General features: G+C 40.3%; 6 protein-coding genes across 9 annotated transcripts in view; 4 read left to right on the forward strand and 2 right to left on the reverse strand.

The window, feature by feature from the left end:
• Positions 1 to 914, forward strand: part of csad (cysteine sulfinic acid decarboxylase) — a 4,245-nt gene extending 3,331 nt beyond the window's left edge. For both annotated transcript variants that reach the window (XM_034144924.1, XM_034144923.1), the window contains 3 exons: positions 83 to 134; positions 227 to 316; positions 461 to 914. In XM_034144924.1, the coding sequence (XP_034000815.1) occupies positions 83 to 134; positions 227 to 316; positions 461 to 634 (316 nt within the window). In that variant the 3' untranslated portion in view covers positions 635 to 914. The remainder of the gene's footprint in view (positions 1 to 82; positions 135 to 226; positions 317 to 460) is intronic.
• Positions 915 to 1,438: 524 nt separating this feature from the next.
• znf740b (zinc finger protein 740b) lies at positions 1,439 to 8,183 on the forward strand. Its single transcript, XM_034144929.1, has 7 exons — positions 1,439 to 1,537; positions 4,047 to 4,198; positions 4,385 to 4,618; positions 5,204 to 5,332; positions 5,417 to 5,549; positions 5,780 to 5,898; positions 6,011 to 8,183. The coding sequence occupies exons 2-7, from the start codon at positions 4,154 to 4,156 to the stop codon at positions 6,158 to 6,160; spliced, it is 810 nt and encodes a 269-aa protein (XP_034000820.1). The 5' UTR covers positions 1,439 to 1,537; positions 4,047 to 4,153; the 3' UTR covers positions 6,161 to 8,183.
• Positions 8,184 to 17,253: 9,070 nt separating this feature from the next.
• Positions 17,254 to 21,618, reverse strand: copz1 (COPI coat complex subunit zeta 1). Its single transcript, XM_034145408.1, has 9 exons — positions 21,517 to 21,618; positions 21,001 to 21,069; positions 20,237 to 20,318; positions 20,055 to 20,146; positions 19,027 to 19,082; positions 18,830 to 18,907; positions 18,663 to 18,714; positions 18,540 to 18,578; positions 17,254 to 17,879 (listed from the first exon to the last, which is right to left on the reverse strand). The coding sequence occupies exons 1-9, from the start codon at positions 21,532 to 21,534 to the stop codon at positions 17,832 to 17,834; spliced, it is 534 nt and encodes a 177-aa protein (XP_034001299.1). The 5' UTR covers positions 21,535 to 21,618; the 3' UTR covers positions 17,254 to 17,831.
• A 4,983-nt stretch (positions 21,619 to 26,601) lies between these two features.
• On the forward strand, positions 26,602 to 31,100 carry nfe2 (nuclear factor, erythroid 2). Of its 2 annotated transcripts, XM_034144782.1 has the most exons (4): positions 26,602 to 26,829; positions 28,684 to 28,762; positions 28,845 to 28,982; positions 29,695 to 31,100. In XM_034144782.1, the coding sequence occupies exons 2-4, from the start codon at positions 28,715 to 28,717 to the stop codon at positions 30,976 to 30,978; spliced, it is 1,470 nt and encodes a 489-aa protein (XP_034000673.1). In that variant the 5' UTR covers positions 26,602 to 26,829; positions 28,684 to 28,714; the 3' UTR covers positions 30,979 to 31,100. The 2 variants fall into 2 exon arrangements, with proteins under 2 accessions (XP_034000673.1, XP_034000674.1); XM_034144783.1 differs by lacking the exon at positions 26,602 to 26,829 and having other exon boundaries at positions 28,682 to 28,762; positions 28,852 to 28,982.
• A 42-nt stretch (positions 31,101 to 31,142) lies between these two features.
• On the reverse strand, positions 31,143 to 35,061 carry hnrnpa1b (heterogeneous nuclear ribonucleoprotein A1b). 2 transcript variants are annotated; one of them, XM_034144784.1, is made up of 13 exons: positions 34,952 to 35,061; positions 34,310 to 34,426; positions 34,062 to 34,208; positions 33,756 to 33,966; positions 33,587 to 33,670; positions 33,403 to 33,471; positions 33,218 to 33,307; positions 32,973 to 33,134; positions 32,710 to 32,889; positions 32,559 to 32,627; positions 31,627 to 32,374; positions 31,315 to 31,372; positions 31,143 to 31,233 (listed from the first exon to the last, which is right to left on the reverse strand). In XM_034144784.1, the coding sequence occupies exons 1-10, from the start codon at positions 34,961 to 34,963 to the stop codon at positions 32,569 to 32,571; spliced, it is 1,131 nt and encodes a 376-aa protein (XP_034000675.1). In that variant the 5' UTR covers positions 34,964 to 35,061; the 3' UTR covers positions 31,143 to 31,233; positions 31,315 to 31,372; positions 31,627 to 32,374; positions 32,559 to 32,568. The 2 variants fall into 2 exon arrangements, with proteins under 2 accessions (XP_034000675.1, XP_034000676.1); XM_034144785.1 differs by lacking the exon at positions 31,627 to 32,374.
• Positions 35,062 to 35,640: 579 nt separating this feature from the next.
• cbx5 (chromobox homolog 5 (HP1 alpha homolog, Drosophila)) lies at positions 35,641 to 40,441 on the forward strand. Its single transcript, XM_034144787.1, has 5 exons — positions 35,641 to 35,800; positions 36,235 to 36,415; positions 36,815 to 37,046; positions 37,524 to 37,624; positions 39,490 to 40,441. The coding sequence occupies exons 2-5, from the start codon at positions 36,285 to 36,287 to the stop codon at positions 39,629 to 39,631; spliced, it is 606 nt and encodes a 201-aa protein (XP_034000678.1). The 5' UTR covers positions 35,641 to 35,800; positions 36,235 to 36,284; the 3' UTR covers positions 39,632 to 40,441.
• The last annotated feature ends 13,938 nt before the right edge of the window (positions 40,442 to 54,379 follow it).

A 54,379-nucleotide genomic window follows, 5' to 3' on the forward strand; every position in this document is an offset into this window, starting at 1 on the left:
ATACTATGTTTAAAAGGTGGTCATGCCAATAAAGCCCCTTTGTATTTTATTGTATTGTTATTTGTTAACATCCCTCTTGCAGGTATCTGGTGGAGCAAATGAAGAAAAGGGAAGGGTTTCATCTTTTGTGGGAGGTGAGTAAATATCTCAAGCATACTGATATCATATCATACTGAAGATTAAATGTTTTCACCCAGAGTACCTGTTTGTTTTTCTCCATGGGCAGCCAGAGTTTCTGAATGTATGCTTCTGGTTTATACCGCCCAGCATGAGGGGAAAGGAAGGAAATGCAGATTACCAGGACAGATTGGCAAACGTAAGTCTCACTGGATTGGGAACAGAAAGACTAAATGATTGTGTTGCATGCTTTGTTAATAAAACACCAAGGCCACCATCTTAAAGCATTCACCTCAGCAGAGCTTCTGAATCAAACAGTGTGTGTTTTTGTTCTTGATAATAGGTAGCTCCAGTCATCAAGGAGCGAATGATAAAGCAAGGCACGATGATGGTGGGCTACCAACCTTTGGGAGACAAGGTCAACTTTTTCCGCATGATTGTCCTCTCTACGCTGGTTTCCAAGGAAGATATGGACTTCTCCCTTGACGAAATTGAAAGACTGGGAAATGACTTGTAAACAAAGCAACTTGAAAGAAGTGTTTTCTAGACTAGACCTTAGAAGTGGTGCATTATGCGTTGTATTTTAATGTTGAAAGGTATAACAAACAGCCTGACTGTACCATTGAGATATTTGATTTGCTCAATTAAGACAGTTGTCATTATACAATGATATACTAAAATCTGATGACCATGGATCAAAATGTGTCTGTTATGAATCAATGAACAAACAAATTGATATATGTTTCTTATTCTTTTTAAATATATCCACTGAATAAAACTGCTGTTCTGAAAACATATCTAAAGTGCATCCATAAATATGTCATTCTTCTTATTGTGTGAATTGATTTTTAGATGTAAAATGAAGGTTCAAGGTTCAAGGTTCTTTATTGTCAAACTAACATAGCTACAGAGTAATTATGTCGTTGAAAATCTTAGGTCACAGGCTTCTCCAATAATGCAACATGGAACATATTTGTTTACAATAAATAATTAATTATTATATTGGCAAATGCAAACTCAATGATTCTAGACCTTTTTATGTCGGAAACCGGTGCTGAACTAAAAATGTATAGAAAATAGTGCAGGTCAATGCACATTGTAACATTAGATTTGATATATATATCAATGATAAATACCATATTATATAGTTATATACCAACATATGTTATAATACGGTATAATATAATGTGTAAGAAAATCAGAACAAATTCGGATGTGTGCAATCAAAGGACACCACTCCCTCACAATTATGGCCGTAAATGTGGGTCATGCTGCTTCGATCACGTGACAGGGAGCCTGGCCAATCACAACGCTTCCCGAGAAGCTCTTCCGGTGGCGTTTCCTGTCAGTGTTTGTAAACTGAGAAAAAATTGGAAGTGCGACAAGAAATAATAACCTACAAAACTCTAAAAATCAAAAGGTAAGCAGTCCATTTGCGAAAGAATGTCACTCGCTGCTGTTTGACCGTGTTTATACTCTGCTACACGCGTGTTTGTGAGCGCTGTAGCCGGGGAGGAAGGTGTTATTTAGCGGTCGGCGCTGAGCCTGCACGCCCTGCTGTTGTTGTGTTGTCTGGGGCGGGGGGTGGGGGTTCTCTCACACAAGAGTTGTCCCACAACCCAACTACTGGCTAGCTAGCAGGTTAGCCTATTATGTTGTGTTCAGCAAAGCCTCTCAGCATGCTGCACACTTTAAAAGCCACCGTCTAAATAGTGTGTCCAGATATAAACTGCATATATAAAGGTCCAGATATAAACTGCATTACCCAATGGGCTCCCGTTTAATTAATAAAGCTCATTTGTGCAGAGAGGTTCGCTTTTACAAAAGGATTTCCTTCGTTTTTAAGTCGCTAGCTAGCCCACTTGTGATCAAATGCATGTTTTCTGCAAAATAATTTAGACCATACGGTTAGACATAAATATAACAATTAATATTCAACTTAAAGATAAATGGAAACATGTTTTACTTAAGTGATGAATAGCAGTGTTTGTTGACCATCAAAGCCCTTGTGCACGGTCTGTAAAGGTAAACATCTGATATATATTTGTATTCACCGCCTTTGATATGAATTTAACACATAAGACTGCAATACTTACAAACATCCCTCTCGTCAATTAAGACTTCTGTGAAAAGGCCAAGCTGTTTCTGACCATTGTAAGCCTTGTACATGTGCTTAATGCCACACCATGAGAGGCACTTCTTTCCACCATAGCTCTCTTGGTAAATTATAAAATAAAAATGTTGAATAGTTTTTGATGGGATATAAACTTACTTCTAACCAAGGAGTTCGTTTTTTACAAATGTGTATGTACATTTAACACAATAGAACCTAGGCAGCATCCTAGAGGATCAAAGAAGTAATTAATGTTTCTCAGTAACTCTTTACGTAGGTACAAACAGCCCATAAAGTCATGTATTTTAATCCTTAAATCAATCCATTGCACGGTATGTTCACCATTATACACTACAAAATACAACATAAAAGCACAAAACTGTGTTTGGTCATCATCAGGCACAGCTTTTGACTTGCACCGCAGGTCTTTGGGTTCAAAGACTCATTGAATCTGCAACTTAGGTGCCAGATTGTATTGCATGAAATTGATTTCACTGTTAACTGATAAACTGCTACTACTGAACTCTCAGACACCTCAATAATTCTCCCCATGGTTTTGAAACTTGATAAAAGACAATATAACTTTCTAAGAAATAAGGCAGTACTTATTCAAAACCTTATCTTATCTGCGTGGATATTCTTTGAAGTACCATTTCTACGGTTATATTAGGACACACTTTAGCTTTGATCAGTTTAAATGAAACATCACATGGTGCCTGTATTCCATTATATTATGCCCATAAACATTTAATCTAGGGGAGAAACAATTGTAATTTACAGTGAACTTGCCGCTCGGAAACGGCAGATTCATTTGAGATATTTAAAAAAAAAAGTATCATTATTACACCACAGTATGTTAGAGTAGTTCATCACATTTTGTGCATGAAGCATTTGTTTGATCAATCTTTTCTACTGAGATTTTTGTTTTCTTTTTGACAGTTTCCATTTTCCCATTGGACGTCATAACACATCAAACTAAAATGATCATGGTGTATTCTCTATTAGTCAATTAGGATTTCATAATGCAAAGACGAGATCAAATCTGTTTATATATACAGGATTGATCTCAAGGAAATACTTTTGTGGTGTTTGTTCATTATCATGTAATGCTTTAGAATTGCACCACCGGTCATTGAGTTAAGGGATTCCGCAACCTCAGTACCAGACTTGATTACCTGAAATCCAATTCACTCTACAATGATTAACTGACTCCTGAACTCTTTGTTACCTCAAAAGATTCACCCTTTGGTTTTGAAACGTTACAAGAGCGAACATAACTGTCTTACATGGTAGGTCTATACCTATTTACGCTTTCCAGCATCAGATCCAGGGCTATTATAGGACCCCCCTTACCTTTAATCAGTCAAACAAACATCACATCGTCCCTTTATCACATTTTATGATACCCTTGACAATTTCATTTAAGGTAGATCAAATTGTAATTGATAGTTCACTCGCTGCTCTCAAACAGCAGCCTATTTCTTTTAGATTTGTGTCTTTTATATGTTTTGTTATAACCTCATGTATGAAAACCTTTGTGGGATTCATCATATCTACAACGTTTTCTTTTGTTGTTCATTGTTTACCTATTCCCATTGGATGTCTTTATTTTTTCTCAACATTTTTTTCTTCTGTCAACCATTGAAACGTGGCGTGAACCAAATCACTAGGGTTGTCTTGCCTGATAAACAGCCCTTACTAAAGCTGGACCTACATTGCTAGTCGTATATATCCAGATTTGAAACATTTATTAGATTGGTCTGGTTTTCCAGCTCCTGATTCCAGCATGGAAAAATTGTCTTTACTCTACTTTCAGGCTTTGGCCCCTGATGATTTGGGTGGGTGTGGTCTCTTCTGTTACCCCTCATCCTAAGTGAAGCCCCCTCTGTTCCCCCCAAACACACACGCATTCAAACCACGGCGATGACACACCATACAAACAACTCTGTTCGAGACCATATGAAATGGGTCAGTGGAAGTCTCTTCATCTCCAGAATCACCGTCATGTTTTTAGTTTGTATTTCCATCCTGATTGCCAGTTCATTTCTCTGTTATTCCCATTACTCGACTCCCTCTCTGTCCCCTGACTCCTTGTCTCTGTGAGGAGTCCTGCGGCCCCCCCTTTCTGCTCTGACTTGCTGTTTGTGTTGCCAGGCCGGGTTGCTGGGCTGCGAGGCGGTGCTGTCCAGCATGGCCCTGATGCAAGCCAACAACATCCCAGGCCAGAAGAGGATGATGTCACCCTTGGGTCAGGGGCACAGGCCCAGTCCCGAGAGCCACCAACCCCACTCGCAGCAAATCCACAACCAACACGGACACCAGGTCCACCACCAACAACCTCACCAAAGCCACATGGGCCACCCCTCAGCCGGGAGCTGTCCACCGCTGGTAAGAAGGCAATGAGTCTGGGCAGGGTCACTCAGGAAGCCTGTTAGAGCTATTCATTCTACTTTTGTAAACTTTGCATAGGAACAAAATGTGAGCTGTTAATAGACGAATGTTATGGTGATGGAAATAAACTAGACTTAAAACTCATTCTGGAAACGGGTAGCACCAATTCTGTGGTGGGACTCAAAAGGAAACGTCCATTGGAGTTGTTTGATAAGATTATACATGTGCCCTCTCCCTCCTATTTAGAATTTATCATCACTATAAAACATTTTAAACATGATTAATAATACACTCAAATTAAGTTGTAAGTGTTTATTAATATATTTTATAACAGTATAACTTATCCAATGAAGACATTTTGTAATATTACAACTATTTTTCCTACATTATATTTGTTATATATATACACATTAGGTTCTCCTTATGGATGACCACAGGATGAGTTGTAGTTGTTGGAAAATACATTAATATCTACTTAAAACTACATTATACAGAAATATTTAAAATGCTGTATTGTGTTTGCTGCTTGATTACAAGCTAGCATACTAACAGTTAACCTACTACCATTCCTTCCTCCTAAAGTTGATCCGAAAAGACGGGGACTATCACTCATCAAGACTGGCTGATGGAAAGGACATGCAGGCAAACCAGAATATGCAGCCCAAGAAGAAGCACAAAAAAGCAGGATCCTCCAGCAAAGTTAAAGTCGAGGTGAGGATGAGCAAACATGCAAAAGTGCAAACATCTAATCCTGATGTTAAGTTCACTTAAAACTAATTGTGTTATTCTTGTTAGCATTTTATTCCAACAATGGAAATGGACGATGATGACAGTTCCTTGAAAGTCCAGAAGAATTTCATCTGTGACCACTGCTATGGAGCTTTCCGGAGTAGCTACCACCTCAAGCGACACATACTGACACATACAGGTGAGAACCCACAGCTCACCTCTTCAATGTGGCCTTCCTCACTTGCATTTAAGGGTTACTTATGGAAAACAGGGTGGTGTGCTGACTTGTGAGTCCACTATTCAGCCAGAGGACCACCCTTAAGAATCTGTCACTGCTTGTATTAAACTACAAAAAACCCACAGGCTCAAACAGATCAAATATGCCATGAGTCTTGGTATGCTGCTAAATAATGGGCTTGTTGTTTACAGGAGAGAAGCCATTTGCTTGTGATGCGTGTGATATGCGGTTCATTCAGCGTTACCACCTGGACCGACACAAGAGGGTGCACAGCGGGGAGAAGCCGTACCAGTGTGATCGCTGCAATCAGGTTAGAGAGCGTTTGTTTCGGCTTAATTTATTTTGTGAGCATTAAACCCAACCATGTGTTAGCAGTGTCAGTGATGTTATTTCACTAACTTCTACTAAACCCTTGCCTCCAGAGCTTCTCACGGACAGACAGACTGCTGAGACACCGGCGGCTATGTACAGTGGGGATGAGCAAAGAGGAGAGCCAGTACGCACAGGAAGCATCTGCCCATACAGCTTCCTGGAGCCCCCTACAGCCTTCCAACAACCGCCTGACTGTCTGACCCCCGCTCCACACAGAGACCCTACAGATAGCAGCTCAGTAATGTCGCACATTGGAGCTCAACAGTACTGTAACGAGAAAACAGCCTAGCTTATACACAACCAAACTTTACTTTGCCCTCGCCAGCTCCTTCACAGAGCTTGATAGTGGATTTTTGTATTTTTCTTATCTGCTTTCCTTTCATGATACAGACACAAAGTGGACGGACTCATTCACAGGTCTTGGTATTACGGCAATAACTAAATGGGGGGGGGGAAAAATCCTTTTATCTAAAAATGTTTCCGGTATTTTTGGGGGATTGCTTCTGAGGCATTGGATGTATGTGTTGGACTGCGATGTATCGTGCAGCAGCTCTTAGGTATCCTGTTGACGCGCAAACATCCCAGTGCTGCCCTCTACTATATATGGACAGTTCGCTAAAGGACATTACTGTTAATGTTTTAGGGTTTCATTTCTCTCATTTTGTGTTCCTAATGCTTTTCAAGTACCAGCTACTGCTCATAAGGGAAAGATAACTGCAGTCCAATAGTGAAGGTGTTTTGTGACCTGAAATAAAATTTGATGTAATTTTATATTACGCAATTTTAAACATGAGATGGGCTCATTACAGAGTAAAATTCTAACTGGTAATTAATTTTCTTTTCATGAAGAAGATCTCATTATTTCAAATGGATCTAAAAGGCCTGTCTTACCTGCTACTCCCCCAGCTGTAGAACTGAGGTACCACAACTCACATCCGTGATTTGTGCAAACAGGTTGAAGAACACTAAAGGTTAACTAGTTGCTCCTCAGATGTAAAATGTTAAACTAATCCTGGTATTAGTTTAGTTATGTTGGCTCTCGTATCCACTGCTCTACCTTGTTTTAGAGGGTTTTTATCCTGACAGTTAAGCGGTTGCACTGTTGAAATGCAGTAGAAGGAAGGACACATTTAGCAAGCTGTTTTATTTAATAACTGGATGTAAGAACAACCTGTCTGTTCCAGGAATTGTGCTTCTGTAATAACCCACTCAATATAAATGAATGGTTTTACTGTCTCTGTTCCTAGAAAGCATCGTCAGTTTTATTGTTTAATGCTCAGCGATTACAGTTTTCTTATGACTTTGAAAGACCGTCCTTTCAAAAGTGTTTCGGTAAGCATGTTCCTCAGATTTACATAAGAACACAATTCGATTAAAAACCAGCCCTAAAAATAGTTTTTACTGGAGATACTTGGGAAATGTTCTTGTATCCAATTAGTTTAGCCCTCATAATCCAGAAAACAATTCAAACAGTTGATAACGTAACGTGGTTCATCCATAGATTTGAAATCTCACCTCTGTCTTGACCTGACTGAATGTGATCTACAGTGCGTGTCACTTCATCTCCAGTTTAACCTTGAGCATCTTCAATGAAGATGATGAGCAGAGGGGCCACGCAGTGTTTCGTCCAATGATGACTTACATTATATTATCTTCAGGCCTCTGGGTGAGAGAATCTGACTGAAAACACTGGACAGAAGATGTTAGCTGGGTTGTAGAGGATTGTATTTAGACTGGTACTTCCAGACTGCCAGATGTTTAGATAATGTGAAAGGACTTTGGGGCCCCATCACTGACTTGTCTACTTTTTATGAAGTTAATATATATTTAAAATGTATTAGGGGTAGAAAATTGTATGTATGGGACCTACATTTCAAAAGAAAATCAAAGTATTTACAAAGTTATAATCCTTAGTCTGATGATTCCTTGTGAAAAATGGCAAGACATCCTTCAACTTGCTGTTAGGTGTAAAGTAAAAGCTGCCATTTTTTAATTTCTTTAGTATAGCAGCCATGATTAGTCAACATTTTTCTTTCTTTTGCATGTATTTGTTGGAGGATATTGTATACAATTTGTTTTAGTAAAGATATATTTTTTAATTTAAGCCCCACTTCTTTTCTCATTTCAGGGGTGAATTGAAATCAATTTTGACTCAGTCTATCATACTGTAGTGAACGGAGTTTTAGGGCCTCAAGTCTTAATAAAGCTGTTACACTTTTTAAACAGATGTCAATTTTCTTTCACTTATGTCAACATAATATAATACACAAAGTTACTTGTCATCAAATATCACATTACTTCCTGAATGTTTCAGCCTACATTTTCAGAAATATGTAATGCACCAATCTTGTCAGCAGATGGCATCCGTGATCATGTGCGGTCCAATTTCTCTAGAAGAGTGATGATGAGTAACCACAACTAAATGTCTTTCTATATTTACAGTATGGAACATTTTCACAGAATACCCTGGGTAACAACTCGTCATGGAGTGAGAAAATGTAATGTAATCTACTCCTGTCTCCACATTATTCTGGCTTGAATACAACGTTTTAGACAAAAGAAAATTGATCTCCAAGGAGACTACCAAAAACATGGCATCATACATATATACACAATTTTGGGTAAGGATTACGAGACAATTAATCATTATAAACTGTATGAGATGAGGCTGCAACATCAGCCTGTTTAAATCTACTAACTACTCTCACCTATTAGATCTATTCATCAAATCTACCTCTCATTCCCTTTTTTGGATCATTCTTCAAAAAACAATTTCAGTAATTAGATGCAAATCCTCAGTTTGATAAAATAGCAGTTGTTTAGGTTGATAAGATAGTTATAACAAGTAATACAAATAGTTAGTGATTCATTATTATCAATCACCTACAATTACCAACTTGCACAACTATGCATTGCAACACAGTCACTTTAACAGATCCTTGTCTGCACCACAAGAGGGAGGTGTACCCTTAGCTAATGTCTGCTAACAATGTTCCTCAAGACATTAAGATACCCATGGCACTTGTTCTGAGACAGCAGATGATCAATGCACATCTAACACGAGCCAATCCCTGATAGTAACATGGCCTGGAGCTGGTTGAAAATACATGAGCCAGATCTGAGTTTTCATAGAAACATAAAAGCAGTTTAGGTCAAAACAGACACAAATGATGAGTTTGTAAATCCAAACTTATTGCTAAAAATAAATACCGCAGTCAGTCTTGTTCAGAGAAATATGATTTGTTATAGATGCTGCAGGTAAGAAGTATCAATGTCAAACTGGGTGATTAAACAGTCATAACCGTCTGTGTGGTGATAGCTGATACCCACATTCTTCAGAGAGGAGGAAAGAATTTACATTGGCCTGTCATTCTGTCTGCGTAGGTATTGCCACATCAGTCCTGCGTTAGGAAGTGCAGATCATACCCTTTAGCACCTTCTTCTTTGCTATTGACCAGTTCCTTAATTAAAGCATTAGGATAGGCAGGATGAGATCAGCCCGAAGGCTGCTGGGAGTGTGTGCCTTCCCCCATGGGAGACATCCCCTCCCTCTGCAGTCTGATTTACAGCACCCACAGGCCCCTGGCACTTAACAATGGACCTTCTTAAGTGAGGTAGATGGCGAGGCGACCAGAGAGGGGGAGATAACACTCCATCTTCATACACAAAGTGCTGAAATCATCTAGGTTTGAAATCATCTCTCCGAGACAGACTGATCATGGAGTCAGTCCAGAGGTAAAGTGTAGGAGTGCTGCCGTGTGCTCAGACTGGCGTTCTCCATCAGGGAGGAGGAGTGATAGCCAACGCTCTACAAGCTCACCTCTGTCACAGGGATAAAATGAGAAGATCTCCAAACAGAAATGTACCTAACAACTAGTAAATCTCAGGTGACGGTGTAAACATGTGGGTGGTTCAGAGGTTTACAAAAACAAGCGCCTAGCAGCAGCGACGTTGTGTCTCGTACAAATGTTTGGATGCCCCCTGATCAAATACATAACAGGCTCATGGCGCATGATTGAAACCCTCCCAACAATAGCTCCTGCTATCTCCCTCTCCCCGAGGTGTGGGAGAGCCTTTCATCTCAGGCTTTGATTAATAAAGGAAGCGCTGGTTGGTTGAGAGCAGCGATCTGCCCCCCCCCCCCCCTGGAACATCCATCATGCCTGTGACAGCCCACCTCTCTGTGTTAATTAGCGGTGGTATTTAAGCTGTCTGAGGTGTTCCATGGCCGTCAGCGTGGTGGTGGTGGTGGTGGTGATGCTCGTCATTAAAATTTCAATTCCTCTTTCCAGGTTACTCCCATTTTCCTGGACACATCAGTGAACACGTCCTCCAACATTCACACTGAGGAACAGATTAAGTGTGCATAGTAAGAGGCAGTGGAGACTTGACAAAAAATGAGAACACAATAGCTGTTTTCTCTATGTGAAAACAGAAAGGTGAGGAATCATGAATTAACCGGGAATATCTTCGTGTTGGTGCCCTCACTGTTTCTTTAACATGCATTTTATGTTAACCCAACTAGGTCAGCATAAATGTACAAATATAAATTTGACTTATCACGCTTCCTCAATAACTGCTTAGGAAAGTATATGCCACAAATCTAAAGTCATCGTCAAACAATGGGCAATAAAAGTGTTCATGCATTACTTATTAATGATGACCAAATATTTTAATAGGTTCTAATACTGCAGGCTATAATACAGAAATAAATTGTGTATGTAGCTGAACCCTGGTCTGCCTCACAACTAAAAGGCATCCTGTAACAGTATGAAAGCGTATATGTTATTAGAGATTTGCTTGATAAGCCAAGGTCGTCAGCAAAAAGCAGACATTTAACATCAATATAAAATGGCCTCCAAAGTGTTAACAAAAGCTGGTGTATACAGAGCGTCCAAAGGATCCCAGGGTACTACTATTAGTGGTACCAAACTCTAGTAAATATGGAAATTACGGATGGGATGTCTTCCAGCCAACTGCGTTACAAAACATCTCTGACGGGGAATTTCCTGTCACATCGTGTTTCAAACTCTCCCATATTCAGATTTCTGCCACTGCGACTCTAATTAGTGTAACTCAACAAGATGGACGAGCCTCTGCATATTATTCCCAGTACAACAGACTAAATCACAAAGGAGAAAATAAGTGAAAGCTGTTACCCATGTGACTAGAAACAAGGGAAAAATAAAGTTTGGCCTACTTGCGTGTTTTGATACATTCAAATCATGAATATTCATACATGTAAATTAATCTCGAGTCAATGCAGAATTTGCAACCTAAATCTTTCAAATGTATTGTTTGCAATGTAGATCAATCACAGGCATGGAGTGAAGAGATTTGAGAGCAGGTGACAACTGGTTAGGGGGAATGGGGAGGTACAAAGAAGACTTAAACCTTTTAATGTGTGACGAATGGCACCTATTGTCATCATTTGATAAATATATAAGGGCCAAATTCCATAGTTCAGGTTCATGATGTGTACTGATGGTTGAGTTTCTGATGTGCAATAATCCACACTGGACTGCCAGTTCACAAATATATCAAACACTACATTTCTGCCTCAGTTAAATACTACCTAGCACTCACAAAGAGAGGAAGCCTAAACGCTGCTGAGTATGAGGGCTTCCAGGTCTACAATGAACAGCTTTGGTAAAGGTCTCCATTCTGCAGATACATTTACAAAGATCAAGTTCAGTTGTGCAGGACCTTGTTGATGAGATTTATTTGGCCACAGAGTAATCCACATTCCCTTGACAGGAAGGACAGGCCGGCGCCCTGCCGACTGTGTAAAAATCACTTTCCAACAGGAGGTGCGTTGAGCCTCGACAGATACATTAACATGCCTTGGCCTTACGCCTCTCTATTAATCTACATCTTGTTGAAACATGTTTTGGACTGAGCTGCCTCTCTAGGGAACAACCAACCGGCCACAACAAGAGTCCTTATTGGGCTTCGGAGGGGCTGGCAGCGCTGCACTCCACTGGGGAACATTTTTCTAGCCAAGAATTGTTATGTTTCATGAAATACACCAATATTGGGAGAGTTGATATTAAAACCCATTTGTTTCTCTCAATTCCTTTCCTCTAAACATTTATCTAAATTAACATGTTTAGTTACCGCAAAGCTGCAGATTGGGTAAAAGAACTAGGGCATTCTTTTTTTTTTTAATACTACAAACAACAGGGCAGCAGAAAAAGGTAAACAAACAGAGCATGTTTTAACAGAAAAAACCTCACTGAAATGGTTAACTCCATCCACGTATAATTGTCTCAACCTCTTCAAACACACCGCCGAACTATCAATCATTCCCCTGAGTTCAGAAGGATCGTATCTCTTAAGGATGTAAAACCTGTTTTCTTTCTCTTACATGGTACTTTGTCAGAAGGCATGTGTGTAACCCCAAGTTATCAAGTTCAAGAGAAGGTCTCTGGTGAAATTATGCAATCCCACTTGACAAGGCAAGTCCATGGCTTTCTTCTGTCTCTTTATTTTCCGACAATTTTCCACTTGAGCAGACGACCTCAAGTGTGAAGTGAAAGAGTAAAGAGAGGGATTTGATATCCAAGGGAAACGGAGCATGAATTCACTGGGGGTTGATAGACAGGGCAGGGGCGGCCATGCTTTTTACCCTTAGAGATTTCCATGGGTCAAGGCTGTTACAGGGCCACGCTCTCGCTCTTCTTGATCTTGTCAGGATAAACTCTCAGGCTGATGAAGAGATATGCTGCAGATAGATGATGGCGTTGCACGAACACCGGGGCTGCAGTGAGTGGATACAGTCAGACGCCAAAGTGACTTTGGCAGTTTGCTGCTGTTGATCAGCTTTGAGATATACGCATGATTTACTCTGTCACTTAGGATCTTCTGACCCTAAAGTCAAGCGAAAACCTGCAGAACGTTAGAGATGTGGAATGAGAGGAGAAGACAAATGCACATTCCCGTGCAATTATAAATACCTAAAATCCCAGGCAAGATGTGACTGAATGCATGCAGACGTGCACAATCGCACTTTCCCATTTCTCTCTCTTTGCAACATTACTGAGTTTCTCTTTCTGGCATTAGCAGAATATGTTTTGACCTATTTAAAGCCTTTTCTTGGACACTTAGCATTTTAATGTATCCCACATTTCTCTGTTCTTCCTCTTTGCTCACAAGAAGGTCTCTTCTCTCATGACGTCAGGACTATTATACTCCAGCGCACCTCCCTTCAGGGATAAGGTTTTACGATTGCAACCTGACACCGTTTCTGTGTCCTATAAGCGACAGAGCTGTAACTCACTTCAAAGGCAGAAGGCATCAAATCACAGTGCACCTATAAATTAACCTGCCAAGTCTTGGCCAATGAGAAGGCGGCATTAAATCTTTGCTGTCATCCTGGCGGCCAATGGAAAGACGATGGCAGTAAATCTGTCAGGGCCGCGTCTGTTAACGGTGTTGTGGTGTGGTTGGGGAATCCATGGGGAGGGAGGGGAGAAAGTGAGAAAGACTAGAAGACAGAGGGAGGAGGGAGCAAATATGGGGTTCAGATCTTTGCACCACAAAATGCTTTTCTGTACATCCTTCGGTCCTGCTGCAAACCTTCACACACAAACCGAAATAAAACAGTAAATGGCTTTCAGAGATTTTTTTTTTTTTAGCAAAACAAGACTAAACGTGGCCAGAAAAAAAAGGAGAAGCAGACAATATGTTTCCCTCATGGATGCTGTGGCAGTGGAATACCACCAGCAGAAACGCTCATAAAGCTTTACTGCCAGCACAGTGTCTAATGTTGACTGTATACAGTGAAAATGATAGATGGCCATTCTTTAGTGCTTCTTTTGCATCACTGCGAAACCAAAACTTGGTGTTGACTCTTTGATTACAGCCGTAACCGAGTAACCTCTGTCTGTCATGACAAAGCACCATCAGTAGCAGCAGCAGCCGGCGCCCGGCTACACGCTGCCTTCTGGATTACAGGCAGAGTCCAGTCGAGCCCATCCGCAAACCAGATGTGCAGCTACAGAGGATGATGGAGTTAGCTCTCAGCAAACCTGAGCCTCGACGCTGCAGGATTTCTTTTGCCATCTAACCCCAAAGAAACACAAAATAGTCCTGCTGCATCTAACCAATTCCACATTTTCACATCCAGAAGCTTGCACTATCCCTCTTCTTCACAGAGTGATGCACTGCAATGGCACAAGAAAACTGGAGGAAAACAGCAGAGGGAAATCACATCAAGTAGAATATTTTCTCGATTAACAATGCCCTTGGTGGCGCACTTTCATTATCCTATCAATGTTGAACATTTTCATGTCATAAATCTTAAAGGTATCATAAAATTACTGGCAAAGCTGATCCAAACCAAAGAAGAAATATTTTCCTTAACAAAGCCCACTATTTTTTCACCAATCTGTAACGACATCCAATAAACCAGCCACATCTGCGGTGACATTTTTATCTTACATCAACAAAAAAAATTAAACATTAGCATCAGAATTTATAGTCATCTTATGTCATTACTATGAATTTTTTTTTCCTTGGTCAGAAACATAAACAGCGTGTTGAGTTACGGCAAAGGCAGGCAAGAGAGCAATGGTGGTGGTGTTGTTTTTGGCTGGATTTTCCTGGGGTGGCCATGATTCTCCGTTCTATGGGAATCCATTAACACACCCAGAGAGGGCAACTGGGGCCATAAAGCACGTCAGGCTGCCGAGGGGAGCAGGCCCGTACCTCCTTCTCTGCACACACACACAATCATATGTGCTTTGAGCAGCCTTTAATGACCTATTTCAAATGTTTACAATGATTTTGCGGATATAAAGGGTGGCGTATTATTTTTTTTTGACTGAGTAAATGCATCAATAAACAACGGATAGGAGGATTTCCCAATTCAGGTATTTTCCTTCCAGATTGTATGTATCATGATGGTAATGTTTTCTGGCTAGAAACGAGAAAGCAGTAGAAGTAAAATGGCCTTGTTAATTTTAATACACTAGGTCATTAAACATCATGTGGGTCTTGGCCTTTGTCCTGCTCAGACGATATAATGACACTTCCTTTAATACGTTTACTGCGGTGCATCCAACATGCTGTCATTGTTTTCCCTAGTGTTGTTTCTCTTTAGCAGGGCAAGCCATTGGATGGGTGCTCAGGCCCATTGACTATGACATAAAGACTCTGTAAGCTTACAGATGATGATAATTTATTGACTCTAATTCACACAGTCCACTCGCACACATACACACAAGAGAAAGAGAGCGACTCTTTCACTGTATGCATCGATCAATTACAAGGCTCTAGCCCACACGTCTCTGACAATTTTACTGCATGTTATGTACAGCATGTCAAGCCATGGCGTTTTAAACTGTTATACTCATGCCTGTATAATTAATATCAATTACCTTGCTGTTTTTTTATGATGGGGCAACTGTAATTAGTGGATGAAAGCAAGCGACTGCGCCCCCGATGGTGCTGCAGGGCTATTTTAGATTAAAAGTGAGGGTCTGGTCAGGCACCTTGGGTGGGATCTGTTATAACCCTCTCTTTTTTCCGCCGTGCCCTCCCTGGGATCTCGTCTAATCACATTTACTGCCGTCTACTTCTACTAACCTCGTCCTCTTTAACCTTCATGTTTCCCCTCCCTCACTGAAACCACACACCGAGACAGAAGCTGTCCTCATTATACCAGCAAACTGGTGCGATAACAGTAAACTGGTGCGATAATGGAGTCCATTTATAATGATTACCTTACCCTTTCTTACTGCTCTTTCTCCAGTAAAACACTTGGAAAGTAACATCAACATGGCTTCCATTCATGCTATCTCTGTAGCCATAAAGAGCCACAGATTCAAGGGCTGAATCAAACTGGAGCAAAGCCAAGACAAAAGGTCCACAGGTCAGAGACAATAACAGTTTCATTGACTACACTCCTCTCTGTTATGTGAAAACATCAACCCACATGCATCTGGCACAACCACACACACATTATGTTGGGCTGTTTTACATCAACTGCTGTCTGCAAGCAGTTAACTGTGATTGATACATAACATACAGAAAGCTATTTATTAGTTGTATAATGTACCGTAATGTTGAGCTGAAACCAATTAAGTCATCTGTCTCTGAATAACTCAAATGTAATTTCCTTAGAAAATAAATACTCCACGAACCTTACAGTATGTGCACATTACAATGCAGTTATTCTGTGCATTACAATACCTCCCTGTGTGCTGTTTTCTGTCCTACATTTTGGGATTGAGATAAGCAGATCCTATCCAATTTCCCTGAGGGTGCTATAACCGCAAGATTTAACTGATTATTTGCCCGTGGAAGAGGCGCAAAATGCTCCAATTTACATTCTGTAATCTGACATTACCGCTCCTTGTGATCCTTTCCACAAACTGCTGCAGGCCATAGACATCTCTACATCAAGAGCATTCATTTATCTGATTTGCTGTATGATGAAGAAAGATAAAAAGGCAAATGCGTTATACAGACCAGTTTAAAAAAAGGCTACAAACAGCAGCTAAGTGACCTTTGACTCGGGCTGTCTTGACTAGTCCCAGCATGCCGAGTACAATAGGGGGTGGGGTCTGATTTAACATGGAGGATGTAACAATACCAGCTCCCTAATATGGTCTGTATTAAGCATGGTTGAATCTATTTGCGCCCTAACACAAATCTCTCCTGACACGAAATACCTTCATGTGATCATCATAACATACGTGGGTAACTAGATAGAAGAGTGCATACGGATCTTTTCTTCTCCTGTAATATGCATCAGGTACCAACATGATGTATTGGCCTTTCCTGCATCTATTTCTCTCTCATGTGTAACCTTCATCTGCATTACAATGGAGTATGAGGTTAGTGTGTGAAGGTGGGGGTGCATACATTGAAGCACACAATTCATGTTGCACAGTATGTCTCCACAGAGCAGAAATGAATCAAGTATGACTCCATAAAACTATCTGCATGTCACAGCAACACAGCACGGAGGAAGCTCCTGATCATAGCGGCATGAATGAGTCCCCTCCCCTCTCTACCTTCTTGTCTACAGTATTTATGTCCCTCAGCCTGGCACTTTGCTGCAGACGCCAGGAGGTGGAGCCCTTGCTCTAGTGGCTCTGGCTCTCGCTGTGGCCCTGAAGAACAAAGAGCAGACAGCATGGCAGCTCTGAAATAAGGAAATACCATTTTGTACTACTTCTATACACATAAAAAGTATGAAAAACCACATCCACACAGAGAGCTAGTCTACAGTTCACAACAATTACACATTCATTAAAACAATTACGAAGAATGCACAGACAAAGGGTAATGTTAGACATCAAACCTGTTCACACATCAGTGTCAACAAACATTTATTATGTATATCTGATGAATGGAAGATCCCCGGACGAAACAGATTCAAAACAGACCTCTGTGATCATCGGTATAACTACAGTACTAGTTTTACACTTTCAATCACAATATTCATGTGGATTAAATGTCAAGATAGTGCCTCAATACTTTGTACAGTAAGATGACCGGGTGCTGTCAAACGGGAGACAATTCTGGTGTAAGAAGACTCGAGGAATGTTACCACAGGCTATGATGAGGTTTATCAATGTTTATAGACAGATGGTATAAACAACCATATTCTGTATTGCAAAAACAAACACAACAGTCTTTGTAATGGAATGTACAACATATCTTATCCTCATGTTACACAATGCCTGTAAAATAGAATAAAGGAAAGAATTGAGCAGTAGTCCTGGGAGTGTGACTGGATCAGCCAGTGGTACTCCTCACAGCTTTGATTTCAGGAGTGGAAATGAGAAGGAGAATGCAGATCAGTGCCACAAAGACTGGACCGTACAGCGGCTCATTTTGTCGACCGGTGCAGCGGGGGCTCTACCGTAGAAGAGACCACTTGATCTGTTCTTTGGCAGACTGAAGAACCTGTAGACGAAAACTAGGTTTGACCAAGCAGATATCTCCAACAAGAAAATGTAACTGTACTGGACATTATAATAATGGCTGCAGTGTTAGATAACCCAGAAAAGTGTATCAAATACACAGAAAATAGAATGAATGGCATCTTGTTGGAGAGGTAAAAAAGGAAGAATGATAAAAATATGTATATAGCATTATTAAAAAAACAGGATAAAGAATGATGAACGAGTAATGTAAATGAAGAGAAATATGAAAGACCTAATTAATCATCCTAATTCGTTGAATGAAAACCGAATCATAACCATAAAGAACGGGGATTGGGGACAGCCATTAATCACGGCCGGAGGAGGGATGGTGGTAGCCGGTCTCAGGCCTCTTAAATGACAACATTAATCAAGACACTAACACGCAGGCAGACTCGTGTAAAAACTGAAAGACAGGAACCTCCGAGGGTAACCAATACTTTAACGCTGAATAATTAGTAAGCATGTACACTGTTTTGCATAGAAGATAACAGAGCGTGTGACACCTCGAGGCACGGGACAAAGTAGAAGTAGAGGAGAATGACGAGAACAAGGTTCTGATGTAATGAGCTTTAACGGTCAATACACTAATGGAGCTTTTCAACATTATAGCAGAGAGAGGAGCAAGGAATGTCTTTCTCACCTGGGTGACTGTCTGCTCGGTCAAAGGCACATCATCCCCCTACAGGCACATTTATATTATGTTTACTTCCAGCACAACCAAGATCAAACTTTTTGGAATATTTCTGAGAGAAGAGGAGCTTACTCTGAGAGCCACACGGTGCACAACTTGCTGTGGGTCACTCTCTAGGATCACCCTGCAGGAGGCAGCAGAGAGACAGACCAACAATTAGTAATCAAAGAGTGAAAATGCTGTTGTCTTTTTAACAAGGCTTGGCATCAAAAGTCTCAAGCCGTTCAATTCGCACATACCCTCCATCTACAATTTCATCCACAGCCAGGAAGAGGCCCTCCATATTCTCCAACAAGGCCCTCCTTTCAACGTTCTTTCTGCAAATTTACACAAAAACATGCATGTCAAGAATAACTTTCTAGACATTAGACAAAGATTTATAGCAAAAAAGTTCTGCTGAAGAGATTAAGGATAAATAACAGCTGCCGAAACGTACCTCAACATCTGACTGAGCGAATCAAAGAGGCAGTTTAGAACAGCCATGAGCATAAGCTGTTGAGAATAAAAGAAAATTTTAGATGTTGTTAATCTCTTATCAGCGCACATTGTTTTTTTATCATCTAGAAAGAAAACACACTCAAAAGATATCATGTGTGTAATCATATTTGATGGTTTTCACTATAATTTCTTTGGACCTCAAGGCACAATATTTCTTTCATTTTCTACTTAAGCGAAACTTGGTTTCCATCTGTACTCTATTACTGTGGCTACAAATAAATGACGTATTTTATAACAAATTAACTTATTTGTATTGCAGACTTTTGTAAAATAAAAAATGAGTGAACCCCAACCAAAGACAGCTTATTTTACATTTACACAGATTATTTATAGCAACATGCACTTTTAGCCTCAATATTAATATGCACATGATCATCAAAAAAAATCAGACCAGGGGCAATACCAATAAATTAAATGTGCTCATCAAGTCAAAGCCATAACATCTCTGATAAAATGTAAACTAGCCATTGTGTGGTTGAGAAAAACAGCGTATCCATTATTTCTTTTTTTATCTGAACATGCATCTGTTGTTTCACATAAATGTTGTGGTGAAAACACAACAAATAAAATGGAATAAACTATAAGTGACACGAAGTAAAAGTACAGCGTAAGAGTACTTTAACTCGGCAGGCTATTCAACACATCTTGTCACCAAAATGAGAAAAGACTGACTGACAGAAAAATGTAAACTAGAGATTGGGCCGTGTAAAATGATGAGTCATTATAAATGACTGCTCAAGCCGGTTACAGCTCTGTAGTATCATATAACATTTGGGAAACTATTATTGTCACACATTTTTGTTTCATGTCATACGTTTAAAAAAACACCCCAGTTCTCAGAAATATTAAGGGAATACTAACACTTTTGCTAGGTTTGGCTTTCTGTGACATTGTTCATTATTTGGGTTACGAATCTTACTCAATAATAATAATAATTCATTATAAAATCTTAAAAATAATGCTTACCTCATTTTCATGTGAACTTCCGATCACATAGAAGAAGAGGTCTATGTTGCTCTTGTAGACAACAGTGAGGCCCTCGAGTAATGCTATTTCACCTATAGACACACAAAAAGCAACAACGCATTGTAATAGACATGTTCTGAGTCAGGAAAGTGACAGCCTGCAGTGTAGTGAAGATTTCTTACTGTCCGTCCTGTGTGTTTTGTTGAATATGTTCTTCTCAAACGCCTTCTGCTCCTTCGCTGTCGGGTATGTATCATCATAATACTGTAGATAGATGTTAAAAGAATACGTTATTATATGCTGATGATGTAAATCTATAACCCAAAGCCCAATTTAACAAGGTGGAATTTTGATTAAAATGATAAGGCTGGAGATATTTAATATTTTCCTTAAAATAAAGTGCAGTGCTTCTTTTGAAGATAATTAAGGAATATATTACTTTTTACCAGCGTGGTTCTCTGATGTGTTTTTACTAGTTTTAGAAAAAACTTGAGGTGTTTCGAAGAGAAAAAAAGGATATTTGATCATTGATAGGGTAATTACATTGTTGGTTGCAAGGTTCAATTTGTTTTCTTTAGTACTGCATTCAGTATTGTGTTTTTATCTGTATTTTTCCTTTCGTATTTATAAAACATTTTTTCATAGTTTAAAATGTTAACACTTCCTAAGCTCCCACGGAATTTTCAGAAGCTTTGAAAACCCTATATACAACTTACGAGTTGCAAAATCAATATTTAAAGGAGCATCTAGAACAAAATAAATACATTTTCACATTAGATAATTCAATATATACAGTTATTTATAGACAAACATGCTTTGATACATCACCATGAATATCACCATGTGTATCCTATATTACAGTTGGCCCAAGAAATTAGAAGTTCACCAAGAAAATGCTAAAGTAAAGTTAAACTAATGAGGGTCATTTTGTTGAACAACTTCATACCTTTGCATAAAGCCTGTCTCCATCGTTGTCTAGAATCAGAACGGCTTTGACAGTGTACAAGGATGGTTCCTGTTAACATAGAAGACATGATGCAATGGCTCAACGCAAGTATGATTAATAAGGGACAGTAATTATAAAACATTTCTCGAAATAAACAATATCTGGTAACATCAAACTCCGACTGGTCAGCCTTGTATGCGTTAACAATGGATGAATAAAACGAAAGCTATCTGATCAGGGTTACCAAGTTGATACAAATAACCGATTATTTGCGAATATAAAAAGGAAGACATGACACTTCCACATCACCAACAAACACAGACACCCGAAGCTAACTTCTCACTGGCTAGCTTGTTAGCCAAACCGACTACTTTAGTAAGCTAGCTCCCTGTCGAGTTAAATTACCTTACATCGCCACGTTTTGAAACCAACAACATGCGGGTATGTGAGATAGTTATGAGTTTAAGCTTGGATAACACATACACTGTCACACATGAATACATTCGCAAACATTACCAGTATGGGAGAATCCATCTTCTTTCTTGTAAGCTAACCAGCTAGCAAGCTACTAGCTACTACTGCTGCGGCTACGTATTACGTTCAGTAAATGAGGCTCTTTCTGATTGGCTGACGCACAGCCTGAGTTGTGGACACAGGGCAAAGAGCATTATTATACAGTACAGGGCGTGGAGCCAGAAAATAAAACAAGCTACATCTTAATGTTGACGAAAGTATATTAATACAAGATCAATTATCCCTTGATTGGGAAACGTTGCAATCTGATTAAGTCCTTAATTAAGATAAAGTCAAACATTGTAAAATCTCCATGAACCTTACTTTTGTCCAACCGTGAGCCTTTTTTCATGAAAGTAAAACATAAAAGTTATCTGGTCTTTAATTCAGATTGTATTAGGCTACGAGAGGTGGAAGAAGTACTCAGATATTGCACCTAAGTAACAATCCTGTATACAAAATCTTACTTAAGTAAAAGTAGGCTACTTAAGTATTTGCATCAAAAATATACTTATAGTAGCCTACCAAAAGTAAAATGACTTATTGTGTGTAATGTCCCATTTAAGAATCATATTAAATGATTGGATTGTTATCATTCATGAATCAATGTGTTCATCACAGCTGGTAAAGGTGGGGCTAATTTAATTAATTTATATAATGCTGCTGGATATCCTAACCTATAATTATATAGTTTATGTATTAGTTTATTTATATTTTGTATTCAGATTGACAATAAAGAACCTTGAACCTTGAACCTTGATATAGTTTATGTATTAGTTTATTTATATTTTGTATTTAAGAAATTGAATCTGTAAAGTTACTATACTAATTGTGTTAAATACATGTAGTAGAGTAAAATGTACAATATTTGATTTTACAATGTAGCGGACTATAAGTATGCGTAGTATACAATACTTAAGTAAAGTACAAGTACCCCAAAATTGTACTTAAGTACAGTACTTGAGTAAATGTATTTTAATAATACATTACACCACTGTAGGTGCAATGTCCTGCCGACTAGGCACACAAGAAATCTTATGTTTTATTTCACTTCCTACATTCTATTCCTAATTCATTTATGGCTATATTCAACTACTTTTACTTGTAACTGTAGTTCATTTTAGTTCCGTTACATTTAAAGGGTAACTACAGCTGTAAGATATTACATTTCTCAAGTAACTTTACAAACACATAAGAAACTATATTTGGCTATATAGAGTTCAAATCTCTACCATGGTTATCGTTATCAAACCAAATTATCAGGGTGTTATGTACCATTAAAAACTTGGAAACTGAAAAATAGGACTCCATGGTAACATACAAAAAAATGTGGGAAAAACTCATTTAGGTTACAAGCCGTTTTAGCTTGCTTGTACTCATCAACATCTTTTTTCAGGATCCTCCTACATTTAACCAACCCCAATTATCTTAGTTCCCACTTCTGGGAAGCATGGAAACCCAGGCTGATGGGGATTTCCCTGTATTTCACTCCATAAATGACATCACTGTTGGGCCTTACTGTAAAATATTTTCTGAGGCTTGAGTTTGAAATAATACTGGAATATCTATGTTTTGAAAACTAGTGGTGTACAGCTATTATATAACTGCCAAAAAGTGTATCGCAAAAAATAACTATTCTGACATGCCACTGCGGGTCACCATGAAATGTTGCAATACTGCACCATGTTTACTCAATTCCACCACTAAGATTTCAAAATGACCCGGTCTGGAGATAAAACATTATGCTGCCTTGAACCTATGAGTTAAAAGATTCCCAGATGTTAGAAGTCAAACATACCTTTATATCTATTTAAAATCATTCAAAACGATGTTTATGATGGCAGAGTTGAAGATGGGCAGAATGAAAGTTATTTGATTGCTTCAAAGATGAATGAACATGCAATGAGAGAATGATATATGTAATTCTGCTGGCTTAAACATGTAACCACACTATTGATATCTTTTAGTTGTATAAAATATATGCAACTATACGTTGAGGGACTTTTCTCACAAATATGAAAATTATAAATACATTTGAAATGTAGCAATAGATAACATGAAGTTATAGGGCTGCTCTCAGTCAGCAACCACAGCAGTTAGCAGTTCCCTTCCTTAGAACCAAGTGCTTCTTTTATCAGCATTAAGCAGAGCTTCCGCCAACCAACATCCTCCTTTCCTTACCTTCCCTCTGTCTGTAGAAGACTTGATGTTTAATCTTATGAACACATTTCCTAAATATGCAATTACATATAAACACTCATGCACACAAACACATCTCTTCAAGAAAAACAAAGCACTTGTTTCTGTTTAATTAAACTGTTTACCTATTTTTATTTGTAATTGTGTTTTCCATCACTAGTTATATGTGAAAATATTGAAAACTCTTAAGAAATAAGGTACTTTTGTTACAAACGTTATCTTAATCTGAACATCTTGAGATAAGGGCAGACTGTATTGAGACATTCAGAAGAATGATGCTGCATATTTAGGTTCCTCATTTGCCCTTTTTCAGGTAGTGATAATATGTGGCCATCTTTACAGCGATGAAAAGGTTTCTATAAATCCCATTTATATTTGAATCTACAGTTGCAATTATGCATTTGCTTAATTGAAAACGATCAAAAATGTACAAATTACATTACGCATCTTTAAAATCATTCACAATAGGACAGGCAAATATGTGAAACTAGATATTAGCTGAACAGTCCACCTATATGCTGTAAGCTGATCAAATTGCAAACCCTTTAGAGTTGAGTACCACAATGAACAATTGCACAGGTTACCATTTGTATTTCTCCAATTTGCAGTGTTGTTTGTATTAAGGTTGAATATTAACAATAGAAAATGAGTAGAATATCTTATTTTTTACAATTCCAATCAAGATACTGACTTGTTAGTTTATCAATGTAAGAAGACAAAAATACTCCATCTGCCCTTTCTATTTTTTTTTTTACTTTCCCAGAAGCTGACTCCAAAAAAATTCCCTTTTTGATACCACAACCCAAGGCACACATTCATTTTGTTTAGAAGCGAGGTGGTTTTCGCTCATGTCTGATACAGCCTCCTGGATGTTAAAACAAAACCAAAGAGGCCACACTCCTCCATCTTTGATTAACAAATGAACTGCCACAGAAACACCAGGACTCACAGAGGAGGCAGGGAACAACTTAAAGGACGAACATAATTAACCATTCATTTGGCATAACATAGACTTAATAAAACTCAATGATTATAAACATAATTCAAAGGGGGTTTACAGCAAGAACACGTCTAACAATGTGGAGAGGTTCAGGCAAGCTGGAAAGCAGAGATGTCAAAGACTAATTGAAGCAAACAAACACAAACAGGGAAAGTGGGCGTTGACCTGGGAACTGTGTCCAGATTCAAAACCATTGTGGTTGCAGTAATAACAGGGTGCTCTTGGCATGCTGTGGCAGTGGTTGAGTCAGGGGCTGGGTGCTAGGAACTTGGGTTGGGAAGTCCCTTCTTTGATTCCTGGTAGACATTCACCTTTCTTGACTATGTCAGCCACCTACTTTTTCCATCTTAGAACAATGACAAAGAAAACATTGAGATTTATGTCTGTGGGATGTGATATTGTAATGGGCCAGACAAAACCTTCCATGTTCTCATGGTTTTTTAATATACAGTGCCTTACTGAAAGCCTTACTGTAACTCCGGTTTTGTTTATTGCAAGTCCTAAAATGTATAATTATTTCACAATAAAAAAGTCAAGCTTTGGTCAGTGTTCAGAATAAATGTACTGAAACATATTTATCTTTTCATCTTATGTGTGTGTATGTGAATTATCACTGTAAGTGTCTCAAAAGGCCATCGTATAATATTTATATTTGTATTATTAAGTTGAATAATGCTGTAAATCACATTAAGTGAACTTCATAAGTATGTTTATTAAAGATGACATATGTGTTTTTATCAGCTTTGTATTTCTGATAAAAAGCAATTATGTGTTGTTTGAAGCAAATCTGAATGTACTACTTGCCTTTGTTGCACACTGCCGTTATTTTTGCTTCTTTCGTTTTTTAGAAAATGGAGTTCGGTTCCTTGTATGCAGCATTATGTTAAAGCAACAGAGACGCTGAATTAACATACATGTATTTCATGTCCATCAAGTGATTTAATCAACAATCGCTTTTAAAAAATGAAATCTATCCGCTATGTTGTCACAATGTATACAGTAGGGGGTCTTTTACAGTGCATGAAATATCTTGAATATTTGATGTGATGCCGATAACTTCCAAAATCATCACTGTGGGACAGACTGCTTTCTATCGACAAATTGTTCTATGAAACAATAAAAAAGCAACATTCCGACTATCAGTTTGTGTGAAAGCTGTTGCACAATAGAGCAGTTCTCCATAACACATAGTCTTTGTGAGTTCTCTGCTCACAGTTTTTCAGATCAGGGCAATGAGGGGATTTTTCTGTGAGGGATTTTAATGGTCACTTGCTATGTAAGACACGCTCCCCTCCATTCTCCCCCTGCTCCTCTCTCTCCCTTGGCGGTTGCTCTGCCAGATAGAGGAACAATGTAGTCTTTCTTACCTGTCGGAGGGTGTACATTCCATCTCTGCTAAACTAAGTCTCAATCCTGCCTCAAACCCACCCCTGCTCGAACAAGGCCCTCAGTGCAATGCCGGCTCCAGGTGCTCCACATCACACTCCTCATACCTTTCGTTTTGGAGGATTTGAAAGGACACAGTTCTTGTACGGTTTGGCCACGACAGGGACAACAATCCTGCTAGTTTCACTCACTTTTAGGGCGTTTAACGTAATTGTTTTGTGTGTATTGTCATAATATAATTAGAATTAAAATTGCTTACAGCTTTTTGTTTGTTTTTGTAAACATCTACCTACCTCAGTGTGGACTGACAGAATGATTGTCGTGGTGTATGCCAGACTGTTGGTTTGTGGTTTGTCATGTGGGCTAAAGGGAAATTTGGAGGTTGGGGTGCAAGTGTGCTATTAAGGATACAAGAGTGCAAAAAATTGTGGTGTGGGTGCTTTACAGGAAGATTGCGTTTTGTCTGCATAGAGCCATCCCATTTATGCCGGTGGCTGTAAGTGCAGCTGAACAGAGAGAGACAGACAGTTGAATAAGAGATAGAGCAAGAGGCCTCGTGTGTTTTACGTCTTGTGATCTGTTAAAAGTCAGCAACATCACGACATATGTGAAAAAAAGAACAGTTTCTCCTTTTACTCATTTTTTTTTCCTTCTTAACACCAGGATTGTGCTTCACATCTGAAGTTATTTTTGACTCATCACCTGTTGAAGAAGCAGAGAATGTTGCTAAGGTATGTTCATACTCATCTAACTTTTTCTTATTTTCTAAGATCTCTTCTTTTTATTAGGCAAAACTAGCTTAAAGGTTACATCATTTCAACTTAAAAGTAAAACTTTGTTTCCATATATTAAAGTAGGTGTCGGATAATGTTTCATTATATCATCATATAACAAAGTGAGCTACTAAACAATGTAATTACATTGTTGCTCACGCTTCCAAGCATTTAAGTTGTAAAAGATACAGTTAATGTAATGACACAGTTAAATGTATTTCCACAAAATAGATTGTATCAATGGTATGTTTTGTCTCACTGTGTAATAAACGTACTTCTTATACTGACTGGACAAGTTTGAGTTTTGACTGTGAATTATGAGAAAGAAACAGCTTTTAGAAACATAACACAAACACAATGCAGGATTTAAAATATAACAATGTCACACAATGTCTAAACATTAAAAGATATTTATAATATTGTAAATTATATCACATTGCCTTAAACACTAGTTCCTCTAAAATAATAAGCAATATTGCAAATGGTTTGTGTTGAAGATTGGTAGAAGGAAATAAGATTCTACATTTTGAATTAAAAAATAAAAAATAAATATATGAAAAATACCTGAATATGTACTGTAATGTACCACATTTTGTATACATGTCTGGATGTATATATTTGAGATATTATTACAATTTTATTGATCCAGACCATTGAAGTCTCTTCAAAATTGAATTGGACCAAGTCTGTAAATCGGCACACCTCAGAATGGAACCACCTGTTGTTTGATACACCACTCCAATTAACCTGACATTGATTGCTTTCTAAAAAAAACGTTTTATCCCTTTTAAATGTCAGATAATTTTAACTATAAAGGTACCTTCAACCACACCCTCGGCTGTTTCAAAACCGAGAAGTACATTTGAATTTATGTCAGTTGAGCTTGAGCCCGGGACTTGATGAGCACATTTTGCATTTATTGATGGGAATACTTCTATTAGTTCAAATCTATTTAAATAATCAGCATGTTATTTGGAATGACATAGGCAAGTTACTTAAGTGACCTTTCGACTGTTAACTTCGAGAATTAAATGTTTGTTCTAGACAACGAAAAAGATGTGCAAGAAGCTCATTTGGCCCATCCCTGAATGGGTTTCTTATTACAGGTTAAAATTCAAACAGGCATATTCGGGTAAAACACTAAATAATAGATAAAACAAGAACTTATCTGTTGGTTTTTTTCATGTATGTGGGTGATGTACAAGTCATTGTAAGCCATGTATATGTGTGAGTATGAATATAAATGTACTGTATGTATGTAGGTGTTCATTGGAGAAGTGGATCTATTCAATACAGTGTTACCATCTCTGTTGGTGTTTAAGTCTGTTTATTTATGTGCTGAAAACCTTAAATACTTTTTTTATACTCAAATGGAAGTTCAAGTTTAAAATAACAGCTACTGTCAAGCTTTACCAAAAGAGTTTAAAGAAGTCTGCAGACATGTTGTCAGACACCACAGTTTTCCAAAGCAGCCATCAGGCCCCAGTGTGTCTTGTAGAGAGCGCTGTTTTCCCGCAGATTGCCTTATCAGGAGTCGGCATAGCTGCAGCCAGGACAGCTGTTGGGAGGAGTCAACTTAACTAAACCGAACCTGTGTGTGCTCCGAAAAACCTACAAAACACCCAAACAGTCATTTATGTGAAGCACCGACAAATCTACATATGTTATTTACCGTATGTTTAAAAAAAAAAAGGTGTGGTAGTGGTTTTAAACGATATGCAGAAGGGTTTTTTCTTTCTTTCTTCTAGTGTAACATAGGCTACTGGGTATGTATAATAGCAGAAATTAAACTTGTTGTTTTGTCCTCACCAGGTTGATCTATAGCAGCTAGAGTCTGTCCTGAATGTGTTCAACAGCCAACTATGTTCTCCCTCTGAGGAGAACCTGTGAGGTAGGTTTGTTTAAGAGGAACACCACAACACATAATAAATCTTAAAATAGACACGGTAATCAATATTATTTTCTATTACAAGGTATTAGCTACTCCAGGCAGGCTGTGTGGGGGAGTGTCCATGTCAGCTAATTTCCCTGGAGCCAGGTCTCATGGAGCTCCTCAGGACACAGAGATGGATGTGGCTTGGCAGGAACTGATGGCCATCACAGAAATGCAGGTAGAATTATTATTTTTTACATTGTTTTTTTTTTTTATCCCAGATGTTCCAAATATGTAACCTTATCACAATACCCCATGCTGAGTTAGAAAAGGGGTCCATGTGCAAATGAGGACACTTTGGATAATAATAATTATTGATTGTTTTCAAAACCCAAAAGTCTCAGCAGATAAGAAGGTATTTATCCATTAATATAATGTGTTATTCTCAGTTTCATGTTCAAAGAAGAGATTGAAACACAACAGTTCTGGCTCACTAATGAATAATTACTTAACAAAATATATATTTAATTCTATTGGAATAAATACATATTTTCCACTTTTCATGTGGTGCTAACTGTTAAAAAACGAATACTCTCAGCTGGGGAAAGTAACAATGGCCCATTTGAGTGATGGTAGGATGAAGAGATTGTGAGAGGGGGCAAGTGCTGTATGTTCCTAGTGGCCCCCTGCACCGTACAATAGCCATCTGTTTCCAGGTGAAATCGGATCACATCTATGAAGCCTTCATAGGCTATGGGTGGCATGCTGAAGTGGGGGCAAACTGTGCTCTATATTGAGCCAGATAAAATGCAAAAAATGGTGTTGCATTATTGATTTGTAAAATTCCTTATAATTGCCTTTGATCATTTTATGCTGTTACTGTGTCATATGCTAATTAATTTCTAATTGACAAGTCATAACCGATAAAGCTGATTATTTATTTTTTCCAGGAGTTTCAAGCCCCCAGTGAAGGCTCCTATGAAACAACACAGTACCAAACTATGGAGCCCATGGTCCCTATGGGAGGATATGGGATGGCCCAGTCCCATTCGGAGCCGCCTCCTGCTGCTTGTGAGCTCGGCCCTGCTGACACTTATGATGGATGTTATTCTGAAGAGGTGCCCTCCTGTCATCGTCTCAGAAGCCATTCAGAGGCAATGTATGGACCTGAACCTCCGCACAATCAAAGAATGATCCCCATCTCTTCCTACACACAGACCTCGCACATGGCTCTTAGAGAACCAATGAACATGTCAGGTAGCAGTCAAGGGCACAGGAGGGCAAACACTTCTCTCTCTCGGGATCTCCGTCGGCACATGCTTTGGACTACACATGGACAAAGTTTGCACGCCCGCTCAGCTGATGATCTTGAGTCGGACTCAGGTCTGTCTCTGGGCTCTAGTCCACCTTTGGCCTCCCCAGATAATCCCGTTGGGGGTGCATCAGGTTACCAGAGTGTTGACATAGGCATGACATATAGTGATGTTGAAGCAGACCGTGTGGCTGAACATGCCAGAAGAGCACACATCCATTACCCAATGGACTACCAGAACCAATCTCACTCATATTTACAATCAGGTGATCAGTCTTATTTCTCAACCCAACCCACTCTCTCTCATACACAAGGTAATGCTCCAATTCCACAGCCAGTAAAACAGCAGGGAGAGGCCTCTGCACTGAATGATCTGTACATAGACTCTGGAGTGTCCAGCAGAGGGAGCTCCCAACATAACATGTACAGAAAATCACAGGGAAGTATCTCCACTCCTGCACCACTGAGCAGAGATGAGCGGCGGGCTATGTCTTTGAAGATCCCCTTCCCCATGGCGAAGATCATCAATCTACCTGTGGATGACTTCAATGAGCTCCTAACACATTATACCCTCACAGAAAGTCAACTAGCACTAGTCAGAGATATTAGACGAAGGGGGAAGAACAAGGTAGCAGCTCAGAACTGCAGGAAAAGGAAGCTTCAGAGCATAATTCACCTTGAAAGAGAACTGAACCAGCTGCATGGTCAGAGAGAGCGCCTGGCACAGGAGAGGCACGAGTTCCAGCGGAGCTTGGCTTTTATTAAATGTCGCCTTACAGACCTTTATTCAGAGGTGTTTTCTCACTTGAGAGATGAAAATGGACAACCATACTCAGTAGATGACTACGCCCTACAACAGACAGCTGAGGGAAAGATGTATCTGGTACCTCACACCAACATGCAGCAAAGAGAGCAATGCTGAGGCACTGGGGATTGATTATTTTGTTAATACCCTTACAGTATACTTCCCTATTGTGCAGACTTAAAGTATACAAACCGACTGGAGGTCACAAAAAAATTCATACAAAACATGCCATATATGCATCACTGTACACTTCATGTTCTTACATATGACTGAAACACAGGTGTCTTGTAAAAATACTTTATTTAAAAACACTGCACAGCAGTCTTCAGTGTAAAAAAACAAACAAGTCTCCAGCATGATTGATCAGGAAGCCTGTGAAGAACAAATCAAAGATAAATATACAAGCGTTAAAAATAGTAATGGGCAAGATTCTGATGAATGACTGATTTGTACCTGAATTGAGCCATTGTCACAGAAATGGAATCGGGTTTTGGACACCATGTTGAGTTTCCTATAAAGCAGAAATACCAATTAAGTATAACAATCTGGCAACCAAAGAAAAAAAAAGTTATTAATGTTGTTCACAGCATGCATATTTGTACGGCCTCTTTGCACAATTAGAAGGCCACGTTTACCAGTCAACATTGGTGAAGTCATAATAAAGTTTTTTTTGCACAAATATATTGTCATTACTGGGCTACGTAACTTACTACCGGCTACACAATAGCAATACATACTATCAGTAGTTGAGAAGTCTGGTCTTACCTACAGACAGCACTTATGCCTTTTGGTAGCTGCTGCATGCTAGCCTCAGGCTTCTGTTCTCACTCTCCCCTGCTTCAATGATCCTGGCGATGGTTTTGCTACTTCTCTCCCTCAGCTGGCTTCCATGACTAGCCTCAAAGACTTTGCATGTAAGCTAGCATCCTCCAGTTGATCTTTGCAGAACTCAGGGTAGTCTGTACCAGGTGATGGGCTCTTTATGATGAAGTATTTTGTGCACCACCTCATTCCTCAACCACAATTGTAGATGTTCCCTTCACATTGACTTATGGTGTATGTAGTTACTATTGCAGGTCTTCTCACATCACATGGATATTTCTTGGCTCCTCACATATGCAAATGATGTCCCTCATCCCACAGTGTACAGTAATAGTCAACCCTCCCTTTCCCAGACCACTCAAGAGGCTAACAACACTTTGTAAAAAGACTGAAAGATGCTTTATTTCAGCTTGATTTGCAGATACAAATAAAACCAGACTCAAAAAGAAATCTACATAAAATCTCATTGGAATGCTTGCTTTCCAGATACACATTTCGATAAAAAAAAAAAAACACAAAACGTTTAAATGAAGACCCTCCATGATTTATCTACTGTACATCTCTTCTTGCAGCAGCTGTAACCTGCCGCAACTGTTTGGCTGAGCAGATTTAGGACGTAAACCTGCAGCTGCCCTGTCACTTCTCTTGCTCTCCTCTCCTTGCTCTCCTCTCCTCTCCTAAGTACTCAGTCCTGTTGAACAATACGGAACAACATTGTTAACTGTGCACTGACTTTGTAGAACCTGAGATCCAGAGTGATTTTTAATTTTTTTTTTTTTAATACTGTTTATCTAAACTTAACAAGTCCCTGCCACTACAAACTCTGGTTTTATGTTACAAAAATGAATAGTGCATGCATGTTGTCAAGTACCTACCACTTCACATTCAGAATCGCGCCGAACGACCATATCCACCACCGTTGTTTGAGCCACCTCCATAGCCACCTGCAGAGAAAAAGGATAACTTAGCCTACAGAAACTATGACCAACAATTATACATCCTCCCATCTGCTTTTCTTTATCTTACCGCCAAAGCTCCTTCCTCCTCCTCCTCCACCTCCTCCAACACTGCCGCCGCCACCGCCACCACCAAAGTTGTTCTTCATTGGGCCAAAGTTGGAGGCCTGGGGGTCGTAGTTGCCCATATTGTTGTAATTATTTCCGCCACCTCCACCTCCGCTACCACCACCACCACCACCACAGTTACCTATAGGGAAAACAAATATTCAGTTACACACATGTTGAAGACAGAACAGATGTCAAATGTAATACTGTCTAGTTAACACTTACCATAGCCATTGCTGTCATAACCATTTCCTCCATAGCCACCGCCTCCACTTCCTCCTCCTCCTCCTCCACCACCACCACCACCACCACCACCCTGGTTGTAACCTCCTTGGTTATACCCTCTGTTTCCACCATTGTTGTATCCGCCTGGCCCACCTCCATATCCTAAAAATTAAAAATTATTTCAGCAAAGCCAAGCTTTAAATCCATCAATTGCTTAAGAATATGCTGAGTCAACTGCCACTTACCACCCCCACTGCCGCCGCCGCCACCACCATCGTTGGCACCACCACCACCGTTGGAATTGTAAGGACCATCACCATAGCGACCCCTACCACCTAGGGTAACAGTCAGGTTTAAAAACATCATACTCAATATTTTTGAGTCAATTTACATGAATCTACATGAAGTATTATCATTTTAAAAGTCTTACTCGGGCTGAAGCCTCTGTCATAGTCATAGGGCCTTCCACCTCCGCCTCCTCCACTGCTGCTGCTGCGACCTAAACCAAACCACAACATTAGCTCAGTGCATCAACAGTGCCAGCGTTTAAACAAGATAGTTGATTAATCTGGCTTAAATTCATTCTTTAAAAAATAAAATAAGTACTCGCATACCCATTCCTGCTGTCTGCATCTCTTGCCTCGTGAGAGCCTTCCTCACTTCACAGTTGTGAGAGTTGATAGTGTGGTATTTTTGGACTGTAGGGTGAAAGGGAAAGTAAGTAGCCGCTCAAAACCATTCGGTAAGAGACTATAAATATGTGGCAGAAAACCTTGTACTTACTAACAATCCTGTCGACTGAATCATGATCATCAAACGTCACGAAGGCAAAGCCCCTCTTCTTTCCAGAGTTACGGTCGGTCATGATATCAATGACCTCGATTTTGCCAAACTGAGAAAAGTAATCTCTCAAGTGGGACTCCTCTGTGTCTTCTTTGATGCCACCAACAAATATCTTTTTTACGGTCACATGGGCTCCTGGTCGGTTTGAGTCCTGTGATGAAAGAAATGTGCAATTGTAATTAAACATGGATCTCTGTTGTCAAATACTCATGGCAGGTTTAAATACATATTTTAAAGCCAATATACCTCTCTGGAAACAGCCCGTTTGGGTTCAACCACTCTTCCATCAACCTTGTGGGGGCGGGCAGTCATTGCAGCATCAACCTCATCAACGGAGGAGTATGTAACAAAGCCAAAGCCCCTGGACCTTTTGGAATTGGGGTCCCTCATGACCTAGAGAAAGCAACTTCAATTATTCCCTGTATTGCACAAAATATGCATGATTTCCAGTTACACAAAGCAAACAATACCAAGGGGTTAAAGAGAAACCTTACCACACAGTCTGTAAGGCTCCCCCATTGCTCAAAATGAGCCCTCAGGCTTTCATCTGTAGTCTCGAAGCTCAGCCCTCCAATGAACAGCTTGCGAAGCTGCTCTGGCTCGCGTGGTACCTACACACAATAGACAACGATAATAGCATCATCGTACAATCACCTAGTCAGTATGAGCATTGTGTGCAATTAAATGAACAGACACAATATATCGCTCATACGATTACCAATGGATGAATAGTTTGTTAATCAATTCTGCGTCACGTTTTTTTTAAACCGGACAGGGTGGAGAAGGGAGACGTCGCCGCCATTAGGGAAGCGCTCTGGTTATTTTGATTACTCTACCTCCGATTGCATGCATAAGACACATTTGTAAATGTAATGAGTTATCTTTTCATACGATATTACTGAAGCCAAGGGTTTATTGAGATTCCGGAAATTCAAACATAGATACACGTAGGAACAAAGCCCACGAGGCCCAGCTGCTATAAAATGGCGGCTTTACAAAGCATAGCTGCAGTGGCTCTGACAAACACGCATTCTGCGCTGCGCTGAGAATAGCAATAGGCCTATCTAAACAAACACAAATATTTTACGTTTTTAGAATCAGCGTACAGTAAACTGCATCCATAGTATAATACTCACATCTTTCGACATTGTTGCAGCAGGTGATACTTAAAGACTCCTTGTGGACAGACGGGAGAGGAGTGAGCTGCGTGAGAGAAGAGTACAACAGTGAGTGTTCTCAAAAGTAGAATAAATAGCAAAGGACACACCTCTTCCACACACACATTGGCCAGGACTTCCCGCTGCAGTCTGTCGTCACCATGTGTTGATTCTCGATTGGTCCAAATTACATCAATCACCAGCACGACGAATTAGATGACAGTAGGCAGTGAGTGCATTCCCCATCACGACGGCGATACAAAATGGATGTTGTATGCGTGCAGGAATATGTGAAAGTGACATGATAAGATATTGCATTTGTGCGTGATGCTGTGTAATAATTGACACACAAACAAGTGTGTGAACGAATAAGGGAATGCACAGAAAAGCAGCACATTTTAAATGATCTCCAATCATCTCAAATCCTAAATAAATCTCAGATTTGTGGGTGGAGGTAGACTGTGTGTTTATCAGTGATTCCACGTACCCCACTCTGCTTTTCACCTAGAAATCTCGTGTGTTTTCTAACGAGACACACAATGCACATGTTTTACAATAAATATTCTTTAGAAATAAATGTAGTTCTTATCCTGGTAGCATTATTTTCGCTGGACAAATATAGGTCATCATCAGCTGACCAAGGGGCGGGTACGTTCATTGTGCGCCTTTAACGCGCGCTTTTCTACGCACAGACAAGCACAGCCCCATTAATGCGATCCAGGCTACATGCTAAAGTAGCACCAGCGTTGGCCTCTCAGACGAAGGTACACAAAAGACACGATATCGCCAAATTAAACTGCTCAACACCACCAGTCTACACAGCCAAAGGTAAGAAGGTGTTTACACATCGAACTGCTGCATGCTGCTTCATGCATCGTTATGCATTTACGATTTTATATCAACCTAAGCTAGTGTTAGCTTGTTGAAGCGATAGCCTGTAGGCTAACGTTACTGCATAAGCAAGCTTGCCTTTAATGCCCATTGGTTAACCGAGGCTATGTGTACATATTACAATTTATGGTAAATGTATCTAACATATTAAGCAATTGTACATTTACCAAGAGGTCATTAGCTAGCAAATGGGTTCAGTAAACATGTATAGTTGGTCATGCCCGTTGCAGATTGAAACGACAATGAAATGATGCCTTTCGTTGCTAACTAGCTAGTGCCTGCTTTGTGCTTTACGTTGAACAAACGGAATGTATCGGCTAGGAAACCCATGTTCTCTTTAACTTTAGTTTCTTTGTCGTTTTCCTATACAGGGAGTTGCCACTGGCCTGCGACAGCGTAGCATTCAGCAACAAACTTTGCTATGGGCAAAAAGACTCGCGAAGACGACGACTCGTCCTCTGATGAGGAAGAGTATGTTGTGGAGAAGGTGCTGGACAGGAGGGTGGTGAAAGGCAGGGTTGAATTCTTCCTGAAGTGGAAAGGATATTCAGAGTAAGTAGATGGCCATTTCTGCTATCCAGTAACTTTACATCTTGAAAAATGTTCTGGGCAATCGTTAACATTAAACGTTACAGTTGTTGTGATATTTCTGGGAACTAGAAACAAAATAGGTCCATTAATGGTTAGTAAGGTGTATATCACTAGCCAAGCCTAAAGAGCCATTCACTTCCTCTCGAGTCAGATACAACATTCACAAACACTTATATTCTGTGCTCATTGTAATGCTGCCCTAAAGACCAGGAAATGCTAATGAAGATTCTTTACAAAATTATGGAAATCTCAGATACATTTTGATATTCTTATATTGTTCATCTCTGATCAGTGCTGTAGATTAAGAGTTGTATTTGCACTGGTACTGACTTGCAGAACTGTGTTTGTTTTTTTCCTCAGAAAGCACAACACCTGGGAGCCTGAGAAGAACCTGGGCTGCCCTGAGCTCATTTCAGAATTCATGAAGACCTACAAGAAAGGCAGCAGTGGTGGAAGCTCGTCATCCAGCACTTCGACAAACAAATCAGTCACAACATCCCCCTTGGGACGTTCCAAAGACTCCAGTAGCTCAAAGAAGAGAAGCTCTGATGACGATGAGGAGGGGGGAAGCAAGCCCAAAAAGACGAAGGAGGTATGTAATGTGGCGACTAATCTATGGGGTAGTATTCAGTTTCTGTAGAGATAATTTGCATGTGAGAAATTCAGACCATTTGCCGGCTTTTGGTTGCTGCAACGAGGGCTTTGTCATTGATAAGATGAAAGCATAGCAGTGTATGCTGTACATTTTCACACAACTCTCTCTTAACACTTAGTTTACATAATTGTCTAGTGGCTCGTTTACATTTTTAGTTTTGGACCATTTAGCCTTGGTGTGGCCCTTCCCAAAATCATAGTGGATATATCAGCTTGATACCATAGAGCATAAAGACACTTATCTGTTGATCCTATGGCTCAAACATGTTTTAATCAAATCATGAGCTAAAAATCAAGTCAGGGATTGAAAGAATCGTCGAACCCTTTTTAAGTGGTCTACAGTCTAATGAATGTAATGTACTCTAGCTTGTCATGTATTTTATAAAAACCTTTTACCTGCTGTGTTGTCTTTCAGGATGACATCCTTGTTGCCCGTGGCTTTGAGAGAGGACTCGAGCCGGAGAAGATTATTGGAGCAACTGACTCATGTGGAGACCTAATGTTTCTTATGAAGTGGTAGGTTTTTGTTATGTTCATTTCAAAAGGTACATGTGCAATGTAGTTTTGGCCCAGTGGTGTATGAAATGTTATAACTAAAACCAGCATTGTTATCAAGAAAAATGTGTTATTACTAAGGACTTAAGATGACCATTGACTTAAAATGTTAATAGTTCAAATGATTTGTAAACGGACTTTGAGGAAAAAATAATGATGTTCATCAAGTGTTGTCCTGGTCATAGTTTAATCTGAATGAAACACAGTAGAGGAGGTTGTAACACGCATTTGCTTAGAGCGGGGCAATACCTGTCTCAAGTATCTTATACCGATACTTAAACGATGCTTCTTCAAGAACCTGATTAATCAAAACAACAGCTTATAATGACTGTCAATGCAAGGAACGGTGTGAAAAGAAGCAATAACAAACAGTAGTGAAATATTTCACTATAATGTCTGCATACATTTGAATAGCCGCCACGACACAGTGCTGCTTATGAAAGGTTAATGCTTTGCAGAGATGATGGTGAGCAGTACTGTCAGCTATTTGGTTGAGATGCCTCTTAACAAAATGCTCTGATTAATTTTAAGTTCCCCTTGGTACGCATTGATTCATTGTATATGTCAGCTTTTATTGTGAAAGGTAGGAACAGAGCATGACGCTGTAATGTGCCACTGCAGCCGTTGACAATGTGAGATAAATCTTCGTTTACTGTCCTTCTTACAGTATCGGTACTAATTAATGAACTATTGCACAATTTTTAACGGCAGGTTATTGCGTTACTTTTTTCTAGTATTGATACATTCATCAAGACTCATGGTGGCTTGTGTGTTTTTACAGACTCGCGTTCTTTATGAAAGATGAGGGCTTATGTGATAGATGTGTACTGATTCTATCTCCAGCATTGGCATCCGTTTCTTAGTATTCTGCATGTTTGATATACCACACGGGGCATGATCGTAGGGGCTCTGAACATTAAAGATTGGTTTTAACAAATGAGCATGTTTTTGGGTGTTGACCCGGTTCTACAATCGGGGTTTCTGCAACAGTTTCTGTTTGTGACTTGTCATTACATGATCCTTTAAACTGCTGCTCTCAATGTGCCAGATTCCTGCTGACAAATTACCCATTAGCGGCACTAATAGCCTAGCTGTCCATTGATATACAAACAGTAAGACACACCATAACATTTTATGTCATTGCATATAAGCTAGATGGATATATTCGTAGTACCTCGTTACTCATGCCCGGTCACGCTAATTCCAAGGTGTTTGCTGATTCAAAAGGAGGCACAATTTACACTACATGGCATATTATTTTTAAGGTTTTTTTATTTTTAATATACCTAGAATTTTTTTTTATATATAAAAACCGACTCAAAAGCTCCATCTGTGATACATGCTATAAAAAGTATGACTTGACAAGTACTTTTTAAAACAAGTTAATCAAATAATACATGGCACTACCACTTACAACCCAATCCCTCTATTAAAGACATTTTACCAGAAGCCGATTTATTTGACGGTATCAAAATAGAAAGTTAAATACCCAAAATTAAAACAGACTCTTGAGTTTTAAAACTACTGAAATGTTATTGCTGGTTTCATTCAAGCCTTATACTCATGTCTCTTAAAATAAATGTTAAATCTTTCACAGGGATATTTTATAATTTTTTTTTATTGAAGTTATTGAGTTGACACAGGATTTCACATCTTCAGAAATGACAAAAAAAAGTATGTATTTACAATATGGTACAGGCTTGCGTAAGAACATTTTGTATTAATATACACTTGCTTTGATTGATAAGCTCAGAGAAAGGTTTGCCATATATTTTAAGACAATGGGGTGTAACATCCAACTTTCCAACCAATCTTTTTTCTTGCAGGAAAGACTCTGATGAGGCGGATCTCGTGCTTGCCAAGGAAGCCAATCATAAGTGCCCACAGATCGTCATAGCCTTCTATGAGGAACGTCTCACCTGGCATGAAGACAGTGACAAGAAGGAGAAGGACGCGGTTAGCGCTTGAGTGCTCGCCTGAGGGGAAAACCGGACCTCCTCCACTGCAGGGACAACCTTGAGTCAGACATTTTTTCACACCCAAACCTCCCATCCTTGCTCTTCACCATGTCCAACAAGGACCGTGAACACAATCGTGTTATCTCCATCCATGCCCCATTGGAGCACAAAGGCCCCAGGCTGCTGAGAAGGATCCATCAGACGGGAGGGGAAGCTGTAGCGGACAAGGGTGACATGCTACTGGGGAGGGTTTCTGCTGTTATGTCTTTGTATTACATTTTTTTTTTAATTGATTTTAACACCTCATATTTTAGTACAGAATACGGTTGCCAGTAATGTATGTTGCATCCATGAGCACATGTGGTCATCCATTAATACTCAGAACATAGTCATGAACCTGGGTTGGTACAAGCCGTGTTTACTATAAGCTTGTCCCATCAGCTAGTCCTTGTAGGCAGTGCATCTCTTTGCTTTAAGAACCCAGCATCACCACGGAGGATAAGCCGTTGTATCTTTATTCAGGAAGCGATCACCACAGCACTTTCCTGGCTTCATTATCACTTCCTTTTTATCTCTTTTAGATTTATCTGTTTTTCCTGTCTACCAGGATAGAGCTACTCAATTTGCAAACTTGCGGACATCGGCCAATGAATTAAGTCTTTGTATTGTAGTGATGATGTCCTTGTTTTTGTTTTTTTAACTGTAATTTCTATCTCTACATTTTAAGTTTTAACATGTGCATGTGTGGTGTTTTTCTATTTCTTTACTCTATAAACCATTTTAGAAAAAGGACAATAAAACACATTATGCTCAGTCTATACTTTTGTTTTGTTTGTTTTTAACAGCAGTGTTATCTTTGGACCAGTCTCACGTTCACAGGTTAGACAATCTTTAATGTATCCACAGAGAATTAAACCAGCATTTATCACCAGTCATTGGGGTCTGCCACCTTGTGGCTAAAAGATGAAAATCTTTTTGGACTGACCATTCTCTATAATGTTGACCCTGGCGTTTTAATGGCGTTCTTGAGCTATTTAGTGATACTTTGATAGATTATGTTAACAGTGCAAGTGGAAACATTCACACCGCAGTTGAGTTATTGTTGTTCATATCATTGTAAGGTTCATTTGAAACACTTAAACCACTTTCTGATTGGATTATACATACCCTGGGTTATGTTGTGATGAGTAATTTGATAATTCTCTCTCATAATCTTACGGTTTTTTTTTCCAGATAGATTTAGCTTCCAGGGAGCTTATGTCAATTCTTGTACACAAGATTGATGCCGGTTTTGTAGTTTGCTGTGCTCCAACATGGACTCTTAGGGCCAAATGTTTAGTGTCCACAGACAGATCTCTTTCTTTAATGAGAGCTGTTACCATTTCCCCTTTCATACAGTACATTAATCATGTCTCTTGATATGAACATTATGGTTTTGTTGTAATTTCCTTTATATTAAAAATATGTTGTCCTTTCACACCCTTGAGCTTTGTCCTGAGTTTTTGCCAGTGCAGACATTTTCAAAAGAAGCTTATTTCTTGTGTCAATTATATGTTCTGAATATGTGTACAGTATACAGTAGCACCCTTTAATAAACATTTTAAATGGTAAAGTTTCTGTCCGTTTACTTTTAGGATTTGATTGGAAGTGGTGCAGAGAGATTGAGTAACTTTCATTTAGAAAACTACACTAAGCCTTAGCTCTGCATCCGTTGCTGATAACATACGGTAAATATAACCATATGACATATAAGTTAAAGGTCACATAATAAGACTAAAGCTGTTTAAGGTGGTAGTGGTACTACTGCTGTAGTGAGACTAACATTTGAACTTGTTTTTTAGAGGAAAATGTTTCTGGAGCATCAGCTGCTATCACCCAGCAGATGGTGCCACTGATCAACACCAACGTAAGTCACAACTCCATTTTCATGCAAGTCATTCACAGTTCAAAAACTTGAGCACTACTCATTAGTAATTTTTTTCTCAACAGCTATTTTAAAAGTATGAATCTTTATGAGGGGTATGGCTTCATGTTGTGTTTACTGACTAAAATCATAGCTTTCTTCATGTCGTCAGTTGAGTCACCATGGTTCCTCTTAACATCTGCTGAACCCACCTGGTTCACAAACACATGTTGTGCAGTGAAGCATGCAGTGTTCAAACTCACACATTTATTTAAGATACAATGTTTTTTTCCCCCTTTTTTGTTCATTTTCTTTCATAATCAGTAACATATGTTCTAAATAGAAGAGAGGGGAGAGAGAGCGAGATAAATTGAGAATGACATGCAGTAAGGGTCCCAGGCCGGATATGAACAAAAAACATTATGGTTCATGCATGGTGGCGCCTTAAAGCCCCAGGACATGAGGCACCCACTTCCAATTGATGTAATGATGCAGCCTTAAAAAACGTTGAAGCACCTCATAGGTTAAAACTTAAAAAACGCACAGAATGTAATACTGCATGCATGTGAGGAAAAGGTTTTTGTCCACTGGAAAGTGACACAGCATATATAACAAAGGAGGGAGAAAAAGCACTAATGGTGGACTTAAAAATATAAGGACTAGATCCCACTTTGTCACATTCTGGCCATCATGACAAAAACAGGAAATTAGTTGGTCTGTTAGTTAGGCCCTTTAATGGGGATCCGCTGCAAAATCGGTAATAAACTGCAGTTAAGGTTGAGTCTAATCCTTGTTCTTCTCTCAACACCCTCTTTTTCATCTTGCTGCCTTTTATAGTGACTCTCTCTCTTTCTTACAGACACACACACATGCACACAAAGTGCTGCTCAGCTACGTCTGAAGTGATGGAATTTTCCAGGCAAAAAGGCTTTTACACTCCAAATGGAATGCAAAGGTCACTAGTAAATTTCCAGCCCCTGGGACCATTAAGCTGGGCAAAGGGAGCGAGCAGCAGGCTGTTTTATGGAGCCTGGAGCTGTCTGCTGACAAACCCAAGCCATAGGTTTCTGTTGGGAAAGCCGCAGTGGCACTCGTGGGAGCTCTGCCTGTGACGTGTGTGGCAAATAGAGGCAGTTTTGGTACATGGTCAATGGGTGTGCACTGTGCAGAGTGAAACTTACCGGAGCTAAAAATCAAAACAAGGAAAATCTGATTCAAGCCTCGAGCTAGAAATGAATATATGCAGTGTATTTGGGGTGAATGCTAAAGATGCTTTGTTTATCTAAAGAAAGTTTTTCAGGATGCATGTGGGTTTTAGGCATTGTGTTGAATCATTATTTGATTACAATATATACCTATAAAATGTACACATTTGAGTGTAACTTGCAGTATATTATTTTTATTGGAAACTAAAATACTTTTTTTGTTGGGTGTGTCTTGCAAAGTATTATCTGTGTCTCAATGGGAGTTAAAATGCAGTTACATTTTTGGTGCAAATTTATTTATTTATGCAGCAGCCTCACCTGCACTTCAAACCCAGTCCCTTACCAGTAACTCCTAGTCCAAATGAGTTCCTCGGGGTATTGCCCACAGCAGAGGTGGGTCGTCTTGCAGCACATAACACCAAAATGGGTGTCAGGGGAGCAGTGGTGAGGAAAAGGACTACTGCAGTGGGCCTCATCAGTGTTACACAGCTTGTTCAATGATACCACTAAAACAGCAAACAAATACATGTGCACCCACACAGATAACACACATGTGCGGCACAAAGTACTATTATCTTCTATATGGAAGAAAAAAAAGATTTGTAGTCTTCAGTTAGTGCCCAAGAGGAACTGTGAAAAATGTCTCTTAAAGTGTTGTAAGTCACGAGTATCACAGAGGCCGATGTAATTTCATGTGGCCTTTCCTCATGCTGTGATCATGCAGGCGCAGCTGCCCAACAGCTGTGTCTCCATTTTCTTGTTGCAACCAGATAAACAAAAGTCTGCAGTGATGACTGCTGCATCATTTCTCTGCACAGTGCACTGATCTGTGTGAAGGTGATTGCGGTGTGATGCTCTAATTTGGGTGGCTATCACACTTAATGTGCAGTAAAGCCCCATAGACAAAGCTTCTTCGTTCTAAATGCCCCCTCCACTGCGCCACTGCTCTCCCCGCCAACCCTCTGCTGGCTGTGTTTCCCCTTCACCCCCCACTCCTCCCTTCATCTCCTCTCCCCACCAGGGGAAAGAGTTATAGCTGCCATAAAAGGCAGGTAATGCATTGTTAACTAATTCTGTCTGCTCAGAGCTGATATATCCTCTGCTCTAAATCTCTGTGCTTCCAATAAAATGCAAATGCTAATGCTTGCCCTCCATGAGCTGATATCATTTTTAACAGTCCATAGGTAAATGCTAGGAGGGTAGTGTGGGCAAGAGGTATTCAGTGGCACCGCAAGGCTCTGAGCCTTCATGGTATATTCTGGTGGAAAGGGGACCTCCAGACCTAATCCACACACCCCTGACCCACAGTATGCATGCGTGTCAGTTTGCACATGAGACCTCAGCGTAACATTTTTGATAATCTTGGGTTGAATGGGAGTGGTTAACTTGAGATAAAGCAATTGTGTTGTCTTTGTTATTGAAAACCAGCACTAGAAGCATTTCAGTCAGCAGTCATTCAACATCAAATAATACCAATATGCCTCTGGATGTAATGCATCATATTTCCATGTTAATAGTATTGTCATACTCCGTGTAACCTTGGGCTTCTAAATATTGATCCACTTCTAGATTTTCAATTATCCTGTGCCGTTTTTATGCCATCTGGTAAGGACCAGTGATTTGTGTCCCTTCATATCTGGAGGCTTGTCCTGTAATTAGACCATAAATTAATTTGCAGAGAGGAGAGTGAGCAGAAAAGATTCAAGGCATTAAGTAAGTCCTCCGTGGTTGGAGACAGAAAATCATAGGAAACCACCGCACAATGTTTTATTCACTAGAATAAGATAATTGGATTACAAATTCCAACACCATAACTTTGCTGTCCCTGCATGTGTCACTTGTTTTTCTTTCAAGTATTTAAAACCATGCTGCTGCTAATGATTGCTTGTAAGTCAGTTCTTCAATAAATGGCTAGAAATCATCCTCTGACATAATTATACCTAATCACTTGCAGTGCAGCAGCAAAATGATTAGGAGAAATGAGCCATATTAGTGTCAATATGTGTGTGAAACTTTGCAGTGAAATGTGCTCTTAATCCATCAGTGGATGTGAAATGACCCCCCGTGCAGGCAGACAACCATTGTGCAATCCGAAGCTAGCTCTTATTTACAGCACAGCTCAAGTGGAGGTCCTAAAAATCCAAATGCATCTAGATTGATTTTAAATTGGGAGTATATGCTCTCCTGCAAGATTAGCTCATTGTCCCCCGCTGCTAAATTACACATAGTGATTGTGGCTGTCGCTGCACAGTGTCTTAGCAATTCAACTGCTGCTCTCTTTGCCATGTGGAAATGCGCATTAGACAAGCTTAAGTTACTCATTAAAGCAATTGAGATAAAACTGATATAACAGAAGGGGCTATACTTGTGGTGGGAAATGCTAAATCAGCTGGATCTGAGTTTAAAACACTGTATACAGACTACAAATGTTATAAAGTGAATGAGGGTGCATTTATAGTAAGACTAGCACAGTAGTCTGACAAGGGAAACTGCACTGGTGTACCTGCTTTACATGATACCTTGGGTGTTATTTAGGCAAGGCCACAGCTGCCATCATACCCTGATCATATCTTGTGGGGCTTGAGAGGCAAGGTCAGCCAATGCAAAGCCCACCTGCTCCCCCATTCTCCATCACACAGTCCCTCAGCCATGGCCTCCCGGAGGAAACACCCCTGCCTGCTGCAATGCTACAGACAGCATGTGTCCCTGAATTTATGATGGCGACTTATTGGCGGCCTTTCACGTTAAAAGCCATCTTAAGTTTCCCAGTCTAGCTGTATGTGTGGCGAGCGTTAATCCATTAACATTCAGAGCAGACACGTACAGAGCCTGGCTTCCTGCCAGCCCTGAGCCCTGACAGTATTTGACCCACCGCTGACCACAACATTCCCCTGCCCCTGCTTAGAGCCACAGCCAGCCACAACATAATACAGCGCCATAAACTATCTTATGTTACACTGTATATGAACGTTAGGTATTTTACGCTTGAGGTCCAATATACCAGGCTTATGACTGAGTGAGAAGAGTCCAGCTGGGACAGCCTCTTTTTGGCAGAGAAGGGGAAAGAAATCACATCTGTCGACAGAAATCTACACATCTTATATTTTAATCGTAGAATGTCAAATGAACATTGAGTTTCAGTCCTTTCTATTTCCATCAAGGATTAGAGTTCAGAGGGGCCATGAAATCCCTCGGATTTTCTGCAGTGGTATTTATTTCAACAGGAGATATTGGAGTTCATATTAAGTGATCCACAAGGAATAGCTCTGGCAGAATTTAACATGCTGCAAGGCTTGCCCAGTCCTCGGAAAAGAGAGCTTTCAACAACATGGGCCGGTCTGCTGCCGGAGGTGGCTCCTGGACTGATTATAATTTTAGTGGCTTATAAAGCCTTGATAAATACTTTATGAAGCCACGTCGCATAACAAATCTAACACTGGATAAAGGGGCTCTTGACAGGTTCTTGAATAGGTTTTATAATTCAATATTACAACCACCATCCTTGTAAGAGCCCTGTCATCTCCCGAGGCCCACAGGATATATACGTTAAACACACATTCAAGCGCTCACAGTGTAGTCCATTACACTGATTAGCAGTAAACACATTTGTAATAAAACTTAGTGAAATAGGGGAGGATGGCCTGTGTGCTGATTCATGGTAAAATCTTGTTGAAATATAAAGTGTCTTAGGTGTCATACTTCCGAGGGCGTGGGAGTGATACAGGGCTTTCTGTAAGGCTAATCAAGCCAATTGAATCCAAACAGCTTAAGTCTAAGTCTAAGTCTTGAGTCCTTCATCTCAAATGTTGGCCAGAAATAAACCCAGGCAGAGCAGTTTGACAGGGTTTCAGTAAACGTGAGAGAATGTGGGAGGCACAGTCTCACGGCATTTCGTGTTATAGTCAAGAATTTAATCTATTGATTCGTGTCACACAGAACGATTTTAAAAGCAATGTAAATAATAACAAATTAGAAGGAAAAAGAGATAAACAAAAATACAGATTTCAGTATTCTGACACAGAACGATTTTAGAAGCAATGTATTTATATTGGTAGTATGTTTCGTGTCTTAACCAAATAATAACAAATTAGAAGGAAACAAATATTTAATAAAATACAGATTTCAGTATTCTGAGGCTCTGAGCCCCATTTATTTTCCTCGCGGACGGCAAAAAAACTCTGACATTATACTCTTTAAAATAAAAGGGTCAACATGTATTGAGTAAGAACATGTTTTTATGAACCACACAGCTATGTGTTGGTGAACACGAATCAATAGATTAAATTAATTTCGTGACTATAACACGAAATGCCGTGAGACTGGGTTGGGGAGGCAGAGCAGAGCAAACAGATGTCTTTCCACAACAAAGACCCCTCCTGCTCTCTGCTGTCTGTCCCTCACTTTACCTGACTGTCCATTTATCTAATTCCCTCTGTCTTCTCATTTAACTGCACTTGTAGGTTGTTTGCCTTGTTGGAAATCTGTTCACCATAAACTAAACCACACATTACATAAGCGTTGTTGGAAGGTTCAATGGTCTATTTTAGCACAGATTGGTTATTAAACGAGGAAGAGAAAGATGAAGAAGAAAGGGTGGATCATGTGTTTCCACTTTTGACCTCTCCACTGCGGCATGTACACACCTGGTTCAGTTTAGAATGCTGTTTCTGTGGAATAGCTGACGGCAAAGCGGCTGGTGGTTTCATCTGCGGGGAGCAGGGAAACATTTTTACACCACCAATTCTCTCCAGAAGACTATTCTGTGTGGATTCAGAAATGTGTTTTCATGTCAAAAAATCAAAGACGCATAGTTAGTGGTAAGCCAGGCAATCCCTGCTTGAGTATCCAAGTTGAAACCTGAAAAAAACATTTTCACCAATCAATTTCAACAATGTTGTTAAAAGAGAAAGTTTCTTGAAGATGTTAGCAGGCCAAGAAAAAATTACCTTTGATAATGTTTGTTAGTGAGGCTGCATTACTTAAAAATGACATCTTTAAAAGGCATACTTAAGACCCAACTATGTGAAAATGCATTTCAGATGTGTTGCCTTGTTGACTTGAAGGGCAAAGCACGGTCACCTCAGACTTGGAGCTACTCATCTGTTTCCTATTGGAGGATTGAAGTGATTCTGGCAGGAAGGCAGGGGCAGTAGATGAAGGCAGGCTGGGATAGAAGGATGGTAAAAGGAGAGTAAAAGGCTGGAGTAACAGGAAATGGCAGTGTAACCCACTGGGTCCACTTACCACCTTGCCAGAACCCCTTGGCCACAGCCAACCTACTAGGCCAGCAGTTTCCATCACCTGCGGCTTCTGGTTCCCTGACATAAACCCAGGTGCTCCTGCATAAAGCTCTCTTTCTCCAGGAGCCACAGGGTGCCGGAGGGGAGGCTGTGTGCTGGAGGGGCGGTGCTGTGCCTCCTTGTGAGAACATGTTATGGAAAATACTGCTCCAAATAACGCTAAGCTAAAAGAGGCAGAGAGCTGGGGAGTTCCATCAACCCCCCTGCTATTTCAAAGATCCATTCTTTCATTTTATTAATTCTGTCTTCTAATTAAAAGAACCTGGATCATTCAATATAAATTTGCTGCATCTTTTTATTACTGTTTCCTACCTGCGTGGGATTAATATAAACATTGTCCACTGGGAGGTAGACTGTCAGCCCTCCCCAGCTCCTCACTGCCCCCTGGCATCCTGAATGTGCGCAGCAGCCTCTGAGCTGATAAACCCTAGAAATCATTTCCGACTCCAGCCAGAGCTCTTTACAGTACCTTCAGCGCTCCCTGGTGATGGATTAATGCACTGTTGTTGTCATTTTATTGCCATTTTATTGCCCTGGTGCAATTTACCAGGCTTTATGTGCCTCCGCTGTCCGGCAGAGCAGCGCGCAAGCGCATGAGTCCAGCATTCCTAGACAAAGGCCACCGCTCACCCGATCACTGCGCATGCGCATCACACAACCACCACTCAACACAAGACACACACACACACACACACACACACACACACACACACACACACACACACACACACACACACAATCTAAATCAAAAACACGATTCATTCAAACATGAATGGGGTACTATTCACGCGAGCAGATGAAAGCATCAGTAGTGAATCTTTTAGCTGGCTGATGGACTTCACATTCACTGCTGCTGTTCCCCACTCTCGCCACCGGAGGGCAACATCACCCATCATGCTTGCAGCTGCAGTCTGAAGCAACAACACGCTGTCCTGAATATTGTGCAGTAGAATCACTGTGCTTATGCTGTTTGAATCCGGTCCGTGCGAAAGGTCATTTTGAGTTACTGTTTTTAAGCAGTAAAAAGCAAAACTGCATTATTGTGATTTTGCTTCGAATCCTGCCTTTTTCATGGTTCTTAGTTTCATGACAAAACCTTTAGTTTTTAGGCCTTCACATTTTTTACGTTCAACAATTATAAAAAATAAAAGGTATGTTCAAACAACCTATTTACGCTTACAAACATAGAAAAACACATATATGATGTTACTACTATATATACTTTGTAGACATCCCAACCAACACACACACACACACACACACACACACACACACGCACGCACGCACGCACGCACACACACACACACACCAACTGCTGATTTAAGGGTTGTTGTTATAACATGTGGAGAAGTTTTGTCACATCTCTTGCCAAACTTTGGTCTCCCTCATGCTGTAGGAAGACAGCCAACACTCACAGCCAAGTCCTGAGCTTGAAAAACACATTTGATTTGTATTCTGTTTACCTGTCTTATTGCAATTAGTTTTTATAGTAGGCTATTTAAATCTATACAATTGCAATACACATGTATGATTGCCTTCTTTGGTTATTTTAATTGTTAATGGGATATAACATTTATGATTGATGCAGAAAATTCTCTTGTAGTAAATTTGAATTATTATTGCCTGAGACCAAATGAAGTGAACAGAGTAATAGCAGAACTAACTATCAGTTGACATACCGAGTGATCGTTGCGGGGAACAGCCACCAGAGGGAGCATAGATGCTGCTAAATCCAAAGGAATTACCTGACAATTAAAAACCACAAGGCTGCAACTAAAAGCATTAAAGAGATACATCATTGTCGGTACCCATTTGACAAAGAATTAACATTACAGATGCTTATCAGCTTCAAGGAAATTATTTCAACATCAGACGTCTCCAACAACTCCCCCCTCTAACCTAAATGTATTTCATGTCTCATGTTGCCTGTTTAGTTTAAGGGCGTATGTGGAAGTATGCCTGTGTGTATATTTCTTACACATTTGCAGTGTAAAGTACAATCTTTGCAAGGACCTGTAACCTCAGAGTCTCTTACGCCCTGAGAGGTGCTGATCCATCACTCTTAATGGAAGAGGATAAGTTTCAGCCAGTGAAAGAGAGAACAGACAAAGGCAGGACGATTTATGGCAGACGTAGAAGTGGAACTCCTGGCTGTGGGCCTTGATCTGAGCTGAGCTGTGGCTATGCTAGGTTAGGCTACGCCTCGGGCCAGGGGCATTCACATGAACGCTCACACACACACACACAAATGACTCCAGGCCCAGAGAACTTCAATCCTCGCACCACCTCCCAAAATCCAGTATACTTTCTCTCAAGCTTTTGAAGTTCCCCTGCCCCCTTCTTCTAGACGCTGCACTTCTATCTTTTCTATTTAATGGTGAGCTCTGGGTGGTGAAATATAGAGTGGAGACCTGTTACATGTTAGCTTAGGAGATAACCAAGGTGTAAATTATGTGGGAGTGGCTGGCCAGTCTTATTTATGAGAAGCCTGTCAGGTGTTTAGGTGTTGGAGTGAGATGTGCGGCTTAAAGTGTTTACTTCGCTGTAAATCTGGCATACAGGCCACGTCTGTTATGGTGTGTGTTTACATGTGTGTGCCTTGGTTGGAGGCCTTGTTTTCTATTTGAGGCCAGGTTGTGATTATGTCAAGGCATAGGTGTTACTGCTTTCTTGTGAATGTGAGGGCATATGCATGGGTTTGTAGGTTTGTTTTGTCTGTAGGCCATCACAGCTGATACAGATGGGTTGAAAACAGTTTTATGCTTTGTGACAAACTAAAATGTTTTTTAAAGATCCCCTCAAAACCTACATCTGCCGTCACCATTTTTGCATTATGTGCAAACCCGGAACCTACCCAAGACTTTCCTGTCTCTTTGTGATGTCCCTGTCTGTCTTTATCCCATACCTATCATGTAGAGGTGGATAGCTGTGGATGTAGCACATCTGAGGACATCAGGTATCACTCAGCAGGTAGTTAGAGCTGTCACTGGATGATGGATACTGGCTCTCAGACAGAGGAACTGCAGCAAACAGGTTGCATAGAACCTGTATTTGTTACCATTATTCCCCCACAAGGTGCCGCCTATATGAGCCATGTCTCCCCTTCTGTTCTCCCTATTGTATGTCCTCTGGCTTGGCCTTGTCTTGGCACACAACTATGGCATGGGACTCTGCTGAAGCATTTTGTTTCCCCCAAGTGGTACAGTGTCAGTCCTTAAAGGGAGACCAAAGGGAGTGGAAAGTGGAGGAGAGATGAGCCGAGTTAAGGTTGAAAGGGGTTAAGAACATAAGACAGGGAACTCTGGAGAGAGATCGAGAGGATAAAATGAAGGGGTGGAGAGGAGGAGAATGAGGGAAAGGAAGAGGGACAGAGGATGATGTGCTGGAGGCAGGTACATCTGCATTCTCTCCAAACACAGCATAGGCCTGTCTTAGGTGTCTCTCTCCCAGCAGCACTCAGTGGCAGATTTACGGCCTCTCTTTGTGCATGTGTGTCTATGCATGTGTGTGTAGGAGCAGTAGGGATAAATTGAGAGTGGGAGACACACTAGAGAAAGAGTGTATGTGAATAGAGGCGAAGGGCGGCAGGCAAATAGCAGCCATGTTGCATTCCATCGATATCACAGCACACCCCCCCAATCTCTGCCATATTTCATGCATCCTCTCTCCCTTTATCCTTCCCTTCTTCACTCTCCTCTCCCTCTCTGTCTCATCACCCATGCTCTTCACTTGGCGCTCGTGGCCCCTCCATTGCTCTGCCGGGTCCCAGGCTGTAAAGCCCTCTCAGAGGGAAGGGTGTAAATCTGTCTCCCTGTCTCAGGAGATTTCCTGCAGCTCAGCAGACTCAACAAAGCCTATAGCTGGTGTGGGGGACCAAATGTTACACACACACACACACACACACACACGCACGCACGCACGCACGCACACACACGCACGCACGCACGCACGCACGCGTGCGCGCGCACGCACACATCACACACACACACACACACACACACACACACACACACACACACACACACACACACACACACACACACACACACACACACACACACACACACACAAACGCACACATTGTATAGGCCTAAAATAAATTGTGCAGATTATAAATACAAACAGCATTCACTGCTAAACGCTTGGCCTTGTTTGGAAGCTTCTGTGAAAACAAACAGGTATGTCTCTTCTGTGTCTAGCCGTTTGCTTGGGAAACCAGTGTTTGTATTTGTGTGTGTGTGTGTATCCACAAGACACCCTACCCCCAAACCTTTTGTCAAGGGGGGCTGTCCAGACGAGCTTGTTGTCTGTCTTTATTTTCCCTCTTCCCCCCTTCTTTTTCTCCACTTCCCTCTCTGCTTTATTGCACTTGATTCTAAGCGCGTCCATTCCTGAGATGGCTCAGATAGCAGCTGAAGCTAAATTGCCCGTCATAAAGCATCTGCAATAGCAATGGAGCTCTCAGGGTGGGACTGCTGCAAGGGGGTACAAGGCGGTTAGGGCTCACTATGAAAATACAAGGTCCTCTTTTTAATCTTTAAATGTGGAATATGAACTCTGTTTCAACATCCACAAATCATAAGGCCCTTCCTCAAACATTAAACGATTCTGTTGCATGATCGATTTCCTGAGTGCCTCCTAAATCAGTTTTATGCATATAATTTTCAGGAACATTTGGCTATTTGAGCGTGTGGGTTTTGTAGAAAAGTGACTGAAAATCAAAAGTAAAATGATCTAATGGTATTTCGGGACGCCAAAATGCTTCTGCATGATACTACTAATTACTCATACAAGACAGGCTAGTTAGAGTGAGATGCTGTGATTTATGTGGGAGTCATATATTTGGCTGTGCTATGTTCCTGTCAAATGGTTGACAGATAGATGACTGCTGGGCTGTAATTGGCCTTCCTGTTTGTATCTTTTCTCATTTAAAAACAAAGACACTTCCCAGCCTTGACTGTAGAGGGTGCACATGTGAAGGTGCAGCCCTGTGACAGTGTGACAACCACAGATTCTACACAGGAAGAAGAAACAAAGGATAAAGTAAAGGTTGAGGAATTAACAGTTTTGTGGGAAAGAAACAAAAGGTTATCAGAGTGCAACAACAAGGGTTAAGCAAATGTGCACAGAAGAAAGAGAGAGAGACAGAGAGCAGGTTGGATCAGTTATGTCCCTGCAGGGCTCTGTATTGACTCATCTCTGAAACAGAGCAGCTGTGTGTGGCATTTCTAGAGAGTAATGTCTCATCATCCAGCCAAAACAATCCCCTGAGCTGCCAACTTTTTCTCAACAATGATTTGGAGTAGTCAACACAGCACTGGTGCCAAAAGATGGAGAGATAGAGACATAGAGCCGTAGTGTATTCATAAGTGGGAAAATCCCTCTCTGCCTCACACTGCTGTCTGTAGTGTTTTCCTTTAAAGATGTAATATTTTTGCTTTGGAACTTACTGAGAAGGAGAAAAATTCCAGTGGACCACAGGAGCAAGACAGGGCCAGCAGCCTGCTTGGCAGGAGCCCCGGTGTGATCATCATCTATGGGAGGAGTGACGCCCCTCGCTCCTGCCTCCCAGCTAGCCTTGCCCTATGACAGATGAGCCCAATGACAGCAGGACGTACCAACCTGCAATTGAACATTCCCCTGTGATCTGTCAATGTCCTAGTGTCGTTTCACTCTCAGTAAAACACACAGGGACACGCGTACCTTTACACACACCCTCACATTAAGTCATTCCCCAAATATTAGAAGAATCATGGCCTGAAACGCCTTCTCATACCTGGGAAATGCTTCAGATGCCTATTGCAGGTGTCCTTTGAGGTTTGTGAGGTGGTGTACGTGCCTTGCTCTTGTTCCGAATTAGGCTCCTTCTCTAAATTCAACATTGCTGATAATTGAAGGCCATCTCTCTGGTGGAGTTTTTGCATTGTGTCAGCTGGGCCTCCTTTTGTTTTTGCTGGGTTTCAGCTGGAGCCGCGGTTCTCTGCTTTGACCACAAGGTGTCACCTTGTTCACAAAGAGCAGATGGCTTCAAGCATGATAGGTGCTTTATTTTCCGCTTTGGTGGCAGTGCTGTGGCGTATCACACAAAAATGAAATAGGACAAATCAAAATAGGACATAAATGTGTTTGCCACATGCAGGGCTTAATGAAGTCAGCCTTGCCAGTACATTAGGAACAAAGGCAGCAGAGAAAAAGGCATTGAAGGACAACTCACAAACAGTTTCAAAATAAAAAAAGGGAGATAAAGTATGAATGGTGAGCCTCTTCAATGAAAAGCAGTTCATCTGTTGTCAAAGTGGAGATTTATTTTCCAAGCAACTGGCTTTTTATGGTCAAGCTCCTCCACACTG

The sequence above is a fragment of the Trematomus bernacchii genome, unplaced genomic scaffold (genome assembly GCF_902827165.1).
Source record: "Trematomus bernacchii unplaced genomic scaffold, fTreBer1.1, whole genome shotgun sequence".
NCBI classification, from domain to species: domain Eukaryota; kingdom Metazoa; phylum Chordata; class Actinopteri; order Perciformes; family Nototheniidae; genus Trematomus; species Trematomus bernacchii.

Bases quoted from the DNA above. Each gene is read 5' to 3' on its own strand.
- hnrnpa1b (XM_034144785.1), bottom strand. The intron at 33,967-34,061 runs GTATATTGGCTT...CTTTCATCACAG, and splicing joins AACGGGCTGTTTCCAGAGAG to GACTCAAACCGACCAGGAGC. The intron at 33,308-33,402 runs GTAAGACTTTTA...CTGTTACCCTAG, and splicing joins TGACAGAGGCTTCAGCCCGA to GTGGTAGGGGTCGCTATGGT.
- nfe2 (XM_034144782.1), top strand. From the start codon at position 28,715: ATGTGTTCAACAGCCAACTATGTTCTCCCTCTGAGGAGAACCTGTGAG. The intron at 28,763-28,844 runs GTAGGTTTGTTT...TTCTATTACAAG, and splicing joins CTCTGAGGAGAACCTGTGAG to GTATTAGCTACTCCAGGCAG. The intron at 28,983-29,694 runs GTAGAATTATTA...TATTTTTTCCAG, and splicing joins TGGCCATCACAGAAATGCAG to GAGTTTCAAGCCCCCAGTGA.
- cbx5 (XM_034144787.1), top strand. From the start codon at position 36,285: ATGGGCAAAAAGACTCGCGAAGACGACGACTCGTCCTCTGATGAGGAA. The intron at 36,416-36,814 runs GTAAGTAGATGG...TTTTTTCCTCAG, and splicing joins AAGTGGAAAGGATATTCAGA to AAAGCACAACACCTGGGAGC. The intron at 37,625-39,489 runs GTAGGTTTTTGT...TTTTTCTTGCAG, and splicing joins CTAATGTTTCTTATGAAGTG to GAAAGACTCTGATGAGGCGG.
- copz1 (XM_034145408.1), bottom strand. The intron at 20,147-20,236 runs GTAAGAAATCTT...GTGTGTCTATAG, and splicing joins CAAAACACACAGGACGGACA to GTGAAATAGCATTACTCGAG. The intron at 18,579-18,662 runs GTAAGCTCCTCT...ATGTGCCTGTAG, and splicing joins TGCACCGTGTGGCTCTCAGA to GGGGATGATGTGCCTTTGAC.
- znf740b (XM_034144929.1), top strand. From the start codon at position 4,154: ATGACACACCATACAAACAACTCTGTTCGAGACCATATGAAATGG. The intron at 4,619-5,203 runs GTAAGAAGGCAA...TTCCTCCTAAAG, and splicing joins CCGGGAGCTGTCCACCGCTG to TTGATCCGAAAAGACGGGGA. The intron at 5,333-5,416 runs GTGAGGATGAGC...TATTCTTGTTAG, and splicing joins CCAGCAAAGTTAAAGTCGAG to CATTTTATTCCAACAATGGA.